At 31.1% G+C, this 72089-nt stretch overlaps 3 protein-coding genes and 1 long non-coding RNA gene across 5 annotated transcripts in view; 2 read left to right on the top strand and 2 right to left on the bottom strand.

Moving 5' to 3' along the window:
• Positions 1-24127: 24127 nt before the first annotated feature.
• Positions 24128-43759, bottom strand: LOC114194293 (clustered mitochondria protein). 2 transcript variants are annotated; one of them, XM_028084425.1, is made up of 29 exons: positions 43663-43759; positions 40617-40857; positions 38516-38577; positions 38083-38272; positions 37868-38008; positions 37615-37771; positions 37333-37526; positions 37154-37255; positions 36108-36243; positions 35862-35990; positions 34969-35356; positions 34263-34367; positions 33876-33994; positions 33440-33548; positions 33139-33354; positions 32310-32444; positions 31895-32065; positions 31690-31776; positions 30461-30595; positions 30216-30371; positions 28555-28623; positions 27692-27850; positions 27231-27287; positions 27116-27156; positions 26732-26851; positions 26200-26509; positions 26021-26128; positions 25455-25526; positions 24128-25068 (listed from the first exon to the last, which is right to left on the bottom strand). In XM_028084425.1, the coding sequence occupies exons 2-29, from the start codon at positions 40846-40848 to the stop codon at positions 24604-24606; spliced, it is 4365 nt and encodes a 1454-aa protein (XP_027940226.1). In that variant the 5' UTR covers positions 40849-40857; positions 43663-43759; the 3' UTR covers positions 24128-24603. The 2 variants fall into 2 exon arrangements, with proteins under 2 accessions (XP_027940226.1, XP_027940233.1); XM_028084432.1 differs by having other exon boundaries at positions 24604-25068; positions 43563-43664.
• An 11526-nt stretch (positions 43760-55285) lies between these two features.
• On the top strand, positions 55286-60520 carry LOC114176465 (putative tRNA (cytidine(34)-2'-O)-methyltransferase). Its single transcript, XM_028061515.1, has 7 exons — positions 55286-55481; positions 55573-55685; positions 57736-57804; positions 57906-57964; positions 58289-58349; positions 58430-58483; positions 59935-60520. The coding sequence occupies exons 1-7, from the start codon at positions 55331-55333 to the stop codon at positions 60217-60219; spliced, it is 792 nt and encodes a 263-aa protein (XP_027917316.1). The 5' UTR covers positions 55286-55330; the 3' UTR covers positions 60220-60520.
• Positions 60521-64138: 3618 nt separating this feature from the next.
• On the bottom strand, positions 64139-65112 carry LOC114162709. The gene is made up of 2 exons (XR_003599293.1): positions 64748-65112; positions 64139-64533 (listed from the first exon to the last, which is right to left on the bottom strand). It is a non-coding gene; the product is annotated as an uncharacterized LOC114162709 (long non-coding RNA).
• Positions 65113-72053: 6941 nt separating this feature from the next.
• Positions 72054-72089, top strand: part of LOC114164305 (DNA damage-repair/toleration protein DRT100-like) — a 1481-nt gene continuing 1445 nt past the window's right edge. Inside the window, exon 1 of the mRNA XM_028048921.1 lies at positions 72054-72089. This exon is cut by the window's right edge and continues 1445 nt beyond it. The gene's annotated coding sequence lies outside the window, so the exon portion shown is untranslated.

The following is a 72089-nucleotide window of genomic DNA, read 5'->3' as shown; positions in this document are numbered from 1 at the left end:
CTCTCTCTTTTGCAATTTATAAGACTCTATTCCACTTACAATTATTGTGAGACAATTAGCAACATATTCTCTTAGGTTTGGTACCCAAGTAATAAATTTTTCAATATATAATATCCTTAATAAAATATGTTTTCAATATTTGATTGACATTTAATTATTTTTTAAAGTATGCATGACACCTTAAAAATTTGTAAAATAAATATTTTCAATTTGCCTTGTTTTTAGTACATAATATAATCTTCTTATCTTGATAAATATGTGCATTTAATATTTGATTGGTATTTTGAAATATTTAATAAAAACACATAATTATATTATAAATAAATGTGTTTTCAGAATGTAACATTATATACTGTACTTCTAATATTTCAAAGAGCGTATCTTTCAACATGGTGGACCTCTTGACAAACAACTCACACTCAGAAATATCAGTGATAATATAAATAGACTTCTTGTCAACAAAAACATGTTGAAAAATATTTTTTTCCATTCTTGAGAAATGACGAAGATATTGAAAAAGGAATTGAAGTTTGTGCTTACAATATCGGTGATAATAGTTACACGTTAACATTCAAGAAGTGGACAAATAAATATTATCGGTTGAAAAAACATTTAATAAATTAAAAAACACAACAAAGACCAAATACATCAATTAATGCTACAAGGTCTACAAAATGAATTACAAACTTCAAATACACTTTCGTAATGATATAATTATGTGGAAAGCACATGTTCCAGCCTTGATCAACATGGATATCATCAAATCTCCTTTCCTTCATCAATGTAGGTTTCATTCCAATAGTAATGACTTCAAGATAATTCAAAAAGGCTTCATTAAATCTTCATCAAATCTTCAAGAAGAATACCACCTTCTCTTCACATGTCAACATAATAGAGGGTGGAAAATTTCTTCCAAGTTCATAAAAAGCACAGGAATAATATGATCATAGTACAAATATTTCGTCATTCAAGTCATAACAATTTATGTTTTGCTTTTGATTATAAGGAAATATGAAGGTGACAAACAAATTCATTGAAATCTTCTTCAACCTGTCATGTTTTACGAGCTTAGCACAATGTTGGTTGCTATTCAATATTTCCTATTTTCAAGTTGTATAAAAATCATATAATTTTTGTTTTCATGGTATATTTATTCAAATTATTTAGTAACATAGATTCTATAGAAAAGATAACATGTGTGTTAGCATTTTCTATCTCACTATCTTATTTTAAAAGAGTTTAATATAATATTTATATTAATATTAATTAATTATATATATATATATATATATATATATATATATATATATAATAAAATATAATATAGAATAGATTATCTTTATGTTAAGATAAGGGGAATTCTACCCTTATCTCTCATATCACACTATATTTCTTTTTTTTTTCAATTGTTTTAGCGAATAGTTTAAACTTAAATACACACCATTTTCAAAATCGTCTTATGATTAATGATAATCATGTTAAACAGTGATTTAATAGCAATAAACAAACCTATATTTCCGTTGTCATTATTCAACAGGATAAACCATTACCATTTTGTTATTATTGGAAGCCATAATTTCTTATTTCTTTTCGGTTTGTCTTTCTTTTTTTACATTATGGAGTTTTTAGAAGAATTTGTATGTAGCACCTAGAGATGGAAAATAAACCTCTCCCTGTGTGTATTGTCCGTAGTGGCAGATCTTCAACCAATATTTTTGGATGTCAAAATTTTGATTGAATTACTCTTTTGATTCATTTTTTAGACCAAAAATATCAAGTTGGTTCTCTAATGTTCTTTAGTCTCAATTTGGTTCTGATTTTTAAGAAGTGACGTAATTTGATTCTTTTTGTTAAATTTCTTGAGCTATTGTTTCCTCAATATATCGTAATAGAAAATCAACCCGTATCAATCAATCAAATTTGTTGAATAAAAAGTATTACTCATAAAAAAAAGTCTAATTTTGAATAGTGCGTACTATATAATCCATTCAAATTAGCAGAAATGATATATCCTTTTTAATCATGTTTATGAAACAAAGATAAGAAATCAAAGTATCTTGTTTCTATTCTCTTATTAGTTATTAATCTATAAATATATTTTTAGTAGCAAAATTCTTATAAATCATTGATTCATCTGGTATATAATATAGATATATATATATATATATATATATATCATATATAGATATATATAATTGGTTTACCAATTTACTAGATTGAAAATGTTGAATTTTTGATGTTCAAGGATTATGTTCCAATGTCACATTCAGTAAAGATTTATGATACATGTATAGGATGTACTCAATGTGTACGAGCCTGCCCAACAGATGTATTAGAAATGATACCTTGGGACGGATATAAAGCTAAACAAATTGCTTCTGCCCCAAGAACAGAGGACTGTGTTGGTTGTAAGAGGTGTGAATCCGCCTGTCCGATGGATTTCTTAAGTGTTAGAGTTTATTTATGGCATGAAACAACTCGAAGCATGGGTCTAGCTTATTGATACGTTTCAAAAAGAACCGCATACAAGTACTTTTTTTACTGGCAAAAACTCGGGCTCAAAATAAAAAAATATTTTGAGCCCGGGTTTTTGTTGTCTAAGTATATCTTATTTTTATCACGAATTATTTTCCTTGATTAACAACAGTTGTAGTTTTGCCAATAGTCGGAGGTTCTTTAATTGTCTTATTTTCCCATAAAGGAAATAAGACAATTAAATGGTATACTTATTGTATATGTTTCATAGATCTCCTTCTAATAACCTATGTATTTTGTTATCATTTCGAATTAGATGATCCACTAATCCAATTGACAAAAAATTATAAATGGATCCATTTTTTTGACATAAACTGCTTGAATAGAAGTTATGGACCCTTCTTTGGTAGAAGTGATTCTTTCTTGTAAAGAACCCATTTCAGTACTAAGAGTGGGTTGATAACCCACAGCAGAGGGCATTCGACCCAATAAGGCAGATACTTTAGATCCTGCTTGAACGAAGCGGAAGATATTGTCGATAAATAGAAGTACATCTTACTCATTGATATCTCGAAAATATTCCGCCATAGTTAGGGCAGTTAAACCAACTCTCATACGAGCTCCGGGTGGTTCATTCATTTGACCATATACTAAAGCTACTTTGGATTCTGCAATATTTTGTTCATTAATTACTCCATATTCTTTCATTTCCATATAAAGATCATTTCCCTCGCGAGTACGCTCACCTACTCCGCCAAATACAGATACACCTCCATGAGCTTTGGCAATGTTATTGATCAATTCCATAATAAGTATTGTTTTACCCACTCCAGCTCCACTGAAAAGTCCTATTTTTCCTCCACGACGATAAGGAGCTAAAAGATCTACTACTTTTATTCATGTTTCAAAAATAGATAATTTTGTATCTAATTGTATAAAGGTAGGCGCAGATCTATGAATGGGAGATGTTGTACGAGTATCTACAGGACCTAAATTATCAATCGGCTCTCTAAGCACGTTGAAAATTTGTCCTAGAGTTGCTCCGCCTACTGGAACACTTAGGGGAGTTCCTGTGTCAATAACTTCCATTCCTCTCATTAGACCATCTGTAGCACTCATAGCTACAGCCCTAACTTGATCATTTCCTAATAATTGTTGTACTTCACAAGTCACATTAATTTGTTGACCAACAGTATCTCGACCCTTAACTACCAGAGCATTGTAAATATTAGGCATCTTCCCGGGGGGAAAGGCTACATCTAGTACCGGACCAATTATTTGGTCAATATGTCCCAGATTTTTTTTTTCAATCGAAGAAACTTCAGGACCGGAAGTAGGAGGATTTATTCGCATATCAAAAGCCAATTTTTTTTTCCGAAAAAGTTTTTAAATCAAAAAGAAATGTTCGATAAGAAAGCAAGTTGATCGGTTAATTCAAAAAGAAATAAGAAATGGGAGTTAGTACTCCATTTTTTTGGTACTATTCCATCAATCCTCTTTAACTGTTTACTTACTTATTCAAATTCAATTATTGAATTCTTAAGCTTACTGCAGTTATTTTGAAATTTTCAATTGGATAAAATCTTTCGAAAGTCTTTTCTTTTTTTCTATCATTCTAGAAAATATCATCTATATTCTGTATGGAATTCGAACCTGTACCTTAATTTAGAATTCATTTTTTTTATCATTGGCTTTCGTATTTCCTCAGTAGACAATTTTTTAGACTTACCCTCTGTTTCCCTATTTTTTGACCTCTTTTTTTATTTTCCGGGGACAAAGCTGCTTATTTTTACATCTAGGATTTACATAGACAACATATATCACTGTCAAGATTAAGAATACATTATTATTATTATTTAGATTAGATCTTTCGATTTCAAAATTCAAAAATAAGATCAAATTGAAAAAAAAAAGATTGGCTTGCGCCATACATAGAAAAGAGTATACAATAATTATGTATTTGACAAATCAAATACCATCGTTTAATTTAATAATAACATAACGAACCTTTGGGATTAATTGATAATAATAGTTGATTTTTGTAAAAGATTTCATTAACTCCTAAGTCATATCAAGTAGACCTTATTGTTTCAAGAATTCTTAATTCAAGAGTTGTAGGGAGGGATTTATGTCACCACAAACAGAGACTAAAGCAAGTGTTGGGTTCAAAGCTGGTGTTAAAGATTATAAATTGAATTATTATACTGATATCTTGGCAGCATTTCGAGTAACTCCTCAACCTGGAGTTCCACCTGAAGAAGCAGGTGCTGCGGTAGCCGAAACAATAATTTTTTTTTTCAAAATTAACACTATGATTATGTCAATTATACCAACAAAGAAAACCATTCTTATTCACAACTTCATTTTTATGAAAAAACGTTGATATAATTCAAGAAATTTAACAAAAAATGACCAAATTGCATTATTTTCTTCAAAAATCGAGACTAAATTAAGACTAAAAAATATTAAAAGACCAACTTCATATTTCTGAAAGAAAATAAAAACTAAAAGATTAATTCCAATTTTTTATATAAACTAGTAAAAACATAGTATTTAAGTTTTTTTATGCTAATAAAAAAATAAAACTATAATTATTGTTGTTATTATTATAATTATAAAATTAAATATAAATAATTTTTATAGTTTTGTAATATTTAATTTTCATTTATAATAATTAATTTTAAAAATATAGAAAATAAAAAATGGTTAAATTAAGAAAATATCACTTAAAAGATAATATTAATAAAATAAATATTTTCATTTAAAAAAACATTTAAAAGTTAAGATTGAAAAATAAATATAGACAACAACAAAATTCTTTATATATAGATATAGATGTATAAATTTTTTTAGAATATCAAATATTAAAATATATTAAAAAAATTTAATTTTTAAAAGTATATTTAAAATTATATAAATATAATAAAACAATTGGGGGTGGCCATGGCCCCCCTTTGTCATAACTATAGTCCGCCACTAATTGTCCGAACTCGTTCCCATTTTGACGAGGAATCTCTACATTAATGGAGTATGAATATAAGTATTGAGAATTTTGGACTTTTTCAATTGGGTATGGGGATGTGTATGGGATGGACATATCCCCGCCATAATACATGTCCCCGCCATATCTTTGTCCCTATTTAAATTATTAAAACATTCATAATTAATTAAGAAACCTATATATATATATATATATATACTTTTTATTTTTTATTTCTTCTAATTATTTGGTTTGTTATGAAACTCATTTGCATCTCCAATATATTTTTCATCTTATCATAACAATTATGTTAAAATGATGTATGTCAATTAAAAAAAAATTTATGTCTCACATTTGAATATTTCTATTTTTTTAATATTTTTATTTACTGTATTTTTTTCACATGAGAATGTTTAATACTCTCAATTTAAGTGTTTAAAAGCATAAACCTTTCATTTACTAGGTAATATAAAAAAAAATCTTTACTTATTATTATTTATTTTTGTTTTATTTGAAGAACTCTTTTGTTTCGCTAAAACAATTTTTGTTATTTCTCAACCATTGAGTATATATATTGATATTTAAAAAGTTTTCTTATATCTCTAAGATATTTTTCATCTTATCATACCCTTAATTATACATTTGTTTTTCATTTGTGCGTTTTCTTTCGATAATATCTCAAATTGTGTATAAGACACACATTTGTTAATTTTTTAATATTTTTATTTATTGTTTATTTTCATCATGTATAATACTATTTCAATATATTTTATCTAATTATTTTTATTTTCTAACTCATTATCAACCATACTGTAATTTTTTCACTATCATTGTATAAATAACTTTTATTTACTACAATACAAAAATTTAATGTAATTGCCATGAATATTTTTTATCATCATACAACATATATTGGAGTTCAAAAAATACAAGATCTATGTTAAAATTTTATTATTATGTTTATTATTTGTTTTTTATATCATTTTGATCAAGTGATGCATTATAACTTTTATTAGTATATGAAAAAGAGATTCATTAGAATTTAAAAAATTGAAGTAAACAAACATTTAAAATATTTTTTAATTTGAATATTTTTTTCCTTTTATATATTTTTAAAAATATTTTTAAATTTTATCAACTATGTTTCATTAATGTTTGCAAATTTAATAAATGTTTTGGTTCTCATAAAATTTTAGTTGGTATTTTAATCTAAGATGTAAACAATTATAATTTATTTAAAAGTATTTCATATTGAAGAAAGAACCATCCTCCTAATATTGAATATTTTATAATATTATATTTATTTTACCGTAATTTTTATTATTTTATAAAAATTAACTAAAATTAATATTAAAGTAGTAATAAAATGGATAAGGGTATGAGTACGAGATTATACCTGTTACCCGATGAGGATGAAGATGAGACAAAAAATTTAATATAATTGTCATGAATATTTTTTTATCATCATCCAACATATATTGGAGTTCAAAAGATACAAGATCTATGTTAAAATTTTATTATTATGTTTATTATTTGTTTTTTATATCATTTTGATCAAGTGATACATTATAACTTTTATTAGTGTATGAAAAAGAGATTCATTAGAATTTAAAAAATTGGAGTAAACAAACATTTAAAATATTTTTTAATTTGAATATTTTTTTCCTTTTATATTTTTTTAAAAATATTTTTAAATTTTATCAACTATGTTTCGTTAATGTTTGCAAATTTAATAAATGTTTTGATTCTCATAAAATTTTAGTTGGTATTTTAATCTAAGATGTAAACAATTATATTTATTTTAAAGTATTTGATATCGAAGAAAGAAACATCCTCCTAATATTGAATATTTTATAATATTATATTTATTTTACCATAATTTTTTATTATTTTATAAAAATTAACTAAAATTAATATTAAAGTAGTAATAAAACGGATAAGGGTATGAGTACGAGATTATACCCGTTACCCGATGGGGATGAGAATGAGACAGAAAATTGATATCCGCTTGGATTTTGGTATGGGGATAGAGATTAATTTGTTTTATGAAAATAGATATGGGATAGGAAAACTCATCCCCGTCCCACCCATTGCCATCCCTAGTATCACCTATGTTAAATGTTTCATCTTCTTCCACTTACAATTACAATTTCAATGTTGATTCATATGCAAATCACAATGTTGGATCCTTCAAATAAAATTAATCGTTGTATTTATGTTTCTAATCTTTTTATTTTTAACTTCTCATTCATAATTGTTCACTTATGATAAAGTATCCAAGTATGTGAAAAAGATGAAGATAAATGTTAAATTTAAAGCTTTTCAAATCGTGACGGTCACATAATTAAAAGTCATTTGACTTCGAAATAATTATATTAACAAATTACCATCTAATTTACTTCATTATCATACTAAATAAATATGTATATTTGAAGTATTGTTATGAAATGGCTTAAATGCATTTTTATCCTCATTTTCGTAGTGTTTGTTGCGGATGATCCTCATTTTGACAGAATGTTTAAAATGGTCCTTATTTTTACCGAATGTTTTAAATGGTCCTCATTTTCGCAATTCGTGTTTTATTTGGTTCTTTTCTGTAACGCCGTTTAAATAAGAGCATTGTACATGTGACACGGTTTTTGTATTAGGGTGTGTTACGTGTACTGTACATGTGTGGAGGTAAGTTACCGTCCCAATCTTCTTCCTTTACCTCTGGTTGTAATCGTTGGAGGCAACCGTGTTGTATCACTTCGTGCACTGTTGGTGGTTCAACGAGAAATGGATTAATCCCGATTTGTAGCTGCGGAGAGATGACAGCTTTGAGGATGACAACAATTCCAAAGAATATTGGTAGAAAATGTTGGGTACAATCTGTTTTTATTTTTGTGTTAATAATAAATTGGTTTTAATTTTTGGTTTATTGATTTACAGAGTGGTGGTTCCAATAATGTGGGCTGCAACTTTTTCAAATGGTGGTGTTGATGAAAAGGATGTCATCATTATGACACAAATGAGGCAGATTAATGATTTGGAGAAGTCATTGAAGGTTGCTTCTTTGCTGAGAAGAGGCTACAATTAGTAATAGGGTTCACTTGTGTTGTTATTGTATTATTCATATTGTTATTGTGTGTAATCTTTTAAAGTCCAATCTGTTTTGTACAATTGTTAAATGAAGAAATGAATTAGTTTGATTATGTTGATATTAGTCCCAACATGTTCAAAATGACATCTTAATCTGAGCATTGAAGTAAGTGATATTGATCTAAGCTTGGGAAGAATTAAATTGATCTAAGTCTGGAAGAAGTTAAAATCATAACATTAATTCATCCTCATCAAAATGCGCTACATCAATGTTTGACAAAAGTGAATTATACATCAAAAATTCCAAAAAATAACTAAGACGTTGTAGCTGCTATCATGGTCTCCTCCTAATATGTAATTTCATCCTAAACTGCTGAGATGGTTCCTCTGCAATTTCATCCTAATATGTAATTTCATCCTAAGTTGCAACTGCAATCCAATGATAAAATGGCAACTATTAGCCGCTTTCTCTGCAAATCCGAGCTCAAGAAAGACGAAGATGAAGAAATTTCCCTAATTGCAAAATTTCTCCTAAATTGAAAAATTAACGTTAATTAGTCATATATATGTAACACACCCTAATACAAACCGTGCCACTTGTACAATGCTCCGTTAATGATTTAAACGGCGTTACAGAAAAGGACCAAATAAAACACGAATTGCGAAAATGAGGACCATTTTAAACATTCGGTAAAAATGAGGACCATTTTAAACATTATGTCAAAATGAGGACCATCCGCAACAAACACTAGGAAAATGAGGGCCATAAAGGTATTTAAGCCTCATGAATAAAGCAAATAACAGATAGAATAATAATAATAGAGAAGAGAAGAAACGATCAAAAATAGAGAATAGGAAGCAACTCAACTCATATGTGTATTATTATTAATAGGAAGAGTTGTCCTATTTATATATACAACATATACTCTATAAAGGGAACAAATCAACATAGTTGATACAAATATTTACATAAAAAGTAAGTAATGAGTAATGAATCATATAAATGAATGTATCAAATCAATAGACAATCATTAATTCATAACAAATATCAAATTATTTTATCATTTAAATAATAAATAATGTATTCTACGATTTTTAATTCTAACTTAACATTGGAGTTATGGCTTTTGTATATCGAATCTAAGAAGCAATTACACCGAAATTATAAAATAATATTACTAGTAGTATTGTAATTACCATACTAAATAGATTTGTATATTTGAAGTATCAAATTATTATATCCTTTAAATAATAAATAATATATTCTACGATTTTTAAAAATCAGTCTAAAAATGTTTTAAAATAAGAAACTTTAACAAAATCTAATAAAACTAAAAACTTATACCTAACTATATTGAATTGATCTAATAAAAAAAATCTAAATCTAAATCAACCCAATTTTTTTAATTGACTTAGATGATTATTTTATCCAAAATGACAAAGTAATTCAACTCTAAATGGAATATTTTACATTGATTATCTTAATATATATATATATATATATATATATATATATATATATATATATATATATGTGTGTGTGTGTGTGTTTTTAATATCTGGTTGACACTTTAATTATTTTTTTAAAAATATGCAATGACACCATTAAAATATTGTAAAATAAGTTTTTTTTTTTATTTACCTTGTTTTTAGGACGTAAGATAATCTTCTTATATTGATAAATATGAGAATTTGATATTTGATTGATATTTTGAAAGATTTAATTAAAAGACATAATTATATTATTATTAATAAATATGTTTTTAGAATGTAATATTGTAAAATGTACTTCTAATATTTGATTGATACTTTAGCATTTTTTTAAATGTACAATCACATCTAAATATATTTGTAAAAGATAAATAACTTTTAAATGGAATATCTTATCTTGATTATCTTGATAATCTTGATAAATATGTGTTTTTAATATTTTATTGCTACTTTTAACATATTATCTTAAAAAAAATACACAATCACATGTTAAATAAATTTTCAATTATACGTGTTTTTAGTATGTAAAACCTTATTTTGATAATTATGTATTTCTCGTATTTAAATGGTTTTTTAAAGATAAATCAACATTATCGTATTTGTTATTATGCATGTTAATATGGCTTCGAAAGTTTGAGAAAGTGGTTGGAAGAAGATGAAGCGTAGCTGGTGTAATATGGAAAAGAAAATTATTGAAGAATTCTGGGAAGATGAATTATGCAAGGAGAAAAAGATCCTCAGAAGTGGTATGAAAACATTTTCAGCAACAAAAGATGCAAGAAATCTCAAAACATTGCCGATTGAAGTTTCATCTTCAAAGGTATATTTCTCCTCACAAGAACATCTCACTAATGGTGAACTTCTTGAGAAAGAACTCACACTCAGTGATCTTGATGTTGAAAAATATTTGTTACCATTCTTGAGAAATGACGAAGATATTGAAAAAGGAATTAAAGTTTGTGCCTATGATAGTGATGAGAATAATTACAGTGTAACATTCAAGTTTTCTTCCAAGTTCATAACCTGCAGAAGAAAGATAGTGTGATGGTGTGGATATTTCGTCATTTAAGTCATAGCAATTTATGTTTTGGTTTAGATTATAAGAAGATTGGAAGATGACAAGATAGATACAAGTTTATTGAAATCTTCCTCAACATATCCTTTGCGACATTCCATATTTGTAGCCTTATTATCATCATTTCACAAATAATGTTTAGAAATTTGATTTTCTTGAACAAAATTTACAACCTTAATGTTGGTTTCCATTCAACATTTCCTATTTTCAACTTGTATAGAAATCATATATTTTTTACTTTCATGCTCCATTTATTCTAATTATTTAATATTTATATTAATATTAATTTTTTATGTCTTTTCAAAAATTATATATGTATTATTATTATAAAATATTAAACGTAATAGAGTTATCCTTATGTAAAGATAAGGGAAATCTACCTTTATATCTCATTTCAAACTATATTTATTTTTTTCAATTTTTTTTCTACAAATAATTTAAACTAAATATTCACCATTTTCTGAAATCATCTTAAATTGATAATACATCATAATCATTTAAATAGTCAATTAATTAATAGTAACAAACAAACTTATAATTCCATTAATTATATAATATGATAAACCATTATGATTTCGTTATTATTGAAAATAACGACGGATCTATGTCATACGTTGTGACAAAGGGCCCATCACCCTCCATTTTTTTTATATTTATATTATTTATATAATTTTAAATATACTTTTTAAAAATTTAATACTTTTAATATATTTTATATATTTAATATTAAAAAAAATACCAATATATAAGAAAAAGTTTTTTTATTGTCCACATGACCTTTTGAATATTTTTAAAATAAAAATAATTATTTTCTTAATATTATTTTTTAAGTGATTATTTATTTAATTTAACCATCTTTTATTTAATTATTTTTTTTAATTTAATCACTATAAATGAAAATTAATTATAATAAAATTATAAAATTATTTATATTTAATTTTATAATTATAATTTTAACAATAATAATAATAATTTTATTATTTTTTAATATCATACAAAAAGAAATATAATGTTTTTACTAGTTTATATAAAAAATTTTGGATTATTCTTTTGGTTTTTATTTTAATTCAAATATATCAAGTTAGTCCTCTAATTTTTTTTTTATAGTTTCAATTTGGTTCCAATTTTAAAAGAATAAAGCAATTTGTTTTTTTTTTTTGTTAAATTTCTTGGATTGGACAATGTTTTTTCATAAAAATTGTAGTCGTGAATAATATTTTTTTTGTTAATGTAATTGACATAATTCTACTGTCAATTTTGATGAAAAATCTTTGTTTCGCTTCTAGAAATTTAACAAAAAGGATCAAATTGCATCAATTTTTAAAAAATTGAAACAAATTTGAGACTAAAAAAACTAGAGAACCAATACGGTATTTTTAGACGAAAAAATGGACCAAAAGAGTAATTCAACCAAAATTTTGACATCTCTAAAATATTGGTTCAAGATCCACCACCGATTGAAAGCATAACTAAATTTTTTTCTTCTCAGTTTATTTTATATATTTTACATTATGGACTTTGTGAGAACAATGTGAATGTGGACAGCCATGTTAAGTGTTTCATTTTCTTTCAACTACTATTTCATTGTTACTTCGTACACAGATCCTTCAAATAAATTTACTTTTTTTATATTATATATGCTTCTAATATATTTAATTTTAACATCTCATCCATAATTATTCACTTATTCTGAGTATCCGAGCATGAAAGAAAGATGAAGATAAATGTTAAATTTTAAGATTTTTTTATCATAATTTTTATATAATTAAAAGTTATTTGACTTAGAAATAATTATATTAACACATTTAGTTAAGAACAACGGTTAACAATAGTTTAATTTAAATTACAAACAAAACAACGATTAAAATCAAATACTTAAGAATTCAAATTATAATAATATGTAGCCATTAAATTCTTACAAAATTTATAAGAATAGTAGAAAGAATTTTTTTTCCTTCCAAGAATCTAAAGTTGGAAAAGTGTGTTTATTATAAAACATTCATTCAAAAAAGAAGTTTTCCACAAAAAACTATTGTCATGGATGAAATTATAGTCTTTTCTAAATTAAAATAAAACTTTACAAAAAAAAAAATACCATCGTGCATTTGTTAAATCATTTCATAAAGTAAGAAATGATTTTTTAATAAAAGTAACTTATCACTCTTTTTTACTTAAAATATTTGTCATGAGTGAAAATATACTTTTTCTAAATTAAAATAATTCTTTTTGAAAACTACCATCTTGATTATATTAAATCATTTTACATATTCTAATAGTTCTTTATCAAACCTAACCTAAGCTTGGGATCATGGCTTTTGTATATTGAATCTAAGATGCAATTACACAAAAATTATAAAATAATATTATTATTAGTATTGTAATTACCATCTAATTTACTTCATTATTCCACTAAATAGATATGTATATTTGAAATATAAAATTATGCAATCCTTTAAATATTAAATAATATATTCTACGTTTTTAAAAAATCAGTCTAAAAATGTTTTAAAATAATAAGTTTTAACAAAAAAATTAAAAACTTATACCTAACTATATTGAATTGGATCTACTAAAAAAATTATAAATCTAAATCAACACAATTGTTTTAATTGACTTTGTTGATTATTTTATCCAAATCACAAAGTAATTCAACTCTAAACCAGTGCCTATAATCCTTTTGTAATTTGTAAGACTTCGTTGTAATTGTAATTATTGTGAAGCAATTAACATCATATTAACTTAGCTTTGATAACTAGGTAATGAATTTTTTCACATACAATATTTTGATACATATGTGTTCTCAATATTTGATCGTCACTTTAATTATTTTTTAAACGTATGCACCGACATCCTAAAAAAATTGTAATATAAATGTTTTCAATTTGAGTTGTGTTTAATACGTAATTTAATCATCTTATTTTGGCAAAATGTGCATTTAATATATTTGGTTAATATTTTAAAATATTTACTTAAAACACATAATTACATTATAAATATATGTGAAAACAATATATGTGTTTTCAGAACGCTTCTAATATTTGATTCATACTTTAGCAAATTCTTTATTTTTAATGCACAAGCACATATAACTACATTTGTGAAAGATAAGTGGCTTTTAAATAGAATATTTTATCTTTATTATCCTCATAAATATGTGTTTTTAATATTAGATTGATACTTTAATTCTTTTTTAAAAGTACTCAGTGGCACCATAAAAAATTTCTAAAATAAGTATTTTTGATTTACCTTGTTTTTAGTACGTACTATAATTACTTATATTGATAAATTATGTGCATTTAATATTTGATTTATATTTTGAAAGATTTAATTAAAAGACATAAATATATTATTAATAAATGTGTTTTCATAATGTAATATTGTATAATGTACTTCTAATATTTGATTGATACTTTTTAGTAGATTTTTATATTTTTATTTGTTTTAAACGCACAATCAAATCTAAATATATTTGTGAAAGATTAGTGACTTTTAAATCGAATCTCTTACCTTGAATATCTTGATAAATATACACTTTTAATATTTTATTTATAGTATAACAGATTATCTTTAGAAAAAAAAATACATAATCACATTTTAAATAAATTTGCAATTGATATGTGTCTTTAGTATGTGAACCCTTATATTTGGTAAATATGTGTTTCTAGTATTTAAAATATTTTTTAAAGATAAATCTACATAATCCCATTCTAAATAAATTTATTAATATTTTATCTTGATAAATATGTGTTTTTAATATTAGATTGATAATTTTAAAAATATCAATTTGTAATATATATATATATATATATATATATATATAAAATAAGTATTTGTTATTATGCATGTTAATATGGCTTCGAAAGTTTCAGAAAGTGGTTGGAAGAAGATGAAGCGAAGCTGGTCTAATATGGAAAAGAAAATTATTGAAGAATTCTCGAAAGATGAATTAGCAATACTTAAGCTTCTAGGGATTATGCAAGGAATAATAGAGTTATCTTTATGTAAAGATAAGGGAAAATCTACCTTTATATCTCATTTCACATTATATTTATTTGTTTCAATTTTTTTTCTACAAATAGTTTAAACTAAATATTTTCTATTTTCAAAAATCATCTTAATTTGATAATCCATCATAATCATTTAAATAGTCAATTAATAGCAACAAATAAATTTATTTTTTCGTTATCATTATACAACATGATAAACCATTACCATTTCGTTACTATTGAAAGTCATAACTAAATTTTTATCTTCTCAATTTATTTTATATATATTATGGAGTTTGTGAGAATATTGTGAATGTAAACAAACCATGTTAAGTGTTTCATTTTCTTCCAATTACCATTTCAATGTTACTTCGTATATAGTGTGATATCCTTCAAATAAAATTACTTTTTTAATATTTTTAATTTTAACATCTCATCCATAATTATTCACTTATGGTGAAGTATTTGAGCATATAAGAAAAGATGAAGATAAATTTTAAATTTTAAGGATTTTCGTGTTAGTAATTTTGGGTCATACATATATATATATATATATATATATATGATATATAATTAGATGTGTTAGGGCCATTATTTATAAAGCCAAATAATGAAGTGATCTGACTAAATTAAAGATTTGGCTAAAGACATATGTCATGAAAATAAATATTGTGTAGATACCAGTTAGTAATTTCTGATTTGATTAGGGACCAAATTAGAAATACTAAAACTTAAGTAATTCAGTTTATAAATGGTTGGTCCCCTTCTGAGAGCACACACAGAGTGATAATCTACTTTACTTTTCCTGTTCCTTTCCCTCTATCCCCATCAAGAGAGAAAATCAAAGGGAAATCAAGGTGCTCTACAGGAGGAAGATCACTCCGCATATAGGAGTGCTCTAATATTATGGTTATCACCAATTCAATTCAGGTACGCTTCCGTTTACTATTTACAACATGATTATCAGTATGGGTATGAGATATTGTTTATGAGTTTATGATTGATTATTAGAATCAATATTATGATTTATATTATGTTTATGTACATGAATGTGCGTGCGTAAAAGTGTGATTATATGCATGAAGATGTCAGAATCAATAATAGGATCATATTCTGCGCGTTTATGCTTACATGTGGTATCAGAGCCACCCATACTTGATTCATGTTTGTTTTTGGGTAATTTAATTAATTTCTATTCAGAACCCTAAATCCCTAATTTTGAAACCCTTAATCCCAATTTTTGATTTTGGGAGAAAAACCCCAAATTGAGAATCCTAGGGTTTCTTAAAACCCTAATTGAAGTAAATTATTTTAATTAATTTTGAATTTTAGGTTCAAGACATTTGAACATAAAGATTTATATTTTAGAATATAAATAATTTTATTTATTTATTTTATATATTATTTGGTTGTTTAATATATAAAATAAATATATTTGGTTTTGGAATAAATAAAAACCCCAAATAGAGAATCATAGGGTTTCTAAAAACACTAATTGAAGTAAATTATTTTAATTAATTTTGAATTTTGGGTTCAAGACATTTGAACATAAGGATTTATATTTTAGAATATAAATAATTTTATTTATTATATATATATATATATATATATTGATTGTTTAATATATAAAATAAATATATTTGGTTTTGGAATAAATATATAATCAAATTTTGGTTTTGTTTAATATTTTAAATGAATTAATTGAATCAAGAAGTCACCAAAGTGACCTCTCTTGAGTAGATAGTTTGTGAAAAAATGTTAAATGTTGGTGTTTATGTACATTCATGCGGGTATTGATCGGTCCAAAGGAAGATTAATATTTGGCCGAATTGCATACACACATGTGATGATAAACGTGTGATAATTATAAGGATTTGCTTTGTCGATGATAAATTAATCCAAAGATTGATTTGTTGTTGGATGTGCTTTATTATCAATGTTTGATCATTACAACAAGATACCCCTAGCAGTTAGTATTACTGTTCAAAGACTTGATATTAATGGTGCATTGGGTGTTTTGGGATGGGTTAAACCATTATTTGAATATTTTTATAATGATTTATTTTATTATGTGAGCATAATAAGTTATTCCTCTTGTTTTATTTATATATATATATATATATATATATATATATATATATATATATATATATAGCTTCAGTTGCTTCTATATCTGCCAATGTAAATTCTGTTCCGATCCTCAATGGAACAAATTTTAAGGACTGGAAGGAGAATATTGAAATTATTCTTGGCTGCATGAATCTGGATCTTGCGTTCAGGACTGAGGAACCCCCTACTCCTACAACGGAGAGTACTCCTGAAGAGAGGAGGGATCATGAGAAGTGGGATCGCTCAAACCGCATGAGCATAATGATCATTAGGCGCGACATCCCAAAGGTGTTTAGGGACACTGTTTCTGAAGACGTTACTACTGCCAAAGAATTCCTTGCTGAGATTGAGAAGCGCTTTGCAAAAAACGATAAGGCGGAGGCAAGTACTCTTCTTCAGAACTTGATCTCCATGAAATATCAAGGCAAAAGAAATATCAGGGAATATATTATGAGCATGTCTAATATTCTTTTCAAACTCAAGGCACTAAAGCTTGAAATCTTAGAAGACTTACTCATACATTTGGTGTTGATTTCTCTTCCTGCACAGTTTAATCAGTTTAAAGTATCTTATAACTGTTAAAAGGATAAATGGTCTCTTAATGAGCTCATTTCATATTGCGTGCAAGAAGAGGAAAGACAAAAGCAAGACAAAACAGAAAGTGCTCATTTTGCAAGCACCTCAAAGGCTAAGGGCAAAAAAAGAGATCGGAGGATCCCAAGAAGGAAGCTACTAAGGGTCCAAAACAAAAGAAACAATCTCAGGAAAGCAAATGTTTCTTTTGCAATAAGACTGGACACATAAAGAAGCGATGTGCCAAATATCATGCTTGGCATGCAAAGAAAGGTATGTTTCTTACTTTGGTCTGTTCTGAGGTCAATTTAGCGTCAGTACCTAGTAACACTTGGTGGTTAGACTCAGGTGCAACTACTAACATCAGTGTTTCTATGAAGGATTGCTTAAACTACCGGAAGCCAATTGATTCTGAAAGATGGATATATGTTGGAGATGGCAAATCGGTGGAGGTGGAGGCTATTGGGCATTTTAGATTATTATTATGTACTGGTTTTTTATTTGGATTTGAAAGACACTTTTGTTGTGCCGTCATTTAGACGGAATTTAATTTCAGTTTCTTATTTGGACAAATCCGGTTATTCTTGTTCATTTGGAAACAATGAATTTAGTTTGTCTTTTAATTCAAATATTGTTGGAACTGGTTCACTTTTGGCTTATGATAATCTATATTTGCTTGATACTGTGACCACCTATAATGAAACCCTCAATACGGAATCTCGTGGTACTAAACGTAAAATTGACAATACTCAATCAGGAGCATTATGGCATAAGCGCTTAGGTCACATCTCTAAAAATAGAGTTGAACGACTTGTGTCAAATGGAATCTTAGAGTCCATTGACTTCACAAACTTTGATGTTTGTGTTGAATGCATTAAGGGCAAACAGACCAAGGCGAAGAGATTAGATGCATATAGAGCTTCAGACGTCTTAGAGTTGATTCATACAGACATTTGTGGGCCATTCCCTACACCTTCTTGGAATGGTCAACAATACTTTATATCATTCATAGACGATTACTCAAGATATGCATACTTATTTCTTATACATGAAAAGTCACAGTCTTTGGATGTGTTCAAATCTTTTAAAGCTGAAGTTGAAAATCAACTCAACAAAAGAATTAAGTCGGTTAGATCTGACCGTGGTGGTGAGTACTATGGCAGATATGATGGATCAGGTGAACAGCATCCAGGACCTTTTGCCAGGTACCTAGAGGAATGTGGAATTGTCCCACAGTACACCATGTCGGGATCACCCAGTATGAATGGTGTAGCTGAGAGACGAAACCAGACTCTTAAGGATATGGTAAGGAGTATGATTTGTCATTCCACCTTACCAGAGTCACTCTGGGGAGAGGCACTAAAGACGGCAGCTTATATTCTAAACAAAGTACCAACTAAAGCAGCTACCAAAACACCTTATGAGCTTTGGATTGGGCGAAAGCCTAGTCTAAAGCATTACCATGTGTGGGGTTGTCCAGCTGAGGCAAGGCCTTATAAGCCAAATGAAAAGAAATTGGACTCCCGAACAGTAAGTAATTACTTTATTGGTTATTCTGAGAGATCCAGGGGATATAAATTTTATGATCCCATATTAAAGACAATTTTTGAGACAGGGACTGCTACATTCTTTGAGGATATTGAGTTTGGGGGGAAGAATCAGATTAAGAAATTTGTTTTGGAGGAAGAATCGGTAATAATTCCAGAACCGATTCAAACAATTACTTTTGATGAAGTAAGTTCGGAACCTCCACAAAACATTGCTGATGAATCCCATACTCAAGATGATTTGGTTGTTCGTGAAGAACAAACTCAAGATCCTCAACAACCTATGCTTCATGAGCCAACACCTTTGCGGAGATCCATGAGAGAAAGGAGAAGTGCCATTTTAGATGATTATGTTATATTTCTCCAAGAAAATGAAAATCCTAACAATGGTGTGATGGAAGATGATCCAATCACCGTCCGTCAAGCCATACAAGATCCTAATTCAGAAAAATGGATTGAAGCAATGAGGGAAGAGTATAAATCTATGCAAGACAATAAGGTTTGGGAACTTGTCCCATTACCAGAAGGTGTGAAACCCATTGGTTGTAAATGATTATTTAAGACCAAATGGGATTCTAACGGTAATGTGGAGAGGTATAAGGCTCGTCTTGTAGCTAAGGGATTTATCCAAAAAGAAGGGATTGACTTTAAAGAGACTTTTTCTCCAGTTTCATCAAAAGACTTTTTTAGGACAATTATGGCTCTTGTTGCACATTATGATTTGGAGCTTCATCAAATGGATGTCAAAACGGCGTTTCTCAATGGTGACATTGACGAGATGATCTATATGGTGCAACCAAAAAATTTTGTGTCGGGAGACCCAAAGAATATGGTTTGCAAATTGACTAAATCCATTTATGGACTAAAACAAGCATCCCGTCAATGGTACCATAAATTTCATCAAGTAATTCTCTCATTTGGCTTCGAGATGAATCTTGTTGATGACTGTGTGTATCACAAGTTTAAGGGGAGCAAGTTTATTTTCCTAATCTTGTATGTTGATGACATTCTGCTTGCCACTAATGAAACTAAGAAATTTCTGTCAAAGAATTTTGAAATGAAAGATCTTGATAACGCCTCCTTTGTATTAGGAATTCAGATACATCGAGATCGATCTCGGGGTATTCTAGGATTATCACAAAGGAGCTATATCGATAAAGTTCTTAAAAAGTTTAGCATGCATGAATGTAAATCCGAGGATACTCCAGTTGCTAAGGGAGACAAGTTCAGTCTCAATCAGTGCCCAAAGGGAAATTTGGAAATTGAGAAAATGAAGAAGATTCCTTATGCATCAGTTGTAAGGAGTTTAAGGTATGCCCAAGTATGTACGCGTCCGGACATAGCATACATAGTTGGGGTTCTAGGCAGATGCTTAAGCAATCCAAGAACGGACCATTGGAAAGCAGCAAAGAGGGTCATGAGATATTTAAAGAGAACAAGAGGTTATATGCTCACATACAGGAGATCAAACCAGTTGGAGATCACTGGTTGTCTGACTCAGATTTTGCAGATGTCAAGATAGCTTAAAATCTACTTTCGGCTACATTTTTATGTTGGCAGGTGGTGCGGTTTCTTGGCGCAATGTCAAGCAAAACCTTACAGCTTCATCCACCATGGCAGCAGAATTTGTAGCATGCTATGAGGCATCCAATCACGGGATATGACTAAGAAATTTTGTCACAGGGCTGAAAATTGTGGAAGGCATTGAAAGACCACTTAAGTTCTATTGTGACAATAAATCAGCTGTATTGTATTCCAACAACAATAGGAGCTCGACTAAGTCGAAGCACATCGACATTAAGTTCCTAGTTGTTAAAGAAAGAGTACAGAGTGAACAGATTTCCATAGAACATTTAGGGACAAACTCCATGATTGCAGATCCTCTAACTAAAGGACTTCCACCCAAGGTCTTTCATGAGCATGTTGCTCACATGGGTGTTTTACAGTTTGAGGAATCTGAGGTTTAGTGGGAGATAGTCATTTTTTATATGTTTTATGTTCTATGTTTAATTTCTTGTATGCATACATTAAACTTTCAGACATATTTGGTTATTTATATATGTGGTTTTAATTTTACACTTTGTACATTAAGTTTTTATATTGATCTCATTAAGTTAAAGTTTGAACCAGTTGAAAATAGATGTGTATATACAGATCACCTTCACATAATTTTTCATGCTCCACATTTCATGATGAATCCATGTCATTTGGTCGTGTCAGGATTAGTGATCATTGTTGGTTTTAGTTACGATTGATGCAATGAAAAACTAGTTGGTTTTAGTTACGATTGATGCAATGAAAAACTAGTTTGGTTCTACATACTGATATAATCAATGGACGGGACTTTTGGAGTATGCTCGAGTAATATAATGGCAATTTTGAGCTCATAAAGTCTAACACATTTATAAGGTTGTAAGGACATATTATTTGTGACCAGTGGGAGATTGTTAGTAATTTTGGGTCATGCATATATATGATACATAATTAGATGTGTTAGGGCCATTATTTATAGAGCCAAATAATAAAGTGATCTGACTAAATTAAAGATTTGGCTAAAGGCATATGTCATGAAAATAAATATTGTGTAGAGACCAGTTAGTAATTTCTAATTTGATGAGGGGCCAAATTAGAAATACTAAAACTTAAGTAATTCAGTTTATAAATGGTCGTGGTCACCTTCTGAGAGCACACACAAAGTGATAACCTACTTTTCCTGTTTCTTTCCTTCTATCCCCATCAAGAGAGAAAACCAAAGGGAAATCAAGGTGCTTTACAGGAGGAAGATTACTGCGCATATAGGAGTGCTTTAATATTATCGTTATTTACAACATGATTATCAATATGGGTATGAGATATTGTTTATGAGTTTATGATTGATTATTAGAATCAATATTATGATTTATATTATGTTTATGTACATGAATGTGCGTTTATGTGCGTAAAAGTGTGATTATGTGCATGAAGATGTCAGAATTGTTATATAATTGTTATGTACAATAATAAGATCATATTCTGCATTTATGTTTACATTTCGATCATAATTGTTATATAATAAAAGTTATTTGACTTCGAAATAATTATATAAGACATTTAGTCATGAACAAATGGTAGCAATAATTCAATTTAAATTACAAACAAATAGACAATTAAATTTAAATACTTAAGAACTCGAATTACAATAATACGTAGCCATTAAATTCTTACAAAATTCACTAGAATTTTAGAAAGAAAAATTTTGTCTTCTAAAAATCTAAAATTGGAAAATTGTATTTTTTTTTTTATAAAACATTCATTCAAGAAATAAGTTTTCCACAAAACTATTGTCATGAGTGAAAATCTAGTTTTTTTTTCTAAATTAAAATAAAACTTTACTAAATGAATACCATCTTACACTTATTAAATAATTTCATATAGTGTCAATTTTTTTTAATAAAAGTAACTCGGCACTCTTTTTAACTTCAAATTATTGTCATGAAAATATACTTTTTCTAAATTAAAATATTTTTTTTCTGAAAATACTATCTTGATTTTATAAAATTGTTTTACACAGAATTTTTTTTTTTCGGTATATCATGATTCTCAATTTTAATATGAAATTTTCTTTTATAATAAATCGTGATCCTTGCCAAGAAAATTGTGATTCATAAAATAATTAAAATGTGTAAAATACTCGGGATAACATTTATATAACTAATTAAATAATAATATGATTTTTTGTTTTTCATAATATTTATTCTTGGTACCATCATGGTACTAATTAATCAATTGTGAAACATTGTGTCTTAGTAATGCCAGATTCTTAAAATAAACTAAATGAGAAACTTATTTTCTAATTTCTCCACATGCAAAATGCTTATATATCTATTAAAATATGATTAAACTAAAATATTTATAAGTTAACACAATCTCTACTTTTCTAAATCAATTTTATAAATTTAAATTTCATTTTTTGAATGTTAGAGTTATTCGTAATTTATTCTTATTAAATTTATAAGATTTTCCATTACTTACTGTTGGAATCTCTTATAGTTTTATAGTTAAGATGTTCAGTGTGAGAAAATAAAAGAGATTTTCTTTTACATTAACTCAAAATATACTCCCATTATAAATAAATAAACTCATAACATTGGAATTTTATGTATCCAACAAAACAAAATAATATAATGATGAAAATTAAAAGAAAAATTTCAATGCTTCTAATAAAATTAGTTGCGTGAATAAATAGCCTGTGCCAATTCAATAGCATATTATATATATGGATTTACTTTAACTTCGATTTTCATTTTTAATAGTTTTAGATAATATTATTTTACACAAGTACTCTACCTAGTATTAAAGTATAAAATAATTGGAGATTATTTTATATGTCTGATTAACTCATTAAGAACGAGTGACAATGAATAACTCATTGAAATATCGTATAGTATTATAAATAAGATGTTTACTTTTCTTATTTTTCTTACTTTCTTCCACTTGTTCAATTTTTTTAACTGTTCAGTGAAAATTTTCTTGTCATCGTATAGTATTACTAATTACACCTCCATATTGCTATTGTTGTCACTAATTCCAAAACCCTCATTCTATGAGGCCCATTCCCAAAGATATTATACTTGTTACGAAAAGTTTGTTGTGAAAATTCTATTAGAAAAAGTGTTTCAGAATACATTTCATAGAAATTAACTTGAACTTAACAGATACAAAATCACATTTGACATGGTTCTCATCACTCCATGTCTATGAACAAATGAAAATGATAAAAAGTAACAGGCACAACATTAAACTCAGGCACCAAACTCCTACTCAGAGAATCTAGTAAAATTCAGGATCAAGCAATCCACAGAAAGAATTGCCATCATATTATTAAAGATGATAATGTCATACAAAAGTTGCAGCAAAATTTTCTACACAGTAGATTATGCATTTAATTTGCCTTAATTCAGCAGTAAAATTAAATTTGTCATGGATACAGGGTTTCATTATCAAAATGACAGTTCTTACCCTGCATCTCGGAATATAGAGTTTATTGAAAAATTATCAGCAATCGCCCAGAACAAAAAATTAACAATGTACTTGATAACAATCACATTCATTCTGGAGGTCTAAATCTACCAAACCTAAGGAGCAAAGGCCAATAAAAGAAAAACAAAATTACTTCTGATCGCTACAGAACTCTTCAGAAAAAAACAAAAGCTGAGCAAAGTACCTGGTTAACCCAACCATCTCAAAGAATATTGATCTGAAATAAATCTACCACTTCCAACTACCAGAGCTTACAAGTTCAAAATTTCAAGCTCCAGCTTTTGGTTTGGCCTTCTGTTTCTTGGAGTCCAAGGATGACAATCCCTTGCCTAATCCAACAGGAGCCTGTTCTTGCACAGGAACTGTTTGGCCTTTGTTGACATCAGTTGAATCACTTGGAGGAATGCCATTTGTTTCTTCCTTTGCTCCATCTGCATTCCCATTATCCACAGTGTCTGGAGTTGCACCTGAGTTTATGATATTCAGAAGTTGGGTAAGAGGTGGCAAGGCTTGGACTGGTACACCATGGGGACGCACCAACAGGCCCCTTGCTGCAGCCTTCTTCCTAACTTCAGCAGCTGCACGTGCAGCCCTTTCATCAATTCCTCTTCCTCTGGGGAGGGCCTCACCCATTATTGCAGCATTCAGAGATTTGTTTGCAGATGCACTTGAACTTCCAGATCCCCCAGCAACTGCAGCAGCTTGGAATGCATGAATCAAATCAGGGTGTGCCTGTCACAGTACAAAACATCAAAATCAGTGTCCATCAGTGTATTTTGAAGGTTCAAGCAGAGAAACAGTACCAAAAAAACCCAACATAGAATCTAAGCACAATCACAATACTACATAAATGTCAAAGAAATATAAATAAGAAACCAATCTGAACAAAGGTGATAATCTCTAGCATGTTAGTAAAAGCATCTACGAAAACTAAGATTTTGCAGACACTTGAGATATTAGAAAAATGTGGTATATCCAAGGGTAGCCTGAATATAAAAGAGTGACTCATTTTTTACAACTACTATATCACATAGGGTAGGCTGAATATACAAGATACTCTCGGTATTAGACATAGATACTATCTTATTATATTGCATAAAAAAAATAATACAATGTACCTTCAGGATATCGATAGCCTTCTGAGCCGAAGCTGCGTTCAGAGCTTGACCCTTTTGCTTTTGGGCATTCATCTGTTAAAACAAGTTGTGAAAATGTAACACTAAGACTGCCATCAAAACAAAACCATTTGCTAATACGGAAATGAAGACTATGATGCAGGGTAATTTAACCTGACCTGACTGCATTTGTACACAAAATATAGGAATGCCAATAAATACATAATGATCTTGATAAGTCCGCTAACATTCATAAACACCTCAACCCACCTAACCTAGAAAACCACTTCTCTCCCTCCTGGTCTCAACTGAGTTTTTCTGCCATCAACCATTGTCATTTCCAAAGATCTCTATATTACCCACTCAAAACCAAAATGCTATCTTCATCAATTTTCTCCCCTTCCGTATTTATTAGCTAATTCGCTGAGAAAACTATATAATTGTAATTCCCCTTATTACAAAAAAATTAGTCTCTAAGTCTTTCTTTGGAAATACATTGGAGGTTAAGAGTGCAAATTGATGCCATGTGGAAATGTATAATTCCGTTAGTAAAGGTAGCAAAAAGATACCTGCAGTTCTCGCATCCTGAAAGTGTTCATCCAATTCTGTGAATCTCGTGTCCTTGAATCATCTTCACCAAGTTGTTTGACAAGTATATCATATGTTTTCCTCTCATGCTGCCAAACCAAATGCCAAAATTAGTTATCCACTCACAGGTGTGCCAACTTTACCACCCCACAGCACGTACCTGATGCGAGAGCTTGAAAGCACCCATACAATTAAATGCAATGGCAAGAGCATGATAACAAACAGCAGTTTGAATATGTTCCTCGCCAAGAAGCCTTTCATTCTTCTTTAAAGCTTCTTGCAGATATCGAAGAGCTGTGTTCATCTTTCCTATATCCTGATACATCATTGCAACATTGATAAATGTTGCTGCAACATCAGGATGATCTGGCCCTGATGACAAACTTAATAAAAGCAAAGCACGGGACATATGGCGAAGGGCAAGTTCTGTCTGGTTAAGTCCGTGGTAAAACAGAGCCATATTTCCGTAACTGCAACAACAGGTCAAGATGAAACAAAAATAGGTTGAATACATTAAAAATAACCTGAACTTGTTCAACAATGTCTGTCCAAAACGATGCATGCATCTCAAAATTTCCTATAACTGGGTATCCCAGTTTATTTTTATGGCCCAATGTAATTTTTAACATTCGACTACACAACCCTAAGATATTATGGGAAAGAACAAAGAAGATCAATAGAATAGGGAATGCCTGTGAGCAGTGTCAGGATGATCTAAACCAAGACAGCGTTCATTTATAATTAGTTCCTTGTGTTGTTGCATAATAGCCCCGGCCATATCTCCAGCATGATACAAAACCATGGCAAGATATCTGAAATACAATAGTTTCATCAGAGATTAAACACAAAACATGCCATTAATTCAACTGACTTCTTAAGCAGAAATTTACAAGCAAAGGATATAAATCTTCTATTTTACAAGGACTCACAACTGAAAATAATGAGCTCAATTCACATCATAATTCAGGTCTAAAACAGCACAACATGCAGAATTGCATATCATGATTAATATAGGAATTTAAATAGAAAAACTTGTGGGATCATGCCAAAATGGTAGAAATAAAAATTAAACATACCGACAGCAATTAGCAACCTCCCGATGCATGGGACCAGTAACCTGAAATCCATTCAACAACGATTATTTTATGCACAAGTCATCCAAGAACGACAAACCAATACAGAATTTCATGCCTGTTGTAGAATTGAGAATGCCTCGGAGAATAAAGTGTAGGCTTCACTAAGCATACCCTATAAGAAACAATAACATATATGTTAACACATTCAATGGAGAAAATGAAAACATAAATATATAGATAAAAAAATCAAGCCTCCAGGATTAATAAATTTACAACAGTATTCAACACATTTAAGAGTTCGACCTTATGAAGCATAATCACTACAACTCTAAATTATACCAACTCTTAAATAATGATTAGATCTCTGTTAACCTTAACACCACCGCACCCCGAAAGTAAAATACATCTTAAAATCCAAAAACACGGATTGCCACAGATACCAATCAATATCCGATCCCTTTTAATTGTGCTATAGGCAGCAAAGGCCAGTGCCTGAGATCTTCTACAAACTACCAAACCACTTAACAAGAGGCCAGCTCCCCGTGGATTAAGTTCTACACAAGGAATGGCATATACCTCAGCCAATTGAAGTTTCCCAGTTTCGACAAGTTCCTTGGCTTCCGAACAGGAAGGAACTGAATGCTTGACCACTGGACGGATATCCAAGACATCAGACGTTTGGAAGGGAGTTGCAGAACTAAGATCATATTTACGAGCTGCAACTGTTATACCAACCTGAAAATCAAGAATGGCAAAGCCCATTCAGAATTTTAACATGTAAAAAATTTAAGAGGTTGATGGCATAAAAGCACTAAAACCAAAAACCAACATAAGAGTTCCAAGAACTTTTCAGAGGTATTACAGAGGAAAATAGGTTTTATAAGACTGTTGGCAACAAGTGCAACCATGCATTAAACAACTGTATATAAATTTGGAGAATTGTCACTTTGTTTGCAACATAAAAAAGAAAAGACAGACACAATATATCCCGTCATTTTTTACATGCTTCAAGAAATACTATATTATGATGAGAATATTTTACATGATATAGAAACTCATCAATTTGGTACTTGGTTCTTTTAAAGAGCTTCACGCTATCAGACACTCTAAAATTAAAAGAGCCAGAAGAACACGAAAAAACTATAAAAACTATTTACAGCACAAACGCAACAGGATTTGTGCTTACCTTCAGACAAAGATTTCATATAACAGAAATGCAAAATAGTCACAATATATCCCATCTTTTCTTTCACATGTATCAAGAAATACACAATTACGATATGATAATATTTTACATTATATAAAAACTCATCGAGTTGGTACTTGGTTCTTTAAAGAGCTTCATGCTATTGGAACTCCCTAAAATTAAAAAAGCCAGTACTTGAAAAACGCATAAAAACCATTTACAGCCCAAACTCAGAACACAATCTTGTGCTTACCTTAAGACAAAGATTTCGTATAACAGAAATTTTCTTAACGCGCGACCTTGCATCCTCGGGCAATTCAAACTGCAGCAAATTGATTTCAAGTTCAAATGTACATCAACAGAGATACAGGTGTTAACAAAACGAAGCATGACAAAGGCATAGCTGTTTAGATTTTACAAATAATAGAGATATAGCTAGCAAAACAACTGCACAGTACAAGAAAATTAAATTTGATGAGAAACTGAGATGGGATAAAAGGCAGAATGAATCATAGACCTTGAAGTGGGAAACTGATCAATTCATACAGCTAGAACAATTTATAACGAGTACAGTGTAGTAGTTTGAATATAATAAATATAGTCACACCGTTAATTTAACTAAAATCAAGGTAGTCAAAATCAAGATCCTACTCAAGATCAGAAAGGAAAATATAAATCATAAATCGGAAGATCATAATAAAACAGATCGTGAGATCCTACAAATTTTATTATTACTCAAAATCTAAAACTAAACTTCATAATATATGAATTAAAAGAGTACATCATTAGGTCCACACACAACATCCTAGCTATATAAGTAGGAGTTACTCCTTTCAAGATACAAAACAGTAACAAAACAATAATTCATCTAAACCAAATAATCTTGTAAGTTAAATCCATAATCTTCCGAGAGACCTTCAGCGTTTGGAAGTTGAATTAAATAGATGAAGGAAGAGTGAGAATAAGACTGTTTTAGAAAAGGAAGAGCGGCAGTCTGGACAGATTTTGATCAAGGAAGAGCGCCAGTGGCAACTTTTAGTGTGCAGTGACAGTTTTCTCACATTTTCATAACAGAGGGAGTCACGAAATTTTTTAATATTTCAATTTGAAGTGTGCAAGTGACAGTTTGGAGGAGTCACCTCAAAAAGTTACCTTTACCTTTTGGAGGCATTGGCAGCTTTCACAGTTACCTCTTTTGGCTGCAGTATCAATTTCAGAGGTAGTTGTAACTGGGCTTTTAAATGTTTTAAAAAATAGCCTGCAGTATTAGGGTGTAAAACAGGTCCAGTTCCTCCCCACTAAAAAACCCTAAAACTAAACATGCCCCTCACCGCTGGGAGGGAGACGCTGCCACGACAGTCGTTCCACCAAGCCACGAGAGACACCTCTGTGATGAGTGCCACCACGACGTCTACATGGCGAGACTCACTGTTTCCACACAAGTTGTGATTTTCAACAGCGATCCGTTAGGATCCATGAAAATCGTAACTTTCAAGCTACAAAGGTTTCATTTACTAACAATGGCCTTGCAATGTGAAGATTTTGGAAGTCTCCGTAACTGTGACTATAAGCCACAATTCAAAACTACAGGGTTGACCAAGAGAGAAAGAAATATTAAGAAATGACAGCTAAAAGATTCATAAATTGGTGATTTCAGAAAACAGTTTTCCCCAATTCTAGTAGGGTCTGAGAAGGGTATATGTATGCAGCCTTACCCCTGCATGTACAAAGGAGTTATTTCCAAGATTTGAGCACCGGACCTCCAGGTCACAGCTCACAATCCTGCATCCTTACTCTTGTGCCAAGGCTGGCACTCATTCAACAAAAAATAGCTAAAATAATAATATGTACCTACTTTCTGACTCATTTTAAATGGATACTAAACACCTATGTAGGTTAGGAAATAGCTGATACCTTGTACTTAACCGAGGCAAATTCTTGAATGTCTGACCAAAGAGCTTCCGAGCTGACACTCATGTACAAAGGTTGAGTCTTTCTTAATGAAGACCTGCCTTTCCATCGAGCTTGCCCTTTGGAATGTTTTCCTGGAGACCGTTGACCAGCATGTTCCTGTACAATAAGGCAGGAAAACAATATTTTTTACCCTAAAAGGAGAACAAAAGTTCAAAGCATTGACAATGAACCATAAAAAGACATACCTTTTTAGGAGTTTTGGACTGAGTGCTATTAGTGGTAGCTTTGCCACTGGGAGCTTGACAACTTCCAAATAGGCAGTTTAAGAAATGAGATACAGCTGGTGCAAGATCATGGTCCTCTGTCTCCCTCAATAAATCCTGCATATCACATGAACGATCTCAAATATCATTAATAAATGCAAGTGGATTTCATAGTTATTTTCCTGGTCTGTTGTCTATTCTGATGTGGCAACATCTATCATGTTTCTAATGCTCAAGTAATACCTTATATTATAACAGTATAGCAAAAATAATACATTTATCGATTAAAAACATGAATAAGACTTGCACAGTAAATCAGTACAAAAGATACAATGTACAACTGGCAATAAACGTAATGTACACATAATAAGTAATATAATCATGGTTATCAAATCAGGATTCAAATCATGAATTGGAAGGCAATTTATAAATCATTAATCATGAAACATAAGATCCGTGATCAATAATTAGAAATGGTATAAAACATATTATTCACGTAATAGAGCAATTACAAAACATTTAGATGATATCTTTTTTAAGTCAAATAACCCATTATATAGATAAACAATTGTATTATAACAAATTTGATTTTCAGGACATCATAGAGACTGCAAGGTTCAGTCCCTCTAAAAACATCACTAAATCCTAGCACAGCAAAGCAAGGGGCCACCTTAGAAACTTCCAAAATAGCATGACTTTTAAACCTCTTGGGATTTTGATTTAGGCCCCTACTTCAATGCTACAAAACTGACTTGTTTGTTAACCATAGCTGATTTAGGATCCTCTCTAATACATCTCACAACGAGGACAAGACATCTCATGGGACTAAATATTTTCATGTGATCCAATGGAGGCCCAATAGTGAGCAGCCTAATGGAATGAACAGAAATTGCAAACACAAACCATGATATCATCTTAGAATGTAAATTTATGCCTAACTCAATCTTACCAAACTGGTATTATGGTCAGGATTACCTCCACGTATATACTATAGTTTGGTCATATATCTAGTCAATGTGGGATGTTCAACAAAAACAATACTATTTTTTAGTTTTATATTCCTTTAACAATGGATTAATGATTAGACCCTTCCCTTCAGTTTTCAGAGAAAATCAATCTCTGAAAACCAGGCTCTATATAAGAGGCTGGCAAGGATCCAAATATGTTTGCCTCAAACAATGAAGTGCTTAAAGTAAGCTAGCTTTTCTCACCTTGATAATATGCTTGGCAGATCTAACAACAATCTCATTGTTGCAAAGATCCCACAGATGAGGTAGATGTTTAGTCCCTCCAGCTACCTACATGAAAAAATGAGCAATCAGAAACAATATAAGAATTATCAAAAGTCTATAATCAAATCACCACCACATTTAAATAGAAGATAATTCACTATTGACCAAAATACATGGCGCTTACTTTGCCAATATAGCGAACATTAATTCCATGAGCATGCAGTGCTTCAGTTAATGTCTGGCCATCCATAGGTGAAACTTCAAGTGTACATAAGTCTTGTATAAATTTTGGAAGTACAACATCAATAAGATATTGACCAACTTTTCTAACATTATCTTCATCAGCTGCTATTTCCTGGTGAATGTGATAAAAAGGTGTAATGTAAGAATACTATGCCAAGAGCATTATGTTTTCATCACGAGCAATCACTATAGAGAAATAATGGGACAAACACATGTTTCCATAGATGGGAAGTAAAGTTGTATTTAGACACAGAAAAGGGAAAATAAGAGGGAAAAAAACCTCTGGGAATGTTTCCATAGATGGGAAGTAAAGTCGTATTTAGACACAGAAAAGGGAAAATAAGAGGGAAAAAAACCTCTGGGCTCCCAGCAAGTTTGAATTCAGTGAAGACGTTAGGATTAAAAACAATATCCTCACTACCATCAGAGGCCTTGGCAGTCACAGAAGCAAATTCTTTTACATCCTCAGTTTTGTTTTCGTTTGTTGAATCCTGCAGAAAGGACATGCAATTTAATTATTGGAACTTCATCACCAAGAAGATTCCCACCAGCCATAAGCTAATAATCAGTCAAATAATTGAAACACAATACCCTTTCCAGCATTGCTTTCAACCAGACAAATAATCAAGTACAAAAGCACAACAATTTTTCATAATAGCCAATGGTAGGGTCATATATGTTCGGTTACCCTTTTAAAACACACCTGAATAAGATAAAGAAACAAACATAAAAGGGGAACAAACAAAAATACTAAAACTCATGCTTCTGCTTTTCCATTACAACAGTAATCTTCCATGTTAGAAATACAGGGCATATATTAATTGAATGCTCAAATTAATGCACAAGCAAAGGAGTGATTCTGGTACTAAATATGAACCTCAAACAAGTACCTTCTTTTCAGATTATATGTTGGGAACAAGTCTTCTGCATATCGAGATGTGTTATATGCTACATTAGAGGGTACTGTATGCATTGGGAATTGCTATTTTCTGGACTAAAACTACAGTACATGTATGTTCAAATTCATACATAATGCTTATCGCATGTGGTTAAGAAATTGCACTAATATTTACTCTTCTTAAATGTAATTATTTCTGAAATTAAGAATTTCAATAAATCTTGGATAAAAAATATACTTCATAATTAGTGAAGGACCAATACACATTACACTGCTATTGCACTTACTGGCTTGTAAGCATCTGCAACATTTTGGGAATCGTTCACCAGTGTGTCAGCATCAGCAGCTTTTAGGGAATCATTCACCAGCTGATCAGCATCACCAGCATCTTGGGAATCATTTACCATCTGGTCAGAATCAGTTGCCTTTCCGGAATCAGTGGCCAAATTGTCAGCCTCTTGAGAATTCACCTTGGTAGGTTTCAATGCCTCTGCTGCTTGGGCCTGTTCACACAAAGAGCCAGTCAGCTATGTAAAACTAAAAACACAAGGAAAACCCCAACCATCCTTGACATTATAGTGTGCTTACCTGGCAAAAGGCAGTAATTAATTCTGGCCTCAAGATACAAAATCGAGAACCAGGCCCAGTATAGTTGGCATCACGAGGAGTTACCCTCAACAAATCCAGAAGGTAGTGTCTGATTTGGTTTAAAAAGAGCAAAGCATCAGTGCATTAGCACGACATGCTATACAAACAAAAATGAGAGTTTTAAAACACAAAATTAGGAAAGTTGCAACAGATAACATCTTGAATTAACTTCAATCTACTTGCATTCAATAACTAAGACATATATTGGACAATGAATTACATATGGAAAAAAATAGCCAGAATTGATTAATATTGGTAAAATCTAAATCTTCCTGCAATAAAAAATAATGCCTTTGAAACTATGAATTAGGAAATCTGTAGACATCATATCACCAACAAAGTACACGAACTGAAGATAACAAACTCAAATAATTACCGGTCATCACCACCAACAATTCCCTTGCATTCAACTGGTGCAGCTAATTTGAAAACATTTCCAGAGCCATCAAGGACTAAATGTTCCTTCAAATGAAGGCGTTTTGCAGCCTCTGACACCTATTAACAAAACCAGAGAATAAAAGAAAGGCATCTTATTGTACAGATAATGCAATTTTAAAAAATCCCAACATCTATTAGTGTAATAAGCAAATAAAACAACACATCTTAATTTACAGATCATGCAATCTAAAAAATACTTAATTTTTCCCCTAGCAACCAATTTTCTTACAATTTAATTTCACCCAAATCAGGAGATGCTTTAAATTCAAATAATTCAAATTAGACACTCTAACTAAACTTAAATGGCTACACCCTTCTTCTTTACCTTAGAATGAAAATCTTCATTCCAGCAAATTTTCTTTCCATTGTCAACAGAGCCATACAAGAGAGAGTCTGACTTGTCCCCTTGAAGAATGCCTGGTAATACACTCTGCAGCACAATATACAATTTAATTTGAGAATAAGGATTCACAGGGTTTCAAATTTCAAAATTAAATTAATGCAAATTTAAGTACAAATCTAATACTTATAAATTATAATCACTCTAAAATCATTAATAATAGAAAGCAATTTGGCATATAACATACAATTATCCTGCACACTTTACAATACTCACAGAATATAAAGGGTCGCCTATTAAAAATATTGAAAATATATTTGGGTTTAAATAAAAAGAAACTAATCACTTCATATATAATAATAAAGAAAATAATATACAACATATGTTCATCCTACAAACAAATAGAAATAAGAAATTGAAAAGTCTTGCCATGTTCAGTTCAGCATCTCCTTATTCGTTTTCTCACCATTTTGAAGCTATTTTGACAAGCTTTAATTCATTAAGTCACCACAAAATATTTTTAGAACAAAAAATCCAAAAAAAAAAAAAAATGGATGTTGAAACACCAAAAACAGCCATAGCTTGCCTTCTAGATAAGCATAATAGCAAATTGATATAAACTATAACAACACTTTCATGTAAAAACAGAAAGTCAAGTCCGCCATAAGCAAATTTGAGCTTCATTACAAACCTGAGCTACCACTCTATGCCCCCTGTAGTCAATTATAGCCATAGCAAGATTATAAAGTCCAGCAACATCTGCTTCTTGGTAAGCCTTTGTTCCCTTCAAATCATTGTTTGCAGAAGCATATGTGGCTTGCTCATTCTCAGCCAGCTGAGCTTCTGGAGAAGCATCTTGAGTGGTTTCTGTGCCATTAAGATCATCTGAACTTGAACCAGTATCTTTTCCCCCATTAGGAACCTGAGTTTCTCCATGAAGTGGAATGGAAGCTTTATCAGAAGAACTTTGCAAAGTCGCAGAGCTCCAAGTTTTTGAATTAGAATCCACACATTTCTTTGACAACTTCTCAAGGTCCGCATCAATAGCAAAACTAAAGAATATATTGTTGTGCACATACCTATCACCAAAATCCACGCAATGAGCAGAAAGGCTTTTAAACTACACGGGAAAACCCATATGTGTAAAGGGGCACAGTCACAATGAGAGCAAGTATATGATCTATGACAAAAACAATCCAAAATCCACGCAATGAGCAGAAAGGCTTTTAAACTACACGGGAAAACCCATATGTGTAAAGGGGCACAGTCACAATGAGAGCAAGTATATGATCTATGACAAAAACAATCTAAACCAAATTAATAAAAAAAAATAACATTGCATCATATACCAACATGAGAGCCACATCATGAAGATGCTTTTCACAACACAACTAAAATATTTATGGACCAGGGAATAAGAATCTTATTTTCCCTCTCTCCTAACCCCAGAGAAGAAATATGTAACATGCGACTTCCTCTAGACATTACTTTTCAACATCCTAAAATAATAAAATATTAGAATACAAGAATAGCTATTTACAATTTCTATAAAGTAAGGTTTCAGGATTCAAAAGACACACTTACATGTGAAAACATTCAGGGTCAGTTGGGTTTATTGGAGGAATGCAGCCACTGATCACTCCAATAGCACCATTAATAGCTGCATCAACAAAGTCTGATGTCACTTTATAAAGTGCCCTATCCCGCAAAATCCTACACCAGTAAACAGATCACCCAAGAAACGTAGATATTTAATGATAATATCTCTTCACCAAACTAAAGAACAGGACCAAATCCAAATTCATCCATATAAGTGATAGATAAAGACACCTCTCCTGTGGAGTTGTATGAGGAAATTCCCTACAGGACTGCAGCTCTTCATTCCAGTCTCTTTGCATGCCAATTGGCTCATTGCCATAAAGAAGAGTCAAAGCATTCTCAGCTCGGGCTGCATCACGTCTGTGGTCTGCTAACACCCCAAAATACAAATTACAAATACATCAATCCAATCTGAGATTCAGATATTAGGAACCTCATTACAAGGACTCCTGAAATTTCATGACATTTTAAAATTGGCTTCCAAATTAAGTAGGACATAATAACAACGAACAAAATAAAAGTCTTCCCTCTAGGATACAACAGCTGCACAGGTCAATTAACTTCTTCGTGTTCTAATAAAAATCAAGTCTCTGAGAGGTTTTTCTTAGAAAATATATTTTATGTCCAACTCAATCTCACAAAACTAATTTGGTATAGTTTGCACCGCACTTATGTATTAAAATTTAACCATATATCAGTCAATGGAATTTCCAACACCCACCCACATCGGATAGCACGATAGGCCCAACAAATCTCACCAGGCTAGGTCCTTGAGAAGCTCTGATACCATCTTAGAAATTGGACTTTAAGCCTAATTTAGCCTAAAAAAATGGCTTGTAAGCCAAAGTTTATACCCTACTTATATATTATAATTTGATCATATCTCTACTTAATTTTAGATCTCCAATAATTCTATTTAAATTAAGTCCTTGATAATAATTTAAATTCTTTTAGTACTCTAACCATCACTACTTGTTTCCTTCTGTTTCGATCATTTGTTATAACTTACAACAAAATAGTTCTTGAATATGTGACAATAATTTGCCTTACTTCAGATATGGTAAATGATAACAAAAGTGCATGAAAACTACATGGCCAGATGTGTTAATAGAAAGATGCTTGATAACAATGTGCTCTCACAAAACAAATAAGAAAAATACATCGCCAAGAACTAAAGTAAAAGCAACAATATCATCAAATCAGATAAAGAAAATATTACAACCTAAAGAATTTAAAACTAATGCTGATGAAACAAAAATGCCAGAGACTAGGCTCACCAGGAACAGGGTATAACCCAAGCCAAGAATTAGGTGGCAACAAAGATTGCACATTTTCAAAAGGATGGGCAGCTGCTCTACCCTCCAATACTTCCCGAAAAGCTTCAAAATTGGACAAAAGGTTAAGTTTTGGGTTTCAAGCAAACTTCTACGAGATTTAAGTCATAACACTTAACTACCTTTTTTGAACTTAGGGCTAATCTTTTGTAAGAGAGCAACAAGATTTGTTGCTTCAAAAGTAGCTTTACTTTGCCTTGGGTCAAGAGTGTTCGCTGAGCTCGAGTTGACATAAAACATTTTTGTACTTCCCGTAATACAAAATTTATTACCCTCAAGAGTGATCACATCCAAATAAATCAAATCTCCAAGAAGCCTACAAGCAACCACAGAACAGTCTCATGCATATAAACAAAGCAAGCCAATGAAATTACATTAACTGAAGAGGATGCATCTTGGGATACCTTCTATAGCTCGGAGGAGGATTGAAGGATGAAAACACTATGCTCTCTACGCATTTAATATCCTTCAATGGGGATGATAACAAATTACCCAATGAACCAGAGATGTCCTCCATATAACCAAGCCCATCGAGCTCAGGAACTTCAGGTTTCAAGGCATCTGATAATGCAGGAAATGCAGAAGCAGTCTAGTAACTATCCCATAACTACTGGAATTATCAAATAAACAGAGTATAGCTACAGAATTATCCCATACCTGTCGAATTTGCAGATTTATTTTGTGCTACCTCATTCTGTAGGGCAAGCGATGTTGATAGTGAAGCATGGAGATTAGAAAGGGAAAGCAACTCCCTTGTACGGTGAACATGGGCCCTTATAGATCGATCATCATAAAATGCTGCAAAGAGGATTTATCATATTGTAATCCACCAATGTTTAATCATCAAAAATACCCAAAATTCATTAACATACCTGGGACCATTTCCAAGGAGCAACCACCAGTAGTAATATCAACTACTTCTGAAATTTCATTATAATCTTCCAGGTGATGTGTTGATGCATCCTTCGTATGCAACAGTAAATCATAGCATGTGATAAAACACGTCTCAGGAGCATCAAGGAGGAACTGTCGTACATCCATGACAGAATCTCCAGGATTCAACTGTGAATCAATTATACAAGTTAGAAGAAGCTTGATTCCTCAGTTTTTCTTCAGGTGAAATAGTAGCACATGTAAACATGATATTATAAATAATTAAATGTTCAAACAATTTTACAAAACAAGAATAAAAGGAAATAGTCAGATCTCTGTCATGATCATCTTGGAACCGCTTGATCACTCGGTTTCACTTAAAGTGATGTGATATAGTAACAAGCAAAAGCTTCACAAATTAAGTTAACTGACCTGAAGCTCAAGTTTCTCCCCAGTTTGTGTTTTAACAGAAACAGGGTAAAGTTGAAGATCACCTGCACAATAATTTTACCAAATATTGGTCATAAAATGAAATTGAAGTCTTAGTATATCCATTAACAAAAGGAATGAAATAAATTTGACTAAATTACCAATTTTTTTAATAGAAGACTAAACAACTGCACAACAAAAGTTATCAAAGATAATGCATAGCACAAAACATGATAAAACTTGCACAATCACCTAATCACTAGTAAAATAAGGGTTTCACAAATGTTGCAAGGCATATATTCTATGTAAAAACATATAAAGTTGCAAAAATTCACATTATTTACAGATAATCTTAGTAATTTTAAATTCTAAACCGTAGGAAGAAAAAAATTTAGTATTGTGAGAGTGATGGAAAAGAACATGATAGGATAGAAAAAACTAGAAAACATAATTTCAACATTAACTAAATTAAGAGTATAGCAATTAAAAAAACAAAAACATTCAGAAGTAGCTAATAGAAACACATACAACACAATAAAACATAAACAAAAATTGACTAGTGAACAGTCAACCCCTGTAAGCAATGCTTTGTCAAAGCAATTCAGATCACTAAGCAAGAATGGGATCATCAATAGACCTAAAGGGCCCTATTGTGTAAATCCAGTCAGATAAAGCTGGATTTAGTATAGGAAATTTGCCTCCCTAGAGAACAGCAGTTGTTATGTCTGCAGTTCCATCTGCTAAGACCTGTAAAGAAAGTACCTCACTACAAACATTCAAGAGCATAAATTACTTTCAACAGCCATTTAAAAAGGTTATAGAAACAATACCATTATTTAATAACCATATGACATATTCAATTACTTTAACAAAATTTATGAGGGATGATTTTCAAGTCATTAATTTATCGATTTAGTTTTGTCCAGTGTCAAAGCAGCTTCTACAGCAAAGTATGAAACAGAACTAAATTTGAAAGGCAGTGAACACCCAACAAGTACAAAGGGTAGTCAATCCACTTTGGAAATGGGCATCAGAAGTCAATTTTCGGACTTCCTAACTAACACTAGGATCAAGGTTTTAAATTGTAATTGTAGTTGTAAAAGGCTACCAATAACAGATAAATGCCTTTGGCAGATGGAATGATGGCCCAGGCAGAAGCCATAATGAACAAAGAGTAATGATATGTGTGTGTCTAAAAACTAAAAAAGAGCATAAATAAATTAAAATAACAAAATCATAGACAAAAATCCCACAACGTATCACAAGTCTCAAAAGAATTTGATTTTGGGTGCTTGACACTGTCTTATATAATAAAACAATTACGAACAACTTTGCAGTTGAATAAAAATATAAAAGAATATTAGGAAGATATAAATAAATGAAGAAAAAGAGGGGAGGGGAAAAACAAAAGGAAATAATGGTAAAGATAGATAATTTTTTAAAGTATATGAAATAATCTCGAAAATGAGGAGTTACATAATGGGTGCCACAGCATATGATGGGCACAATCCAGAATAGCGCAAATAACGGCAAAATAGCGCAAATAACGGAAGCAGCTAATAAGGGATGCCACGTGTCCAACATTACCACATTGGAGCAGCCATAACAGTTTTGTAACACTTGGAACCACAATATTACACAGATGCACAAATGCAGCTACAAACAACTAATGCCACAATGTAGTTAGGCAATTGGGATAGCAAAAGTAATATGCAATTTGACCATTAAGTTGTGTTTTAATGATTGGTGCTTTAATATTTATTTTGTCTTTTCCCGCTACTATCGGTTCGGTTACATAACTCCTTTATCTCTTAATAAAGTTTATATATATTTTTATTGCAAATGAAAAAATGTAACACATTGGGAGGTTCACGTCCAATTACCATCATGCACAATTTCCATGCTATCACGTCCAATTACCATCATGCACAATTTTCATGGTATAATGTCCAATTACCATGCACAATTTTCATGGTATAATGTCCAATTTTCATGCTATAATGTCCAATTACCATGCTATAATGTCCAATTACCATGCACAATTTCTATGCTTTAACGTTATTATATGTATAAACAATATAAGTTCTTCTTTAATCCATCTCACCTTGCTTTTGTTGGCTCCCTTCCGACGTTGCAGTTTCATGTTCCTTCAACTCTGGATTGACACCAATAGAATCACCAATTGCAGCAGCTTCAGCCATGTCAGCTTTTGCAGATTCTAAGGTGCCTTCGTCGTTATTCTTCACAGGAAGATCAGAATGGACTGCTGGTTCTGAAGTACTAGAAATATGCTGAGACCCTTTTTTGTTCCTCCCCTTGCTTGATTTTCCAGCCATTTCCTCTTTCTGAAATTCAAATAACCATGTCAAAGTACCACAAAAAAGAACAATGAAGTAAGAACATTAAAAGGTCTGGTATAAACGTCGAAACAAGCAAACCATAACAATCCATCCCACAACATCACTTTACCTAATTCAATTCAAAAGTATGCAAACCACCACAGACATAATCCCATACACAATGAAACATACTAACACAAGCAACTAATGTCACAATGTCTCCAAACTTTCATAAACAAAGTTTATAGACAAAGTTAAAACCCCAACCAAATATAAAATCCATAATCAGATAAAAATATTGAAAGGTCTCAACTTTTAAACACAAACTGAACCCAGAACCACACATCACGTGAGTTCCATTTCTGGTAGCAGATTTCACGAGAATCACGTAAAAAACATGAAACATGAATTCAAAATAACATAACAACAACACCAACATTCATCATCTCTTCAATTCCCACAAAACCCTACCCAACAAAAATCATCAAACCTAAAAAGGTCCAGAATATTAGACACAAGGTTTTCTACTAATGTTATTTTATTCCTGAGTGAAAGAAAAATATCATGAGAGCAGACGTATTACCGAGACGAAGCAATTAAAGGTGGAGTGGAGTACGAATTAGTTAAGAAGACGTTTGCATAGAAATAAGAAAATAAGGGTTTTAGAAGGTTTTGAAAAGAGAAGGTTTTTGAAGTTTGGTAGAGCGAGAGAAACCCAAGAAGCAGTGGCTGAGGCGGCTTCTTCCATGTGAGAGAGAAACACCGAGAAATGAATGTGTAATAATTTGGAACTATTGGACTTGTTGGGCCTTCACTCTTAAAAATATTTTCTCTTCTATGTCCTCCATGTGGACAAATGTTTTTCTTTATGAACCAATGTTTTTCACTCACACTCCCATATGTATTGGACATCTGTTATTTTATTTCCCATGAGGGGAAAATATTTTTGTCTGAAGGTCCATTTTTTTAGTTTTCCAAATTATAATACAATTATAAGATAACCTTAAAACCCTTTTCTTTCCAAAAATTTCTAAAACTTTTTTTTATTAACTAATTCGCACTTCACCACCTTTAATTGTCTCAGCTCACTGGTAACACGCTTCCTCTCATAATATTTTTTCTTAAAATTTTAAAATTAGAATAAAATCTTGAGGTGTCTAATTTTCTGAACTTGGATGCTAAGTTTGATGATTCTTGTTGTGTGGGTTTTGTGAGAATTAAAGGTTAATTAAATCTTAATTTTTTTAATTATTATTAAAAGTAAATTCAATATATATTATGTGATGTATTTAAATTAAATAATAATAAAATCAATTGAGATAATGGTTAATATTAATATATTTATATTTATTTTCAAATGTCGATAATAATATTCATACTGAATTGATAATGAATTTTAAGTTATAATTTAATTATCCGAACAATTGGCTTGGAAGATTGAGTCAACCATAACTCAAATTTATAAATTTCTGAAATAAAAAAATAACATAGGTCAAGACCAATCTAACTAACTTTTTGGTGAAGTTTTGAATTAAACAAAGTTTATATTATCTTCATTCTTCACTCTAATAGTAGCAAACTCCAATTATGAAGAACATTAGGGAAAATAAAGCAGATTTATTCACAACCAAAATCTTTAATGTTCATATCTCTTCTTTGGCTCTTGATTTGGGAAGAGACTATGTTAAGTCATTATCAAAACAAAACTTTGTCCATCATTAACATGTCTTTAAGATTTTTTGGATGAGTTTTTGATCAACACTTTACGTTTAAAATTACTAACCCTTGCATACTACAATGAATCACTACATCTCTGAAATGGTGTCCGCAAGCATAACTGGCAATTACTAACCCTTGCATACTACAATTTATTTAAGAAAAATCATCTTTTTTGCAGCTTCCGACAAGAGCTTTTGACAAAAGCCATTTTTTGTCATGAAGAAGCGGTAGCCAAACATAATAGAAATCTAAATATGTGAAGAATTATAAATTCAATGTCAAGCCTGATATCATTAACAATAAGCACAACCTAATTATTCAAAACAAGGTAAACAAGCCCATAGAAGAGCAGTCATTTTATCATGCATATTGTGAAACAAATGTAACAATTATTCCACTGAACTATGGCAATATATCACATCAATATAAATGGAAATCAAAGAGGGGAACCCTTCCAATGAAAAAGGGTTGTTCAAAAGAAGCAGAAGTTCGTAACAAAGAAACAACATCAAACCACAAATTTTAATGTGTTCATCAGACCGAATTGGCACGTCAGGAAGATCAGATGAAAGAGTGAGACAAGAAAATTTCAGCTGTGTAATTCAAATGGATGGCTAAGATTGAAATTAACTAAAACATAGGGTTTAGGGTTTAGGGTTGTTATTCTCATCTCTTAAACGCTCACTATATATGATAGCTTCTCTCCTATATATGTTAGTTCATATTGTTTCTTAGACCTTCAGCATTTACCCAGGGTGACAAAAAAGGAACAGAACATATGAATCCCTATGATGGAACGGACGCAAAATATTGACTCGCCAATTACACCAATTACAACTTTGTCACCATATACAGCTTTGCCATCATATACTCAGCATACAATAACCTAAGCCTTGCATAACAGATTCAGGAAAAAATATATAACAAAAGATTGAGATAAAGAAAAGAAAAGATTGAGAGAGAAAACCCTAGATTGGAAGTTCGATTCCAACCTCATCCTACATCCCTTTAAATCGAACTACAACCATTGAAGATAAAGAAAAGATTGAGAGAGAAAACCCTAGATTGGAAGCAGAAGCAAAAAAGACTGACCAAACGATGTTGTTGTGTGTTGAATTTGATGCAAATCGGAAAAGGCTGAACTTTTAGCCCCCAAACGCTGTACAAACCTAGCGAAATAGATAGTTGTCTCTTGTCTCCTTTCATTTATATATGGAATAGAAGACCAGTGACAAAAATACGTATAAATTTTAATAATAAATAATAACCATAATAATAAATACATTATTATTTCTTTATTAATCTCTTTGAAGGATAGATTCAACCTAAAAAATTAAAAATTAAAAATATTTTTAGAATTAAGGTTATATTAATTAAATTAATTTAAATTTAAATATAATAATTTAATCTATAAATTATAATATAGGCAATAATATTACTATTTTTAATTTGTTTAATTTAATAAAATATTCTTCTTTTAATTGTTTAAGATTAACTATTATTTTGAATAGCAGATAATCCTAAATTTATTTAGGTCATTGACTAAAAATAACTCGATTTAGATCAAGAGTTTATTAGCTGACCTTTTAAATCAAACTTGTAATGTTAATTTTGAGAAAAGAAAAATATAAAGATATAATTTTAAAATTATTATATATACTAATTAAACCTTAAGGTTGTTAGATCAAGCTTGTTTTCTAATTCCATGAGTATAAAAATATTTAACAATGTCTATGTTGTGTTATGAATAATAAAATTTATATTAAAAAATAATTTTTATATTTTACATACTGATAAACTATAATATTTTCAATGATACGAGATAATGACTTTTGCTACTAATAAACGATTTTTTATAATTCATTTTTAACTTTGTTACTAATTTTATCTTTGTTAATATAATTTATTTTTATTATTTATAAAAATTTAACTTCAACAATTTATAATTATATTTAGATATTTTTGTGATTATTACATTATAAAATTTAATAAAATATGTATTTTATAATTTGTTATAATGTTTCATTTTAATAATTATTATAATATCTAATTTTTTTAATAATATTTTTATTTATTATTTACTGTACACTCGATAAAAAATATTAAAAAATTATATTATCATATATGGTTTTTTACAGGTGTCAAATCTTAATTTTTTTCATTAGCAACAGAAACTTTATTGTTTTACTCGTGTTTATTTGCTAACAGATGGGAAAAAAAGTTTACTTTCTTGTTATTTGACCTTTTTTCTCTTTTTTTATAATGCATATATATGTTTTGATGAGATGGAAACCAATTATTTACCCAAAAACATGTATTTCTATTTTAGGGATTTTTACTCCCAAAGTTTGTGTGGAAGATGAATCATAGAAAAAATAGTATCGGTTTAATAATTGAAGAAGTACATGATTCAACGATTCATCTTTCAATGTAAAGATGGCATGTTAGATTTCTTTTTGTTCAATGAAAAGAGTGTTTGGATTTTGATCGAAGTATTTGTCTATTTAAGATTCAAGAGGTAAGAGTTTGAGGTTTAGGATTTGTTGAAATTTTGTCAAAAGTTGTTTTTATGTTTTTACTAAAAAGTTGTTTTATTTTGTGACTAAGAAGATGTATATCAATTATCAAAATCCAAACTAATGCATCTTCTCTATCACAAATTTTTACTTTATGCAGAGCGGAAATCAAATAAGAAGAATTATTATCTTTACAAGCTTACGAGTATGAGTTTTGGTCAACCATGTTTGATTTTTATTCTGTTTCATGTTCGTTTTGTTTGTTAGGCTTATTTTCATGATTTTTGATTTTTGGTTTTTGGTTTTGAGACTTTTTTTTTTCTTCACCATCATAAACCACCCAAGTGCTTTGCTGCTTTTGTTACTTTGATTACTTCTTGTTTGAAGTTGAATTACACCTACACACTACTTTTGGATTTCAAAAGGAACCAATGTAAGATGTTGTGATGTTTGTAAGCTTATAATACAATTAGTGTTTCAAAAGTATGTATTATGGGTTAGGGGTCGACTCAACCCGTTTAGGTCTGCTCTGACTTGGCCCGCAAAATACGAGTCAAGTTGGCCTGTCCCGTTTTGAAAATGAGGGTTCAAAATTTTTGCCTAACCCGCATAGATTCTAGTCCGCGAGCCTGCTCATTTTTTTAAAAAATTTCTCATAATAAAGCTTTTAATGTTTAAGAAATTCTGAAACATTAACAAATTCACAAAATTAAGTAAAGACTTTAGGGAGTTGAATGATAAATTGATAATCCAACATTTTCATCATATTCATATTCATACTTTGATATGCATGATACATTCTCCAAATTTTAGCACATTCAAAAATATTTAACACTTGCCTTTCCCACTCATACAAGAATTTGGAACCTCCATATAAAAATCTAGAAGGAAAGTAACCAACATACACAAGAGCAAGTTTTTTTATGCGAGTCACGGGTCAGCTCGCCCCATCTTGCCTTTGGCCCGTGTGAGTTGCGAGTTATGAGGGTAAGACTTTTATGAGCCAGCAAACTCAATATCTTGGCATGTCCGCGTTTTTTCGACAGGCATGTGGGTCGACCTGTTGGGCCAAGCCCACATTGTCACACGTACTATAGGTTGACGACTTTTATGTTTTGTTATCACTTTAACACAAATCCATTTCCATAAGAAAAAACCTAACATTCTTCAATTAATGTTAAATTTAATTGTTTTAATTGTCTTTACGTGATAGTCTTTGTTTGTCAATAAAGGATTTTGTTTGAGTGCATTTTACATTAGTGTGCTTTCTATATGATTTCAAAGTTCATATGCGTATTATTTTGGATATTTTTTTAAGTATACCAAAATTATTTTCTTCTTTTTTTTTTTTTTTGCTTTTTTAATGATTAGAGACCAATTTAGTGCTTTGCTTTTTACCTTTTTACACAAATGCATTTTTTATATCATATTTATGGTCTCATTTGTTTGTTTTTTTTAAGCTTGATATAACCTCTTTTTAGGAGACAAGGTAAAAGTTTGCTATATTTGTAAGTTTATAATAATACAATTTGTGCTCATGAAGCTTACACTATAGATTAATTTTGTTTTAGTATAAAGTTTTCTTTTTAAATAAGACTTATTGCATGTAAACAACAAATTATGGGTTTTTTGTTTCACCATATGAGTTTGTGGATCATCATCCTTATACGATGTTCAACTTTCTCACTTTTACTAAATGTATGACTTAGACTAACTTGGATTCCTAAGAGTATACAACTCATAAATGACTTTTACAACTTGTTCAATTATATGTGCATGATTATGAAATAATTAACTTTATTTTTTTGTAGAAGTACCTCATTGAATCAGATTTAATCTCTTACTATTAAATCTTTATGCTCTTTTGGACAACACACTTTCTCCAACTTATTAAATGTATCTTATTTTGTTCTTTTTTTCCTCCTTATTGAAAATTACTTTGAACCCCCTTCAACTTCATATCAAATTATGTTTGATATCTTAAAAGACACAACAAAAATAAAGGTATAAATCATCAAAATTAAGTTTAACAAAATAGTCTACCTATATAACATTTTGTGTCTACGAATTTTCCTCATGCTTTCATCAAGATCAAAAAACAACACACTTAAATTGTTTGTATAAGAAGCAGTAACTCTCCAAACAAATAGAGAAAAGAGAAAACTCAAAGGAAAAGATAAGGGTAAGAGCGTGAAAGGAAAGAAAGATTTTATTGATAATATGAATTGACTTGCTTAGAAAAGATAGCCAAAGATATATATATATATATATATATATATATATATATATATATATAAAGGATAAACAAAAGAACAAAACATAATTGACAATGTCGTCCACATAAATGAGAATGGTCTTGATGTAGTAAGCGTCATGTTTCAAAAATAACGAGTTATTAGCAAAAGTACACTTAAAATTGTGAGAAATAAGGAATTAAGAAAGCTTTGCATACCATTGCCTTCCCACTTGTTTGAGCCCATAGAGGCATCATTGTAGTTGGCATACCATTTTAAGATTTTGAAGATGCAGACAAGGTATTGGTTGCATATAAATATCTTCTTGGAGGTCTCCATGAGAAAACCATTATTGATGTCTAGTTGTTACAAAATCCAATTTTGAGAGGCAACAACAAGAAGAAGAAGACGCAGTAATGGTGCAAACATATTAATGTACTCCTGATGAAGGATTATGTTGTTTTCTTTTAATATTATTGAATATGGTGTGAGTTGATTAAGAAAGCTAAGTGAAATCCCCACTGGACATTAAGATAGCAAGCTATCTAGATGTGAAGGTTCCTTTCACAAAGCTCGAGAGAAGAAGATGATGGATTGATTCAAAGCAAAAAGGAAATGGAAAGCACATAAACCATAGAAAACCAAGAACAATTAAAGGAAGAAGAAAACATAAAATGGAAAGGAAAGAAATGGTAAAAATGTGAGAAGCACGCCACTACAAGGCTAGGCTAGAAGCCATGGCAACCTTGAAGATGAGTGGATGTGTGCCGCCACTTGCTATGCAAGATAAGGCTTAAAAGTATTCACTCCCAAGGGAGGAAACTCTCACAAATGGTTGAGACACAAGAGTGTTTTTACTTCAAAATGTTCAACCCTTTTACATGTCTAGGAGCACCCCTTATATAGAAGAGTTTAGGGGGCTCTAAGCAAATAAAAGATACCTAAGGATGTCTCTACAAAAACCTAACCCTAGCTTCTAAAAACTAGGTCAAATAAGGTTACAAAAATGAGAGACAAAAGAGCTAACTATGGTGTGTGCAAGGCTAATTTCGTTCTAGCACAAAAGGAGACAAAGAATGTGTCTCATATGTCTCCAAAAAGTGGCCAAAGTGTGTTAAAAACAAAGGAGACCAAAGGTACATAGGTACACTTGCTTCATGCCTTTTACTTTATGCTTTATGCCTTTGCTTTACTCTCTCTTCCACATCATTTATGCTCCCCAATCACCATGTGCCACCTAACATTGCTTTCTTACTCCTAATTAACCTACAAAGCAAATAAACATAGATTAGCATGTTGGCTTAAGTCAAGTCAACTATAGTCAACAAGTTAAACCTAGTCAAAGGTTAACAAGTCAACTAAAGTTGATTCAACTAAGTCAACTTAGGGAATCAAAAATAGCAAACACAAATGAAAGGGATGAAGGATTAGTGAACTTCCTTTCTAAACATGCTTAGTCTTCTTAAGCATTTGCCTCCATCCTTGGTTGGGGTCAATCCTTCATCAACTCCAAACCTTCCAATTGAGTATATCCCTTTGCATCCAAGCATGTCTTGAATTGGTCAATGGCTCCATTGGACCTGTATTTGATCTTGTAAACCCAACGACATCCTATATCAATTTTGTTTGCGAGAAGTTTAGTTAGGATCCAGGTGTTGTTATCATCAAGGGCCTATAAGTCATCATCATGGCTTTGATCCATTTAGTATGTTTAGAGGCTTCTTTGTAGTTGTGTGGTTCAATAGCAACAATGATGGACATAACAACATGTTTATAATCATTAGAAAAACTGACGTAAGACACCTACTTGTGTATGGGATAATAGGTGGCAAAGTTGGTTTGGAAATCATTGAGATAACCAGGGTTTTTTAGGCACAACTAGGATTCCTGAGTTGATTGTTATTAGGGGAATCTACTATGTTGTGATTATTATAAACAACATCGGAGGTAGGAATATCAAATTGAGTGTTATAAAAGTGGCATGAATGACAACAAAACACTACAAATTTGTTGGAAGACTAGCTTGAAAAATCAAGGCATGAACAACATTTGACAAATGTTGATGTTTTCTCTCTACGATACCATTATGTTTTGGTGCTTCAACACAAGTGGTTTGGTGTGTAATGCCTTCAAAAGCATAGAAATCAATCATAGAAAATTCAACCCATTATCGGTGCAAGTCTTTTAATTCTAGTTTCAAACAGGTTTTCAATGTAGGTGACAAAATCCATGATGTGTTTTCTGACAATAGATTTGTTAGGCATAACGACATATATGTGGTCCATGTAAAACATGAAAAAATATTTGTAACCTCTCATAGATAAAACATTGCAAGGGCCCTAAATATCCATGTGAAAAATAAAATAAAATGTTTTATTAAACTAGTTTTAATATGACAAAAAGGTAGTTTTTTTTGCTTGGCACAAAGGCAAGTATCATAAGCATGAGTATGATTGTTAGTAACATATGAATATTTTGCTTTTAAAGCATGCAATTTGTCATCAGATGGGTTTCCCATTATGATATTCCATAGTTACAATTCTCAACAGAGTTGTTCTGACATGTCCCAAGTCTGTCCGACAGACTCGTTAGGAATAGGGATGGCAACAGGGCGGGACATGGACGAGTTTCACTATCCCATACTCATCCCTATAAAAAAGATTCATCCTCATCCCCATACCCAAATCCAATGGGTATCACTTTTGTCTCATCCCCATTCCCACCGTGTAACATGTATAATCTCGTACCCATATCCGTACCCGTTTTCTTACTACTTCAATATTAATTTTAATTAATTTTTATAAAATAATAAAAAATTACGGTAAATGAAACATAATATTATCAAATATTCAATATTAGGAAGATGATTTTTTCTTCGATATCAAATACTTTGAAATAAATTATAATTGTTTACATTTTAGATTAGAATACCAAGTAAAATTTCATGAGAACCAAAACATTTATTAAATTTGCAAACATTAAAACATAGTTGATAAAATTTAAAAATATTTTTAAAAAAATGTAAAAGGAAAACAAATATTCAAATTAAAATATATTTTAAATGTTTGTGTTACTTCAATTTTTTAAATTCTAATGAATCTCTTTTTTATACACTAATAAAAAGTTATAATACATCACTTGATCAAAATGACACAAAGAACAAATAATAAACATAATAATAAAATTTTAGCATAGATGTTGTACCTTTTGAACTCCAATATATGTTGGATGATGATAAAAAAATATTCATGACAATTATATTAAATTTTTATATTACAGTAAATAAAAGTTGTTTATACAATTATAGTGAAAATATTACAGTATAATTGATAATGAGTTAGAAAATAAAAAATAATTGGATAAAATATATCGAAATAATATTTTACATAATGAAAATAAACAATAAATAAAAATATTAAAAATTTAATAAATGTGTGTCTTATAAACAATTAGAGAAACTATTGAAAAAATCGTACAAAGGAAAACAAATGTATAATTAAGGGTATGATAAGATGAAAAATACCTTAGAGATCTAAAAAAACTTTTCAAATATCAACATATATACTTAATGGTTAAGAAATAACAAAAAATATTTTAGCAAAACAAAAAAGTTCTTTAAATGAAACAAAAATTAATAATAATAAGTAAAGATTTTTTTTATATTACCTAGTAAATGAAAGGTTTATGCTATTAAACATTCTCATGTGAAAGGAAAATATACAATAAATAAAAATATTAAAAAAAATAGAAATATTCAAATGTGACACATAAAAAATGTTTAATTTACATACATCATTTTAACATAATTACATAAAGGTTATGATAAGATGAAAAATATATTAGAGATACGAATGAGTTTCATGACAAACTAAATAATTAGAAGAAATAAAAGATAGAAAGTATACCCATACCCCAATTGAAAAATATATTAGAGATACGAATGAGTTTTATGACAGTTTTGTCTTTAAAAGGTGTTTCAGAAGGTGGAGGGAGGAAAAAGTATTTAAATTGCGCTTGACCGCGACTCCTAAGCGATGTGAGACTTATTGGGTATACCGAAACAAGAGCAATTTGAAAAAGCACGAGCATTGTTTTTTATGACAACATTAGAGTAAAAAACATACAAGCCAACTTTTACACTAATTGAATCAATCTTTTCTTTGGTGTGATTGTCCTGTATAGTGCATGAATTAAAGGATAAAGTTAGTGTACATTGAAGAGAAATTGTGATATGGAAATAAAAATTAGATTGAAAGAGAATTGTGGAACATATACAACATTGCCATTTGGTAGATTGATGCAAAATTGTTTGATACAATTATATGTAATGAAATTATCAAGAGAAATACATACATGATCAGTAGCACCCGAATCAAGAATCCATAGATTTTTAAAATTCTTTGAATTAAAAATAGGTTGGACATTACCAATATGAGAGTGACTGGTTGAGACATATCCAATATGATTAATTTGAGACTAATAATTGTCAATTGTGATTTGTTTGAAGAGATCCAAAAGCAAGTTCAATGATTATCTAAAAGAGATGGATGCAAGATAGCATGAACTTGTGTGTTATGTCAATTATCATTTTTTTTCTGCAAAATGATGGTTGTTGGCACATGAACCCATGTTGTATAAGCAACTGATTTCGAGACTTGATGACTTGCTTAATGAGTTAGATGGATCTTGTATATTCTCCAAAACTAAATTGAAAAAATGTGTATACTAAAATATAAATCAAAGATGGATATTAATGAAAAAACACTTTCAAGATAAAGTTTGGATTGTATAAATTGTTGATCTTGCCCTTTAACTTAACTAATACTCCAATCACATTCATGAGACAAACCACTACTAGAAAAAAGACTTTTAACATCAAGTACTTTTAACATTCTACATCACTCAAAGACTCGATGTAGATGTCATCGATGTAAAAAGTGAGCAACTTGTTACATCGAATTATCATCGATATAAAGTGAGTATCATAACATCGAGGTATATATCCTTTAAAATTGCACAATAAAGATTTAATATTTATTAGGAGATCTTTCTATATCAATTAAATTTGGAACCGATGTAGAAAGATACATATAACATTAGTTATGTGAAGGATTCCATGTTATATATGTCTTTCAACATCAATCAAAGTTTAAATCAATGTAATATGTGATTTATATTTTAGCAAAGTTACTTGCATTATATACGTTTCATAATTTATAATTGGAACCAATTTGAACCAGCTATAAGAAATATATTTTGCCAGTAAAATAAATGTTAATATTCGATCAACAAATAAAAATTTACTAATTAAAATATATAAAGGAAAACTAAATACTAAAATTTATGATTTAATATAAATATAAAATAAATAATTAAGTATTATAATTATTACTTGTTTTGAAGTGCTGATACAACAATAATGGTGGCAACAACTCCTTGTTGGTGGTGGGTGCAATCAAACTTAGAGGGACGGGGGTGGTTGTGACAGAACTTATGTAATTTGTGGTACAATAACTTGGAGGCAACAATGTGATGAAAATAAGTTCTTAAATATAGTGACCACATATAAATTGCAAGTGGGAGTTGCAATGATATAGTATATAAGAAGTGAGGAAGTGTGGGAAGAGAGACAAGGAGAAAATGACAATGAAAAGAAAATGGAGTGTGTCATAATAATGAGATATATTACATTGGATGATGTTTTAGAACTATTGTAATATGTGACATATTACATTGGTTGTTTTATAACTAATATAGTATGTGACATATTATATTGTTGTGTTATAGCTAATATGTAGTACGTGACATGTTATGTTGATTGTTAAATGAATAGATTTAATATGGACATTAATCATTGATTTTAAAGTAGCTGATGTAATATTTAAAATATAATATATTATGTTAAATTAGATTAATTCTAAAGCAAGTGATTAATATGTGGCATCATCAATACTAAAAGAATTCATATTTCCTGCGAATTTTGTTTTGAAACTTTTTTCACAGGAAATACTTACAAATTTTGTTATGAAAAAAATATTTGCAAGAAATTGCTACCAATTATTTTGCAAAATATTTTGTATAAAACACTTTTCGCAACAAAAATTGTAGGAAATACTTGCGAATTTTATAATTTTGCAGGAAAAAATTATCCACGAATGAATTATCTGCCAATTGAAATTTTTAGTAAAAATTGCAAAAAAAACTCATTTTTTGCAATTTTTTTAATAAATTTGCAAGAAAAATCTCATTTAATATGAAAAATTTTAGTAGTGCATACTTACAAAATTATCACCTTACTTTATTTTACGTTGTTTTATGGAAAATTAATGTGTTATGCATTATGTAACATCATGTTTTCAACTTGTTATGCATAATGTGTTTTCTCTTTACATTGTTAAGTTGGTAGTATATTTTGGTGACATTTGAATATAAAACTTGACTATGGACGAATATATAGATCATATTAGGTGTGTGCTTGAACCCTTGGAAAATAAAACTTGTATGCTAATAAGGAAAAAAGAATCTTTAGGATGCATAAAAAATGTGGAAATTGACCAATTTCTAAAAAATAGCAAAGTTAAGATTTCTATGGAATAACTTATTTCTATGCATATTTTTGTGTGTGAAAATGTTAATATAATTGTTGCACCTTTTAATGAAAAAAAAAAGAAGGATGTGATTTTTAATTGGATAAAGAATCAAGAAAAATCTCTTCAAAAGTAAAAGAAAAATCTGGTGAGTTAACTCGACTCACCACAAGTTTGAGTAATATTGAATTGAACTCAACTTACTTAATATGAGAGTTAAGTGAGTTTAAGCCAAATTCCAGGGTTTAAGCCAAGTTGGTGGTGGATTACCACCAACAACCCTTTATCACCTTTTTATTTTTTCATAACTTTCTTTATTATAATTATTTACTAAAATTTTTAAACTAAAATATTGTTCAATAATATTTTAATAATTTGGATGCTTAATTTATTTATTTCTCTAATTATATAGGTTAACACTTAATTAGATAAATACTTTGATTGTATTGCTTTAAATATATGAACCAAGTCATTGATAATACCTTAATAAATATATAAAATAAATTAAGAGAGCAAAATATTCTTAAATAGATTAATCCACCAAATGGTAACGAAATCAAATCTAATTACAAGATTTATAACTAATTAAAATGTAAGTTAAATGAATATTTATTTCACTCAACTCGGTGTGAGTTAACACATGTGAGTCAAATTACTCACTTTAACACCTTTACAATAAAGGATAAAACAATTTATAAATTAAACTTCATGTTACTTTTATTTTCCTTTAACAAACATTATAAATTATACCCATATCATGTTTTTTCATTTACAATATCATGTTTTAACTACACATACAAAATTACTCCACTGGTTCTACCTCAAGTTTAATTTACATCTTATTTTATCACCAAATATATATATATATATATATATTAAACATTTATTTAAGTCTTTATTTTGATCTTCAGAGTTTGATGTTGACTTAATTAGGATGCGAATTTATGAAATTTAAATGGTCATATTACAATATGAAATATTAGGATCATATAATTACAGTGTAGAATATTATGAACGAAGAAATTGTGAAAATATGAAAGATATAAGATATGTGATATATATATATATATATATATATATTTTTTTTTTTTAACATATTATATATATATATATATATTATATATATATATATATTCAAATGACTTTTTTGATTGTTTTAGAAAATAAATCCGAAAATTTTCTTTTTTTAAATGTTAATTTAGACAGGATGCATTCTTAAATGAACGCGAACCTAAGAAAATGTTTAATATATATATATATATATATATATATATATATATATATATATATATATATATATATATATATATTCTTAATTTTAAAAAACATGGATACTCTTTTTCCCTAAAGAAGAAAGCTATATATTTGTATTCCTATGCATGTTCCAACGGATAGAGGAGGAAGAAGCAAAGGCGAGTGAAGAATGGACATTCCTGCCCTAAAATCCCTTAACATTCCAACCCCATTTCACTTTCCATCATCTAAATTTTCTCCCTTTTCTCAATTCACTTTCTTTCACTTCAAACCTTTTCTCACTTCTTCCTCAAGTCGGTCCTTCCCCCATTGCTCTCTCAGTAATTTCACATTTCTCACTCTTTCGCTATTTTTATCTGTGGGTAATTTGCTTTTTGTTATTCCAAAGTTGATTTTGTTCTTGTGTTACAGATGGGTCAGCTAAAATCGTAACCAAGGAAGGTGCTTTGCCTCGCGGCGTTGGAGAGGCTGTGAATGAAGCATCATGTTCCAAGTTTCTTCAGGTTGTGCTCGTGTCCCCTCAGGTAACAACAACAACATTCCCTTCAACTAGTTTTCTTTGTACTCAAATTATTATGATTTGTTTTGTTTCTTGCGTAACTTTTCTTTTTTGTTAGTTTTTGAATTTTTTAGATACGGTACTAACTGAAACATTAAGTTAGTCCCAAAACTTTATAAAAAATTAAATAGAATTAAACCTGATGATATTTATCTGTAACTGTTTATGCAAGTTCGTTTTGTTATGAAGCAACCTTTGCTGCCAGTATTGGGTACTTAATCGGTCAGTCCATTTTGCACGAAGAAGAGATTGCAGAATAGAAGAGATGAAGCTTCAAGAATAAACATAATGTCATGCAGATTATTTAATTGAAGTCATTAGTCAATCCTTAGAATTTGGATGTGAACTTTAAGTCAACCTTACAAAACTTATAAGTGAGAAATTCTTTAGTTTGGCCATATCACGAGTCGATCAAACACTATGGTGTTAAAGATTAGACATCTCAGACATGAAATATTATGGGTGGTTTTTATTGTGCCCAATACCGGATAATCAATAGACTTAACAATAATTGTAAAGATAAACTTTGATATCATCTTAGAATTTGAGTTTGAACTTAATTTAACCTTACAAAATCAAATAATTAGGTAAGAATGCACTTGTATACTTTAGTTTGACTATCATTTATGTTGTCAATGATTTCGTAATGTTCAATAGCCTTCTAGTTTAACCTTACAACGACTTACAAGTTGATTACTACTCTGTTGTTGAATTATTAATTAAATAATATTTGAGTTCTAAGAGATTAGTTTTTTTCTTTTATTTGAATAAAATTTTATTTGTCAAACCTGTCACCGCATCTGATAGAACTCATGGTTCCAAGACTATGTTAATACTACATGAGACCATCAACCTGAGACTGCTAGGCCAAAGATTCAGACTTATAACTCTACGAGGTGCAAGTCCCAGCCACTAGGGCAATTGGGACGGAGTATGCTTCCCTTTCATCATTACCTAGACTTGAAAGAATTAATATGAAAGAAAGATTTTTATTCAATTGATTCATTTGAAACAGTACATCTATATAGAAAACTCTAACCTTAAAGTAATAATTACAAAGAGATCTCTATAATCTTCTAACAACTTCTATTAACTTCTATTAATGCATTTAATATTCTACCAACTTCTAGTAATGCATTTAATGTCCTGTTTACAACACCTAGGTTGTTGGTTACAATGAGAATGCATTACAAAAGTGGTGGTTGCATATGAGGGAGGTTAGGCTAGCTAATCTGGCTATACTTAGGCATGAGAAGACACATCTTCAAGGAGAGGAAGCATTGCTATACTATCTTTGTTAATCAGTTTTGGATAATTTCAATACTGCGGATATTTTGCTGGGCAGTGGGGTTATAGTGAGAGAGTATGGGAATAACTATCTGGTATATAGTTATTTTGTTGGATAGATGGTGCTTAAAGTTAGGATACAAACGAAAAAAAGGATAAAAATATCAGTATTATTGAATCAGATGGTGTTTAAGTTCAAACAGAGTAGAAACTCCTCCCAAGAAAGATTTTTCCTAACTTTAAGCAACATCTGATTCAATAATACTGATATTTTTAATGCATCTTTTCTCTTGTATCCTAACACCACCTATATATTACAAAACTGGTTTATGACAATTTCCTGCTAATTCCCCCGACAATGGCTCATATCAAAAGAATTAAGAAAATAATGATCTAACTATGCATTTGCCAGTCACTGATCTGTGATAATTTACGTAATTTTTCAATTTAATATATTTGTTGAGAATATTGTAATAAGGAAATGGATAGATATTAACTTCAAAATGATAATGATGATGAAAAAACAAAATGGTTATTGTTGGACTGGAACAAGTGTTTTGCAATTTAAATTGAAAGATATTAAAGTTCAAATCACTTTAAAGAAGTAAGGAATTAAAGCTCTAAATATTAAAATTGGCCTCGATAAATCTTGTTTTAGCTAAGAGTTATAATTAAATTATAATTTTAATTACTGAAAGATGTTCTGGGATTTATTTTGTCCTTGGTAGATTCCAGGAAACACAGGGTGCATTGCTAGAACATGTGCAGCATCAAATGTTGGATTACACTTAGTTGGGGTGAGTTTTACTCTCTATATCTGAATATTTTTTATATTTGATGACAAGATTGTCATCTATTTCTTGTGTTGCAAAATACTAATGATAGGCTCTGCATTCAGCCATTAGGATTTCAGGTGGATGATACTAAACTTAAGCGAGCTGGATTGGATTACTGGCCGTATCCATGGATATATATATGCTTATTGAATTTTGATTTTTTTCCTCACTTGCATCTCTCCAATACTAGACCAACACTTCTACCATACAGGGTTGTATGTAATTGTCTATCATTATTTATTATGAATGCCTGACTCTGGATTTTAAGTCCTATAAAGCTTTGATTTGATGGGGTGACGTGTGTTGCTTTTCTAGTATAACGCATCTAGTAATTTTAACTGATCTAATATTGTTTTGTCCAAAATGAAAATAAAAACTGCTACGAAATTGATATAATTGCTTTGCTGCTTTTTTATTTGTTTTCCATTATTAACATTTAATGCAGATATGTGGTTGTTAAAGTTCATAATTCTTGGGCAGATTTTCGTGACTATTTTAGGCAACAGGTAATTGCCATTCAGATAAGTTCAGTATATCATCATCTCCTTTGACTCCTCATGTGACATGTTTCCATCATTTGGCACAGGAGGGTGAAAAGCGGTTGCTAGCTTTTACAAAGAGGGGAACACAAATTCATTCTGTGAGTTGCCCACAATAGCATAGTTCCTTTAATTACAGCGTTTATCCTGTTGATGCTCGATGTTTGTAATGCCATTACATCTCCGAAGGTCTTCTTATAATGAATTTCTTCTTTTATCCTTAAATTAAAGTTTGAAGATTTTGTTTTCAATCCTCAGTAGTTTCTCTTATAGCATTGAAGCACACAAAATACAAATTTGGAATCCCCATAGCATCCTTCCTACTCTACATTGTCTACAACTAATAGGAAACATGGGAACAGAATCATGGTATTTCCATTTATGAGGAGATAATGAATGTCAGTGAAGACTGATACTAACATGTAATTAGGTTTTAGTTATAAATAGATCTACACTGCATCCTGAAGTTATTGGTGAAGGTATTTTACTATGTCAGAGCATGTTATAATGAAGTGTTCTTCCAACCAACCCCCTCCCTCCCCCCTATAAAAAAAAAAGAGAAAGAATTGAGCATTATGTACAGATGAAGTAAATGTAAAGCTCTTTACATGGAGATGCAGTATTCTAAGTTTTCCAAAATCTGTTAAGGGTATGATCTGACTCAACATTTGCTTCCCGGATTAAATGACAGCTTAGCATAGATCTGGGGTACAATTGTCAAGTGGAACCAGGTCTTGGATATGACTTTCTCACTTACCTATGACGTGGTTTATGAGAGTGGATCATTTGGGGTCTGGTAGGAAGTAGGAGGTATTTTCATATTAGATTGATTTTAACTGAAAAGCCAACTGATCCATTCTAAAATTCTAATCGCTTTTCTGTTAATATAATATAAGCTGCTTTATTCAAAATGTAAAACCACAATCCAGTCCTATTTAAATTGGTCTGCTTTATAAAAAAATTTCCCTTTCTTTTCTTTTACACCATTCCAAGTCTAAACTAATTTATGAAATACACTAACTATAGGTTCAAACGAATTAATGCTATTACATCAAAATACAGTCAAGTTCTTAATAGCTAAAGTCTAAATATAGTTTCAAATAAATTGCCAATCTTACAATTAGTCTAAATCCAAGAGGGAATTAATTTTGACTGGAGGAACACTAGCAAAGTTCTTGCATAGTATAGATAATCTATCAATTTTATGTGTTATATATTATTGATCTGTATCTGAAAACCAATCAAATCCAGTTTTTTCTCTTTTCTTTTTCTTTGTGTGTTTAGTATTTGCATAGGCATTAACCAGTAGCCTTCACATTAGGGTCCGTTAGTTTTACTTTCTTTTCTTTATGGTGTTTTAGTAATGCTTATTTAGTTTTCAGTTTTTCAATTCTATACCTTCTGGTTTTTGGGTTCTTCTTTTTACGGTTTTGGACATCTCATGAAGCAAAGATTAATTATCATGTGAAAGTAGTGTGTGCCTTAGCATCCATAAAGCAATATAAGAAAACTGTAAACATGCCTATAATTGTGGTTCCTTCTCACTGTGCAGGAATTTTCCTACAGAAAAGGTGACTATCTTTTGTTTGGTTCTGAAACGAGTGGCTTGCCTCCTGAAGCCTTGTTAGACTGCAAAACTGAACCATTTGGTGGAGGGACTGTCAAAATCCCAATGGTTGAGACTTATGTCAGATGTTTGAATCTGTCTGTAAGTGTTGGCATAGCTTTGTATGAAGCTTCCAGACAACTAAACTACGAGTCACTTCAGGTACCTTCAGAAAGCCATGTTGATACTACTGAGGAGGAATCATTTATTGCTGAAGACATTTTTGCTTGAATATCATAAATATTTTATTCTACACAAGGGGGTAGGAAAATGTCTGTTTCACTCACTAGATTTTGAGGAGGAATCATTTATTGCTGAAGACATTTTCCTGGTTAATTGAGATTGAAAATGTCTGTTTCACTCACTAGATTTTGTAGAGATTATGTATGAAAATTGTTTTGTACCAATCCACATGTAATATCATTGTAATGAATAGTTGTGCCATTTATTGTGGAGGATTAATTTAACATTTCATCGAATCAGTGGAATATTGGAAAGAGGAAGAATAAAGAATCAGCTTTTTACCTTTTCATTTTGTCCATTTGTCTGCATGAGCAATTTCATTAACTTATATGGAATCTTATTTATACATAGATTGTGATTTTTGTGAGATTGTACACGATGCCTGGTTTTTCACTCTACATGTGTTGACTATTTGGAAAACATTTCATTCACCCTCCTTATCAGTGAAGTTCTCCCTTATATTGGATCCATTTGAACATCAACCAAACAATCTAGGTTTTCAAAAAATAGAAAAGTGGTTCAATGAGAATGAGAATATTTAAGTTGGAAAGTTTTATTACTTTAAATTATAAAATTCAAGAGTAGTTATTAAGAACATAAGAGGTTTCTCAATAAATGAATCAAAATCTTTAAACAAACAAAAAAAATCACTATTTATACAATCAATTTGAGATTATTATAGTTAGGGTCTTTCTTCCTACACCCCAAGCATTTCTTCTGCACTTCCAAAATTTCTTTAAATTTCCAAAAACCCCTTTGACCATTTAAGGAAATCCACGGACATTACACCTCCAAAATTATTTTCGGATGTTGACTTCCATAAGTCAAAATATATGACTTTCGGAAGTCAAAATATATCACTGGAAGTTGACTTTCGAAAATCAAAATATATTACTGGAAGTCAAAATATAACACCGGAAGTCGACTTTCGGAAGTCAAAATATATCACTGGAAGTCGACTTCCGAAAGTCAAAATGTATCACGGAAGTCAAAAATTATTACCGGAAGTCGACTTCCAGAAGTAAAAAAACATTAATTTAAAATATTTAAAATAGAATTAATTTTTTGACTTTCGGTAATGTTTTTTGACTTCTGGAAGTTGACTTTCGATAATAATTTTTGACTTCCGGAAGTCGACTTCCGGTGATACATTTTGACTTTCGGAAGTCGACTTCCGGTGATATATTTTGACTTCTGAAAGTCGACTTCGGTGATATATTTTAACTTCCAGAAGTCGACTTCCGGTAATATATTTTGACTTTCGGAAGTCGATTTCTGGTGATATATTTTGACTTTCAGAAGTCATATATTTTGACTTCTGAAAGTCAACATAACTTTGGGGATGTGGTGTCCGTGAGTTTCCTTAAATGGTCAAAAGGTTTTTTAAGAATTTAAAAAAATTTTAGAGGTATCGAATAAATTTTGAAAATGCAGTAAGAAAAACCCTTATAGTTATTACCAATAATAAGCCAAATAAAGACATAATAAAGGTGCAACTAAAAAAGTAAAAGCAAACATAAAAGCTCAAACAAAGGTCCAATCTATTACATTTACAATGATAAAAAGATAATAGAAAAGCTTAGCATAGACTTTATTTAAAAGTATAAAGACAGATCTTTAATTGAGAAAAAAATAAATGAAACGAATTTCCTTCTAAACTAAAATTAACTCAAGAAAAGATAGGAAGTTATGTAAGAGATTTTTTACAAATTAATTTTAGTTTACAGTGAGTTTTATCTTATTTTTTTCTTATAAGAGTCCTTTTTCGGTTTGTCCAAACTAGAAATGATAACAAATAATGCCTACCCGCTATCTATTCTGTAATAGAAAATCCGATTCATTACTTATTTTGCTACTCGTCGGATTTCATTTAAAGAATACCCATAAAATTTTCACAATTTACAAATAATCATAGATATCCATAAATATTTCAAAATAAATTATTTTATAAATTTTTAAAATGAAATTATAAAAAAATATAAAATATAATACGAATTAATTAAATTAAATATAAATTTAATTTAATTTTAATTAAATTTAACATAATAAATATAAATAAAAATTAATTTTTAATTTTTAATTTTTTATAAATAATAAATATCCACACTCAATGGTTTATAAACAGATATTAAATTACTTATTTAAAATATCCGCTTACTACTTATAACAAATTTCGTAAATATACAAAAGTTTTAAAGCTGTCTGCTCATTCCTCTTTAACTTGTATATTGCATTAAATGTCTTAATGGTTTGTCGAAATTACATCACGGACCTGTGAACTTTTTCATAAACTTCTTTAAGGACAAAAATAACAAGAAAAGATAGAATTAGAAAATTAGTTTATGTATGAATTAATTTATATAAGTTCTTTTATAAATTTCACTAACTTTTTTTTTAATTTATTAGATAGTTTTAGTTTGCAGAAAAATCAATTTTATTTTCCCCTCTTGAAAGATTTATGGAGAAACTCGTCAAAATAAATCTTATACCCTAAAAGAAACGTTATTATAAATGTTAAAAAACTACAAAGGTTTATACACTTAAGAAACCATAAGAATATAAGTGTAACATTATTTTACATATATTATTACTAGTGTAAATTATTCTACACAGATACCCAACAGAACTAATCACCATATTATATTAATTACTAGATGGTAAGTTAAAGTGGTAAGGTTTTATTATATATATATACGTAGATATTTATATTAACAATACGAACGAATTAAACTCATAAATATATGTTAGTTAGTGCATTTGGTGATGAATAAATTAAATTGATGCCAAAATGGTCATAAAGAAAAATCTAAAAACTCACTATCATCAATCATTTCAATGCACCGGCTCTTTTCTGCCACCCTGAGATCTCATGTTCTTTCAACATGGAGTGGGTGTCTTGCACATGAAAACTTTAAAAGATGTCCAAAACACAAGGACTCTGCCCCCAAATGACCCAAAAAAAAAATAAAAATTAATAAGCCAAGTTTAGTTTAGGTATGCATTAAAAATCTGATTTTCAAAGAAGTTAATAAAGTATTTCTTTTATAAATTAGTTGATGCAATAATATTAATAAAAGAAGGTTATTGAGATATTTGTCCAAACAAATATTTGTATTTAGTTTTCGTCAAACAAGGGCTTGTGGGTTCATCATTAACAATATTGTATCGATTATTCCAAAGGGAAATGAGTTTAAATTAACTCATGTTAATGAAATTATGTTTGATGAAAGATTTTGGGTCCCATTGCCAGAGTAATGGAAGTAATGATGATAGTGCTATTTTGGACCCTTCGTCTTGTCAACATAAATATGCCTTGTCGGAACACTCACTTTTCTAATATACAAAGTTTGAATATTGATAATAAGTGAAGAAAATTACTGTTATGATCCCAATCCCATGTTTTTCGTTATGGTTCTCCGGTACTTCTTAGTTCATCTTTAATGTTATGATTGGGTTTGAAGTAGAATATATAAATAAACTATGAAATAATATAAGTTGAAGAAGTTTTTGTAAAGTGTATTTTATAGGGTCGATCTCAACGTGATCTTTTTATTCTGACTCGATAAAGATATGTCATGGGACAATGTGACTTTTTAGGATTTGGGCCAACCTAAGATAGGTAGAAGGCTGACCTCGAGGAAGGATATGGATCGACCTTGAACCAATATCGATGAAGGATATAGACCAATCTTAGACCGATATTGAGGAAGGATATGGACTGATCTTGGACCAACCTTGAGGAAGAATATGAGCGACGTTGTTCCGATTATTTGTTTTAGAGATCTTTAAACATGTAAATCGTTAATTCTCTACCCACTAGCTAGTCATGTTGTCAGTTGCAACACGAATCCACCCATTCCCAAATTTTAAGGGGAGGTGGGAATTCAAGATGTGAACAACACTTTTCTTGCCTATAAATGCAAATGTCTCTCCCAAAGAGGGGACAAACTTTTTCTTGGTTAATATCGCACTTAGTTATAAAGTCATAATTTATCTTCTGCTCCCCCAATTGACAAGCTGATTTAGTTATGGGAAGCTCTCCTAATTAAGGATGTCAAAATGGGCTGACCCGTCCCGATTAGACCCGTTTCGCTTCTAACCCTTCAAAATCGGGTCAGGCCAGGCCAGTTCGACATCAGAAAACGAGTCTAAAAGTTGAACCCCTCCCGTTACTGGACTGATCGGCGGGCTGATGGGCTATCCTACCGTTTCTTTGTCTCTCCTCGTCTGCCACTCATCATTTTGAGTCTATGTTTCTTCTTCTAGATCTTCAACCTTTTCTTTCTCCATCATGTTCCCCCTCTATACTCACAGAAAAATCAAGACGCGAGATATGTAAAATTAGGGTAACCAGAAATTAAGATCTGCAAAAATTCCAATATGTAAAAATCAAGCCAACAAAAATTTTTAATCCCTAAAAGTTAGGGCAACCAGAAATTGAAACAAAAAATTGCAGCCAGAAATCGCAACCAGAAATCACAATAGAAATCACAACTAGAAATCACAAAAATCTCACATGGTAATGGTTCGTGTGGTGGTGCTCGCATGGTGGTGGTGACTCGAGCAGTGGTCGCTTGTGCTTGGTCGCTCGCGTGGTAGTGGTGGCTTGCGGCATGAGTGTGTGGTGGAGGTGGTGGGTCGCGACTGGTGGTGGTTTGTGAGTGGTGATGGTGGCTCGTGAGTGGTGGTGGTAGGACAAATCTCTCGCTCATGGGTGGCTCGTGGGTAGCTTGTGAGTGGTGGTGGCCTAAGAAGAATAAGAATAAGAATAAGAAGAGAACGTTTGGCTGCTGCGAAGCTGCTGCTGTGGTGCAAAATGAATAAGAACCAAATAAAGTATACAGTTAGGTTAAGGTGAAATAGGCCATGGGTTAGGGCAGGTTAGCCCGCCTTGTGATCCGACGGGTTGACGGGTCAAGGCGGGACAAGTTTAGTGGGTTGGTGGTTCAGATTTTCAACCCGACCCACCTTTTTTGTAGTTGGCTAGCAGGTTAACTCGGTGGGCCTAACCCATTTTGATATGCCTACTCCTAATGGACGAGCTGGTTTAGTAGCAAAAATATAAAGTCTTGGACCTGCTAATTTTAATTGAAATGATATATAATATATTTATATAACTTCTTTTTAAATTATATATATATATATATATATATATATATATAAATATTGTTGGCAAAAAGAAGGAAGTCTAGTGATTTTGAATGATGATCAAGCAAGAATGAAGAGAAAGTATTTAAATGTGCAAATGTTATCTTGTAAAATAAAATACGTGTATTGTAGAATAATTTAATTAAACTTAGAATCAGCAGCATTGCATTCGTCTCTTATTCTTAGTGATAATCGATTATCCTTGGTAGTTAGAACATGACGTTTAAGTTTTTAACCTAATTTTCAAAATCCTACTAGAATAATCGATTATCTCCTGAAATAATCAATTATCCTGTTAAAAATGTTTTTTCAGGAAACCTATTGGAATAATCGATTATTCTTGGTGATAATCAATTATCCTTGGCATTTGGAACATGACGTTTCAGTTTTTAACCTAATTTTCGAAAACCCTATTTAAGGAATTGCAATTCAACTTCGAAAAATAACTTTTTAAGATTCAGAGTTCCTGTGTTGTGACTGCAAAGTGTTGCTCTGTGAGATTCTTAAAGATAGCTTTGAAAAACCTAGTGTGAGTGAGTTATAACTTTTTCTAAGTGAGTTCTTAGAAGATTGAGTGCTGCGTTATTGCTAGGAAAGCTGGTCATCCTCTGTGTGATTCAGGGGGAGTTTTGTTCATCTCTTGTGGTTGTTCAAGAGATGTGTTTTCTAATCCTTAATGTAAATAAAATTGCTTCCATTCATAATGAATATGACTATATGTTGTGACATCCCATTTAAATAAAATAAAACTACTAAATAAAATATCACATGGATATAATATATATGAGCACTTGATATGAAGTATATAGGTACTAATTATTACAGTTATCCATAAATATACTTAGATAGAAGTCAAAGGCACCACACCCATGCCATAAACAAGGTTCAAAACAGAGATTAATTTAAATTTAATTTAAAATTTCTCACAAAGCAAATAACACAACAAGGCAACATTGCCCTCAAAAGGTGCTCCATGTAAGACCCGTAGAATTTAATTAATTAAATAAATAATTAATTAATAAATACTGGAGGGGTAATAATTATGACATTAAATTATGATTAGTAAGACGTGGAAAAGTGCTAGCTCATATGGTTGAGAGCACTTTGATTGTGCGAGAGGACTTGGGTTCGAGTCCTATGTATGCTAACTTTTGATGTTATGGTTTTGTTATTTAAATTTATGAAAACATGTTCTTGTATGTTATGATACTTGAATTGTGATGGTTAGCATGAAACATGATTGGTTGAAATGGTTATGCACTTGAGTGGTAACAATGGGGTCATGGGTTCAAACCTTGGAAAGGCTAAATGGAAATTATGCTTATTTTTATTTTGCTAATGGTGACTTTAGAGGGAAATGGGAAAGGTTAACAAAGGCAATGGGAAGCAGTACGGGAAGGGGGGGCTGCATTCTCATTCATGATGAGAGATGGAGGGTTATTAAAAGGTAAATGAAATTAAATTCGTTTTAATATTTTTAAGTAACCTAAAGTACTAGTTTAAAAGGAAAAAGTTGGAGTTTAGGCAAGGTTTTGGCAAGGCTGAACCTAGACTTAGAAAAACAGAGGCAAGGGTGAGTGAGAGGGGCTGACGTGAGGGAGTTGAAGGCAGAATTGAGGGAAACCAAGGGTGGCCATTGGTGATCAAGGGAGAGCTTCATCAATTGTTCTAATTTAAGCTAAGGAACCAGGTTAGGGGAGCTTTTACGCGTTAAATTTATTTTTAATTTGAATGGCATGCTAAATAGGGTAATTCATGCGTTGATTAATTTAATTCTGATTGGTATGCTGAATTTGGTATGATTATGTAGGATTTGTATATTCCATTTTTAAAGATTGTGATTCTGGGAAATTTCCAGAATTAGTCTGGTTGGTGGTGAACTGCCGCCAGACTATCTTTTCCTTCCTAGGCCAATTTAGGGTTCCTATAGAGGAACCACCTGCCAGATATAGCATAAAATAGATAATTTGACCACTGTTGACCAAATCCTTGCTCAGAGTTGACTGGTTGACCAGTCTTGACTTTTTGACAACCCAACTAGAGGCTGCCACGTGTCGGAGCAGTCTCTCTCTTCCCAAATCAGATTTCCTTTCCGCAATTAGGGTTTGGTGGTGGTTCTGTCAGTGGCCGTGGCTGCTGCAGAAGCCGCGAGTGCCGCTGCAATGGTGTTTCCCACAGTATCCTGAACGAAGACGATGGTGGCGATGGCAACGCAGCGGAGCTTTGAGTTGGTCGTTGCAGATCTCAAGAGCAGACCTGGTGCAGCAGTGGTGGGTCTGGACGTGTGAGAGAATGCTGCAGGCATGGTGATACTGGCATGATGCGAAGATGAAGGGGCTGCGGTTTTGGTGTGCGCGCGTTGGTGGTGACTTCGTGATGAAGAAGACGCAACGGTGGTTCACGGTGGTGCGAGAGTTGCAGGAGGTGGCGGCCGTTGTCCCTACGCAAGCTGTCACGGTGTGGTGGTGGTTGCAGGACTGCGAAGAGGACGCAGATGTCGCGCAGAACTGGTTCAGCCACGAGGGCTATGTTTTCCGGCGATTGAGCGACGGTGGTTGCATCGGGATGAAGGAGAGGAAGAGGCGCGAGAATGGCAGTTGGTGCGAGAAGATGTGGGTAGTGGCGCAGGCATTGCCGGAGTTCTGGTGGCCGTGTTCCGGCAAGCTGCAACGACGGTTGGAGTAGTGGTGACGGCCGGCGTCGGGATTGGCGGCTGCAGCATGGAGATGGAAGGAGAGAAAGAGTTAGGGTTAGGGTTTTGGTTGTTTGAAGGAGAGAGAGAGAGAGAGTGATGATGTGGCATGTTTCGATTGGTGATTTGAGTTAATGGAAGATTGATGATGTGGCAAACTGTGAATGGTTAATTTAGTAAGTGGAGGATTGCCACGTGGCGAAATCTGGTGGACTAGAGTTTAAGTGACATTAGGGGTGCAGCTTAGTAAAAAGGAGGGGTGCAAAGCAGAAATTTAAAGTTAAATTACAGAAGGGGGTGTAAACCTGAAATCAGGGGGTGCAGCTAGCCCTAGAAATATTTTATTTTAATAATAGATATTCCATTTCGAAAAAGGGGTGTAAACATGAGAATTGGGGGTGCATTTAGTACCTGAACTATTTCTCTCCAAAATTCCTATTTTGGGACTTAATCTATGAATTAAAAGATTCATTATTTACAACCTTAAGGACCTAAATTAAATTACACTTGCATTAGTAAACTCAAGAATATCTAATAATAAATTTGATGCAACTAATATCAAATTTGTAAGCGCAAAAATAATATTAAATTCCCCAAAAGTTAATTATTGAATGTGAGCCAAGGTTCGACTCATCATAGCTTCCAAGCGGTCTGGAAGCTGTGGCACCTAGCGGTACGTGTCCCCCGCCAGGCGGTTTAGCTGCTGTAAGTCCCAGTTGTTGGACTTCATAGGGTGTTCTACAAGGCTTCTGGTAGTGCTTTAGAGGTGAGGTTGCTGGAGTTCCTTGAGTTGTGGCTCGGAACGTATCCCTTGAGTTGTGGCTCGGGATAGGGGTTAAGCACGTGGTATTCCTTGAGTTGTGGCTCGGAATAGCATCTCTTGAGTTGTGGCTCGGGATGGCGGACGAACACGAGGAACCCTTGAGTTGTGGCTCGGGTTGGCGAGTGTGGCCGGTATGAGTGTGCTGGTTGTGGCCAGTACGGATGGGTCCAGATAGATTGCCCTCCTCAGTTGATGGCTGACGAGTTAGGTAGTCTTGGGACGATACGGACTTTGTTCGTATGTGGGAACTCTACCTGGCGTTGCGGTGTATGATCCGTAGCATGTATTCCCGCACGTGCTCTATCGGTTGTGGCCAATAGGTATGGCAGCAAGTCACCTTGAAGTAATTAACAGACGAAGTAGAACACGAATAAACGTATTGGAGATTGAATCGAGGGAATAAAAAAATAGGGCAATGTGGAAAGTTAAATTTAAGTGATGTTATGTGTACGTATACTGATTTATATATATATATGTTTATAGCTTTGAATATATATGTGTTTTATCTGCTAAGCTCACCCTATCTGCGTGTGTGTGGCGATGATCGTGTACGCGGTACACGGGAGCAGATGCTGGTGATGCAGGTGGCTCAGGTGCAGCTTAGGCGTGGAGAGGGGATTGAGTTGGGGAAACTTTTTACTTGTATTACTTGTTTTGGAAATATTTGTAAACCCGGATGGGTGACTTAATAACATTGGATTTTAATTATGTGATGGACGTTCTAAGTTTTTATCAGCAATTAATAAAGTTTTAAATTTTCCCGCGTTTTGGGAAAATGAGGTATTATTAAACATGTTGTCTTAATTATTCCAATTATTTATTTATAAATTAGTAATATCCTGACGGGATGTTACACTCCAAGGAGCAAGATCCAACCCAAGCCTGACTAAATTGCAGCGTTTCCATCATCTTGATGACAACTAGGGGTTTCCACATCTGCTCACACCAATAAATTGATGATCATTGCAAAAGGAAAAATCACACAAGAAAACAAACACAAGCGAAAGGGTAAGCTAGAGTAAAAATAATTTTCAACATGGCATTGAGCAAACAATATTAATCAGTTTTCCAAACAAGCAAAACATGTGATAGCAAACAATGCATGACTCTATGACTCAATTATCCAGATACATACAAAGAGATCATATTTAATGGATGCCTGCACTTGTGGTGGTCTCTATTGCTCTACAAAGTCATTGCCAATGGGTTTCACCCTACCACGCACAAGGTTAGCCTTCAATCATCTAGGGCCATTATCCTGCCAAAAATCAGGACCTTCTGCTACTCTTACCACTTGAATCAGTCCGCTCTACGTGAGACTAACTGATTCTTTAGAATTTTGGGATGCAACCTTACTTGAATTCTTATCTAATTATATACACTACAACACCACCATGAAATCTCACCAAGAGATTCATGGAATTACGTTGAACTCATGCCACATCCATGTTCTCACACTATATTATCTCATGATATCCCAAATCTCATGGCAATACTCAACAAACCAACCATAATTCATGATTTAATTCATACCAAGCTCATCAATTCCAATTCATAAAATCCCATAATACATGCATATTCACATAGTTCATGCTTTAAAAAGGGTAAATCAATCAATCATAGAAATATACAAACATTCGAACAACTCTACTCTCAATCTTGCTCGAGCTAAGGAGCTCTCGCTTAGGCGAGAGCGTCTCATTTGGGCGACAAACCACTCGCTTAGGCAAGCCTAGCAGATCCCTCCTGTTCTTACGCATGCAAGCCAAAAATCAAGCAAATACACAAGCCACAAGTATTTTCACACCATCACTAACATTTTTCATGCATCTATAACTCGAAACAGACCCAAAACAAGCAAAATAACTTAAAACATGCAAGACCCTAACTTCTCTTACCTAAACATATGCTAGCAAACGAAAACTTGCACCTAACATATGAGCACCACAACTCTAGGAACCAATTAGTGAGCTGAAAACATGGATACCAGAACAAAAACACGGTATGAAGATGAACCCTAAACAAAATCAACGCACCCAAACTGAGAAGGGGAAGAAAAGCATGAAAGTTTAGGGCTCAACTTACTTGGAGGCAGAATGAGCTTAGCTAATTCGTAGAAGAATGTGACTCAAACTCTAGCAGAGCTTCTGCTTTAGAACAGGGAGAGAGAATGGGAACAATTTTTGGAAATGTGACAAGATGAGAGTGAGTGGCTGAGTGTAGGGTAATGGAGGCTCTCTTATGGGCTGACTTGGGTCTTAAACACATAGTTTGGCCCATCTCATAAAAAGGAAGGGAATTTATATATGTTGACTTTAATATAAATAACTATTTTTTACGTGATTATTTAGTTTTTATTTTGATAATACTTTATACATGATGAACTTATATCGAAGTATGATAAATGTATAAGTTTATACATGACAAAGTCACAACGAGTATCACTGGTCCAAAACCCTAACTATTAATCATATTCAGTTATGATATAACTTTTGAATATGAAGATTTTTAGAATTTAAAATATTTTGAGGTGAAGAAAGAAATAACAGTCAACTTATCATAATCATGCTCAAACTCATATAATTTATGAGTTAAGTGAGTTTAATCTATTTTGACTTATAATAAAAATATTAATTTCATAATCTAATTCAATGTAATAAACCAAATTGACTTACATACATATTTATTTAAAATCTCTTAATGTCTTTTGCTAAAATCATATTTTATTTAAAATAAAACCCTAATGGACATAAACACAAATCTTAAAGTAAACATCTATTTTAGTTTTACCATCTTCAACACATTTTATGTAAAAAAAGTTCAAATTGAAAAAATTATTTACTAATGTGATATTCTTTATTCAAATAAGTTTTGTTATCTTGCAACGAACTAAATTACCATTCTAAAATAACTCAATTCAGATTACATTTGTAAAACATCAATTCTTTTTACTTAAAATGAAAGTACAAAACCCCAATAATTTGACACAAAACAAACCAACCATGAAGCCGAACCCCACCATGTCATCCCCGAAACAATAGCATGTGCATCGCAGTGGAACTTTGATATCAACACTCCCAAAATCCACACTTAAAACCACCGACTGTAATTACAACACTACACCATGGGCAATTTCGTCACTCAACATCTATATATAATAACAAACCTTATTCAAATACACTCAACTAAAACACA

This window comes from Vigna unguiculata, chromosome 1, assembly GCF_004118075.2.
Source record: "Vigna unguiculata cultivar IT97K-499-35 chromosome 1, ASM411807v1, whole genome shotgun sequence".
NCBI classification, from domain to species: Eukaryota; Viridiplantae; Streptophyta; class Magnoliopsida; order Fabales; family Fabaceae; genus Vigna; species Vigna unguiculata.
The sequence above is the reverse complement of the archived record's forward strand: the minus strand, read 5'-3'. Positions and strand labels throughout refer to the sequence as shown.

Coding starts and splice junctions, on each gene's coding strand:
- LOC114176465 (XM_028061515.1), top strand. CDS start 55,331: ATGGACATTCCTGCCCTAAAATCCCTTAACATTCCAACCCCATTTCAC. Junction 55,482..55,572: donor CTTCCCCCATTGCTCTCTCA/GTAATTTCACAT, acceptor CTTGTGTTACAG/ATGGGTCAGCTAAAATCGTA. Junction 58,484..59,934: donor GGGGAACACAAATTCATTCT/GTGAGTTGCCCA, acceptor CTCACTGTGCAG/GAATTTTCCTACAGAAAAGG.
- LOC114194293 (XM_028084425.1), bottom strand. CDS start 40,848: ATGGCTGGAAAATCAAGCAAGGGGAGGAACAAAAAAGGGTCTCAGCAT. Junction 34,368..34,968: donor GGCATAGAGTGGTAGCTCAG/GTTTGTAATGAA, acceptor ATTGTGCTGCAG/AGTGTATTACCAGGCATTCT. Junction 25,527..26,020: donor TCAGGATGCGAGAACTGCAG/GTATCTTTTTGC, acceptor TTGTTTTAACAG/ATGAATGCCCAAAAGCAAAA.